The sequence below is a fragment of the Xiphophorus maculatus genome, chromosome 19 (genome assembly GCF_002775205.1).
Source record: "Xiphophorus maculatus strain JP 163 A chromosome 19, X_maculatus-5.0-male, whole genome shotgun sequence".
NCBI classification, from domain to species: domain Eukaryota; kingdom Metazoa; phylum Chordata; class Actinopteri; order Cyprinodontiformes; family Poeciliidae; genus Xiphophorus; species Xiphophorus maculatus.
Genome location: NC_036461.1, coordinates 12,543,323 through 12,609,845, shown reverse-complemented (window position 1 = coordinate 12,609,845; position 66,523 = coordinate 12,543,323). Strand labels below are relative to the sequence as shown.

At 37.7% G+C, this 66,523-nt stretch overlaps 7 protein-coding genes across 8 annotated transcripts; 6 read left to right on the top strand and 1 right to left on the bottom strand.

Moving 5' to 3' along the window:
- The first annotated feature begins 3,337 nt into the window (after positions 1-3,337).
- Positions 3,338-7,043, top strand: LOC102237091 (protein FAM167A-like). The gene is made up of 2 exons (XM_005799184.2): positions 3,338-3,718; positions 4,358-7,043. The coding sequence occupies exons 1-2, from the start codon at positions 3,419-3,421 to the stop codon at positions 4,619-4,621; spliced, it is 564 nt and encodes a 187-aa protein (XP_005799241.1). The 5' UTR covers positions 3,338-3,418; the 3' UTR covers positions 4,622-7,043.
- Positions 7,044-8,871: 1,828 nt separating this feature from the next.
- lck (LCK proto-oncogene, Src family tyrosine kinase) lies at positions 8,872-27,875 on the top strand. 2 transcript variants are annotated; one of them, XM_023352976.1, is made up of 14 exons: positions 8,872-9,436; positions 9,650-9,695; positions 10,740-10,849; positions 11,331-11,391; positions 12,987-13,077; positions 14,733-14,831; positions 14,966-15,069; positions 16,466-16,615; positions 16,697-16,849; positions 19,462-19,641; positions 22,865-22,941; positions 25,839-25,992; positions 26,117-26,248; positions 27,037-27,875. In XM_023352976.1, exons 3-14 carry the CDS (start codon positions 10,745-10,747, stop codon positions 27,231-27,233), a joined length of 1,503 nt encoding a protein of 500 aa, XP_023208744.1. In that variant the 5' UTR covers positions 8,872-9,436; positions 9,650-9,695; positions 10,740-10,744; the 3' UTR covers positions 27,234-27,875. The 2 variants fall into 2 exon arrangements, with proteins under 2 accessions (XP_023208744.1, XP_005799193.1); XM_005799136.2 differs by lacking the exon at positions 9,650-9,695.
- Positions 27,876-29,206: 1,331 nt separating this feature from the next.
- On the top strand, positions 29,207-33,613 carry LOC102225350 (probable histone deacetylase 1-B). Its single transcript, XM_005799138.3, has 14 exons — positions 29,207-29,342; positions 29,883-29,995; positions 30,092-30,209; positions 30,854-30,928; positions 31,010-31,148; positions 31,282-31,423; positions 31,502-31,594; positions 31,709-31,817; positions 31,908-32,048; positions 32,374-32,482; positions 32,588-32,715; positions 32,833-33,000; positions 33,069-33,120; positions 33,212-33,613. The coding sequence occupies exons 1-14, from the start codon at positions 29,291-29,293 to the stop codon at positions 33,237-33,239; spliced, it is 1,467 nt and encodes a 488-aa protein (XP_005799195.1). The 5' UTR covers positions 29,207-29,290; the 3' UTR covers positions 33,240-33,613.
- Positions 33,614-33,837: 224 nt separating this feature from the next.
- LOC102225087 (transmembrane protein 54-like) lies at positions 33,838-38,077 on the bottom strand. The gene is made up of 6 exons (XM_005799137.3): positions 37,925-38,077; positions 36,293-36,489; positions 36,113-36,172; positions 35,070-35,267; positions 34,840-34,977; positions 33,838-34,331 (listed from the first exon to the last, which is right to left on the bottom strand). Exons 1-6 carry the CDS (start codon positions 37,935-37,937, stop codon positions 34,212-34,214), a joined length of 726 nt encoding a protein of 241 aa, XP_005799194.1. The 5' UTR covers positions 37,938-38,077; the 3' UTR covers positions 33,838-34,211.
- A 2,083-nt stretch (positions 38,078-40,160) lies between these two features.
- Positions 40,161-51,921, top strand: pabpc4 (poly(A) binding protein cytoplasmic 4). The gene is made up of 15 exons (XM_023352123.1): positions 40,161-40,720; positions 44,003-44,196; positions 45,220-45,335; positions 47,590-47,729; positions 48,186-48,280; positions 48,362-48,499; positions 48,921-49,016; positions 49,120-49,389; positions 50,405-50,495; positions 50,589-50,684; positions 50,775-50,905; positions 50,988-51,078; positions 51,158-51,288; positions 51,370-51,491; positions 51,577-51,921. The coding sequence occupies exons 1-14, from the start codon at positions 40,528-40,530 to the stop codon at positions 51,466-51,468; spliced, it is 1,881 nt and encodes a 626-aa protein (XP_023207891.1). The 5' UTR covers positions 40,161-40,527; the 3' UTR covers positions 51,469-51,491; positions 51,577-51,921.
- Positions 51,922-53,062: 1,141 nt separating this feature from the next.
- On the top strand, positions 53,063-58,987 carry ppie (peptidylprolyl isomerase E). Its single transcript, XM_005799140.3, has 10 exons — positions 53,063-53,126; positions 53,476-53,574; positions 53,659-53,702; positions 53,786-53,812; positions 53,897-53,978; positions 54,064-54,164; positions 54,831-54,954; positions 56,021-56,206; positions 56,287-56,429; positions 56,637-58,987. Exons 1-10 carry the CDS (start codon positions 53,096-53,098, stop codon positions 56,703-56,705), a joined length of 906 nt encoding a protein of 301 aa, XP_005799197.1. The 5' UTR covers positions 53,063-53,095; the 3' UTR covers positions 56,706-58,987.
- A 567-nt stretch (positions 58,988-59,554) lies between these two features.
- Positions 59,555-61,487, top strand: LOC102226131 (gap junction beta-5 protein-like). Its single transcript, XM_005799141.2, has 2 exons — positions 59,555-59,663; positions 60,026-61,487. Exon 2 carries the CDS (start codon positions 60,112-60,114, stop codon positions 60,898-60,900), a length of 789 nt encoding a protein of 262 aa, XP_005799198.1. The 5' UTR covers positions 59,555-59,663; positions 60,026-60,111; the 3' UTR covers positions 60,901-61,487.
- The last annotated feature ends 5,036 nt before the right edge of the window (positions 61,488-66,523 follow it).

The window sequence follows — 66,523 nt, the reverse complement described above, 5'->3', positions numbered from 1 at the left end:
TCCGAGCCTGGTCATTTGAAAACAATGAGCCTGGTCATTTGAAAAAAACAAAAAAACAACAACAACAAAAACACAAAACAAAACCGGAGAGTATATAATTGTTGATAAATATTGACAGTGGGAAATTTGCAAAGCACTTTATTTCTATTTTTAGTTTCTGAAATAAATTTAAAAAATAAAGAAAAACATCAATGTTTTCATTCAAAATTAGGATTGATTCATTTTGTTACATTGGATGTTGATATTTGTGGAAAACTATTAAATTCATCTCAGTTATTCCATGATACAAAATCTGAAACACTGTTTAGAAAAGTATTTGTTATCATATCTATTTAAAAAACAAAAAAAAAAAACAAAAGATAGTTCTTAGTCAGTTTTAGCCAAACTTATTAAGAGCCATTGTGGAAGGTCCAAAGAGCCACTTGAGTCTCTGGGGCCTCGGGTTACAGATCTTTGCTTCTGGTGAGGAGTTGAAGACTTTTGCAATGATTAGATTAGATTAGATTAGATTAGATTAGATTAGATTAGATTAGATTAGATTAGATTAGATTAGATTAGATTAGATTAGATTAGATTAGAGCAGGGGTGTCAAACTCCAGTCCTCCAGGGCCACTGTCCTGCAGTTTTTAGATGTGCCACAGGTACAAAACACTGGAATGAAATGGCTTAATTACCTCCTTCTTATGTAGATAAGTTCTCCAGAACCTTGCTATTGACCTAATTATCCTATTCGGATGTGGTGCAGCAGAGGCACATCTAAACGTTGCAGGGCAGTGGCCCTCCAGGACTGGAGTTTGACACCTGTGGATTAGAGGATTAGAATTATTTTGCTCTAGCTTTTCTAAATCTGTCTGTACCTACAAAAGCTATAAAACATAATTTTATTTTCCCTGGTATCTTTTAAAGATTTCAGATATAATGCATGTCAACGGCTATATAATTTCCCCTGTTGTGAACACAATTGCCAATATTTTCAATTATCATAACAAATGCAAGATTTTTTTCAGTTTCAACTTGATGGTGTAGTGTTAAGCAGAAGAACTCAAATAGTGTTTTTTTTTTTTCACCTAACCTCATGTGTACAAATTCGACTCTCGAAGCATATAAATATGAATTAATGGATGAATTTTTATTTTTTGTGCAAAGTCAACTAAAATTTGTTTTTGTCTCATCCCACACATGCAAATAAGTTGATTTAAAGTAAGAAAATAACTTCCCCATATATGGAAACTGAATAAAGAGTTATTGAAAAGAATTTCAACACAAAGGAATGAAAACAAAATTAAAATACAATGGTAAATACTGAGGATATGTGTATGACTCTACTTAGTTTTACAGACATATGACAGATTTAGAAGTAGAAAATTTTAACTAATGTCCCAAATACACAACCCAGTCATATTTTATGATATGTTGCATAAAACACAGGGAGCTTATATGCAAAACCACCACACATGTGATGTATTTCATTACTATACAATAAGCTAATCTGTAAAATATGATTAAAACACAAGACTGGTATTTTATTTCATCCTTTCATGAATAAATAAAACATCACATTTGTTGTTATAACAGATGCAGCTAAAAATGACCTCCAGGTGTCCCACTCTCTGAAGATGTGCCACACAATTTTTAGTCAACCAACTCTATAAATCCTGAGAGTTTCATGTGCAAACGCAATATCTTAGAAAATCCGTTTGGGAAGTCAAGACAAAAAAATGTACAACTTTGATTAGCATTAGTAAGATTTATTATATGAATAATAGGGTGGAATCTTGGCTAGTTGAAATGACTATTTATAACTTATAAAACTTTTTCCTGTTAAGATTAATTATTACAATGTGTTACATTATATTACAATACTAATGTTGCATAAGAATGTGGAAAGCCATCTGTTGGCCTCAGCCTTTTTTGTCTGAAAAGGAAACAAAAAGTAATATTTTGTTTTGGTCATCAATTGCTGGGACCTTGATGCTAGAGGTTTGTGCTTGAGGCCAAGAGAGACTGGAATACTAGAGTAACTATTTCTCTCCTGAAGCTACAGAAGGATCAGTTTGCCCATGCTAAGATCCATTTACCTTTTACCTTACACATCATCACTGATTTAGATCTTCTGATTTCTAAAGTGCTTGGTCTTCTGGTGCTCTCTTAAAAATCCTTTTTTCTTTCTGCCTTACAAATCTTCATTGTGTTGGTGTATCACATAAAATCTTACATAAGATGTGAGGTTTGTGGTTGTTACTTGACAATATTTGAACAGTACATGCCATTTTACATTCATTGGCCTTTTATTGGATGCACCCTTTCAATGGCTTGTTAACACAATGAGCCAATCACACCACAGCAACTGAATAGGTTTAGTCTTCTGGAGATAAGCTACTAAAGTTCAAACCAAAGACCAAGATGTGGAGGAGAGGGGAATTAAGTGACTCTGAATGTGGCGCAGTATTTGTATTTCAGAAATTGACAGTCTACTGAGATTTTCATCCATCTCTCAACTATCTTTAAACTTATCAGAAAAAGAGGAAATGAATCCCCCTAATTGATATCTGTGGACAGGAGGAAGAGAGAGGACTGGTTTGAGATGATGAAGAGGCAACAGAAGCTCAAGTGAACACATGTTGTAACTAAGGTGTGCAGAATACAATCTCAAAATGCAAAATTCTTTAAGCAGATGAACTACAGCACCTGAAAACCACATCGGGTGTTAGTTCAGAACAGGAAACTGAAGTTACAGTTCCTACAAGCTCACTAAAATTAAACAATTACAGAATGCAAGATTTAAACCTGACCCAATAATTCTTGACTTCAGCTGTAAGATATATCGGGTCAGAGTTCTGAACGAACAACGCATGTGCATGAATCTGACCAGTTGGCCGGACTGGTAGTGCCTCTATGTTTTGGGTTATATTTTCTTGAGTTTGGGCCTTCAGTCAAATCTGAGCATCAAAATACACAGAGACTACTCTACTTTACATTTCGTGAGGAACTTTGACTTTTTACACTTGCATGTATGTAAGAATTGGGTTGTTTACACACACACCCCTGCACGCTCCCCCCCCCCCCATATATATATATATATATATATATATATATATATATATATATATATATATATATATATATATATATATATATATATATATATATACCGTATATACTGTATATATATATATATACTGTATATACTTGTTTTGAAGTTTTTCTTGAAATGAAACTCTCTGCTGAGGTCTTAAGGTCCGTCTTCCCCTTTCATAAAACAGCTAATAAATTATCCACCCCTCCCGTTCTCTGCGGGATGGGCGGCCACTGTGTGACTTCTCCCTATAAAGGAGGTATGGACCTGTTGCGCTCTCCGCACCCTCCGGAGAGCCGTTGTCAAACTGAGTTCAGAAAGTTTCGCTTCCCCGTTGCATGAATGGATTTTAAAGAGCTTGGAGCTGATTGCTCGGAGGGAGACACGGAGGATCTGGACAGCGTCAAGGCGCTGACGGAGAAGCTGAAGCTGCAGACGCGCAGACCGTCCTATCTGGAGTGGCAGGAACGGTTGCAGAGTCGCCCTTGGACGGACAGGAGCCCCACGGACTGTCCGGACTCCGCTGAAGGAGACGTTTCCATGCCCACAATTTTGAGAAATGACAACTCAGAGCTTGTTGTGCGCAACATATGCGGCTTTGATACCATTGATGATGCGCTGGAGTTTCTGAGAAAAGAGCTGGTGAGTTGGGTTTATGTTTAACTAACTTATTGCAACTTGACATGAATGATTTCCAGCTAATTCTCAGCCATCTAAAACCAAAATCTGATAAAGTCAGGAGAGAGGCAGCTTTCTACTTCACTATAAGGTAGATAATCATCTCCTCGGTGTCTGCATGAATGCCTCTCTCATTTCAAGGATAGCATGAATGATGGCATGCTTAACTCAGTTTAAACAAACACCTTGTGAAACAATATGATGCCTGTTTTCTCACAGCCTTTACCTGGAAGCATCCAAATGTAAATAATTTTAGTTTGGCACAAGTGAACATATGAGTTTTAAATAAGTGATCAAATGTGGAATCTGCCCTCAGTTGTTTTTTGTTTTTGTTTTTTTTAGCTTTATCAAAGGGTAGGACTATTTGCAACAATCTGCGAAATATACCAAGAGTTCTGAAAACATTTATGTTTCTATATGAGAAAAAATATTTTAGAATGAAACTAAATTTATAACTGTAGTGATTGGCTGTCACACCCTATCAGACTCAAAAATACCCTTTTTTATCAAGAACGTGCTACCCTACACTCTTTGCTATAGAGATAAAACTACTGATTTCTTACATCTGACCCCAGTTTCCCACTTCTTTTTCTCTCTGCCCAGAGGGAGATGCAAGTCCAGGACAACCGACTGGCCCGGCAGCTGATCCGCCTTCGTGGGGAGATCCACCGTCTGAAAGTAGAGCAGGTGTGCCACCGTCACAAGGAGATGCTGGATGATGCCACTTACGAGTTGGAGGAGTGCGAAGAGGAGTCTGACCTACTGTGCGACATCCCCATGAAGGCCGCCTTTGCTCTCTCCACGCCTCTGAAACACCTAGGCCTCACCAAAATGAACATCAACTCCAGACGTTTCTCACTGTGTTGAAAAGGGTCAAATTTTACCCACACAGCAACAGATGTTCTCGTATTTCTTCTCTGTGTTTGTACAAGGCAAGTCACTAGAGTTACTTCCTTTTCAAGAGCGGACTGGTGAGAGGCAGGCGGCAATTGTTGCCAGCAGTGAAAATGTCTGCCTTGATTTGTGTCAGGGTATGACATGAATGAGGAAGTATCTATATACTCACCTGCAGAAGGCATGCACACCTCTGCTACTGCCAGAACATCCTGCTGGTCCGAGTCTGATTCTGCTTTTTTATACCACAGACTTGTCACAGAAACAATAACTTTGAATGGATTCACTATATTGCCAAAAGCATTAAGACAAACCTCCAAGTCCTTGATTTAATTTGTTCCAAACACCTCCATGGCCACACCGAGGCAGCAAACTGGATCTGCAAATATTTCTAGAGCAGTCTCAGGATGTCAGTGAAGTCAAGCGTAGTACTGTGATAGAATCCTGCTTGGACAAAAGTCAATTGTTTGGTGCATCAGAATGAAGTTAAAACAGTTTTGAGTAGACAACGTAAAATCATAAAATCAGGCACATAGTGTGTACAAGTTGTCACCTATCTTGAGGAGTCAATCTCTATTTGCCTCTAGGCTTTATGCGCCCTTCAGAGTAGATTAAGAACCGTGTTTAGGGGCTTTTAAGGAATGGGTTTCCATGGACAAGAACCTCTGTCCAAGTATATAGTTAAACCTTCGGATGTTGTGGTGTAAAGCATGCAGCTGCTGGACTGGAAAATCTCTGCTTGGCAGTGGCTAATTTGCTCTGTCGATCATATTTACATGCCTTCCAGCACATTGCTGGGCCTGGGTGTGAAGTCACCACCCAGATTTGCCGCACTCTCCTCCAGAACCTCCGTAAATCTGAAGTTCAGATCTGCAACACACACATCCAAATGGCCTTAGCAACCAAAGCAGAACAGACACCTCAAGAATCCCAGCGTTAATTGAAAAGCTGTACATGAAGAGAGGATTCCTTAAACTTTGTGTTTCCTTTTAGTATGCCCTGCAGAATAAATATGAAGGATCTGATGTGTGTAGATCTTTATTCAAAGTAACCCCAGTGAAAATGGTGTTTGTTAAATCTAGAATTGATTATAGGAGATGGTCTGAGTGGGGAAGATCTTGAAGGTTTTTTTGCTGTTGGAGGAGTTTGGGTTTGCCAGGGTTTGCTCTGTGTCATGGATAAATATTAGTGGTGGGGGTATAATGGGGCTAAGGAGCAACCCCATTCAATGAACCCCATTAGGTTCATTGAAGGTCCTCTCCGTGCTGCAGAATACAAGCATATTTGGATGCTTTCCCATTCCAGCTTCACTGCCCACCAGAGCAAAAATAAGATCCATGTACATCAGTGAGTTTGGTGTAGAGGTACTTGACTGGCCTGAAAAGAGCCTTGACTAGAACTTGATAGAGTTCGTTTGGGATAAATTAGAGTGAAGACTGAGAAGCAGATCATTGGGAATGACCTCAGAAATGTTCTCTTGAAATCAAGGTCAAATATTTTCATAAACACACTCTTAAACCTTTTGGAAATAGTTTCTAGAGGAGTTAAGGTTGTTAAATCTTACATGCGTGGGGGAACTATTTAAATTGATGTAAACGTCATGGTGAGTATCTGAATACTTTTGGCAACACATTGTATCATGTTATTTAACTGAAACGTGACCCACCAGAGACATTTTTTGTTTATTTTCTCAAAGACCCAGGGACCAATTATTGGCAGAATCTTCAAACAGAGAGGTAAAATATAGGTTTTGAAGCGAAAAGGAATTTGGCCATCAAAGCGGTGAAAGTGAGATAGAAGACAAAAGGTCAAACTTTGTCTGAACTGGTTGAGGGTCGAGGCGCCAACAAGTTAGATCCTTTCAGGCTGTCACATGCTTTAATGAAATCAAAGAGCTCAGAGCCGGTGTGTATTTGTTGGGCCCGGTAGAATCAGATAAAGAAAATGCTCAGCGAGTTTCTATGCTAAACAACGTCTCCTCACACAGCAGTACACTTTAAGCCTTCATCAGTTTCTACCAGGAAGCAGGGGGTCACCCTCCTGATTTTTTTACACCTCTCCCTCATGGACCAAAAATATCTCTTCAACCTCAGCATGGTTGTGACAAGAGCCACGAGGCTGTTTTGTTTCCCAGTGACATGTTGAGATGCTGCAGAGCACTGATTGTATAAAGCTGACCAAGTGTTGCTTTTTTCCCCTTTAGCACACACTCCCACCCAAGATGAATGATTTGCTTTATACTTAAGTAACAAATGCACGACTGATTACTTTTGCTCCTCGTATACTGATGTATTTTAGTAAAAAGTATAACATTTAATTCTATGCAGATTTTTGGTTGCTAAGTACTGATGTAAATGTATCTACTATGCATGTGAGTATAAAAGAAAATACCTTGGCTGGATTGTTTCTTTCTTGCACAAAAATGTTTAGTAATAATAAGAGTAACTTAAATTCCCGGATGGATGGATGGATGGATGGATGGATGGATGGATGGACTGGAATCTAACTAACATATAATGTTTTCCACACTCTATTTTTTTTCCAAGCTTACCCTGATCAGGAAAATGCTTATTATTCCAGACTTTCCCAGACTGTAATGAAATCCCGTAAGTGGTATTACGTTCCCCACTAATATTCAAGTTCACAATAAAGTTTAAACCACCCATCATTTTCAATATTTTACTTGCATTAACCAGATTTTTCCAGTCTTCCAGGCTTTATTAATTTGTTATTGTTCCCTAGAAATAAGATAAACAAATCAGAGATGACTCAAGAACCTTGCACAGTGCAAAACCTGAAAGTTATTTAAAGTAAAGATTACCACAGACTATAACCTATCTTCTGGCCCCTCTACTAAAAACAGATTTTGCACACAAGTGTCCTGGTTCTTTCATGTCTTGTTGTTCATTTCCTGCAGGGTTGTGCCGAACCAGACACTTTGTAAGACACAACTTGTAGAACATGAAACAAAATATTCCTTGGCAGATTGCTGCTGTTACCGAGGCAAATGAGCAGACAGAGTCCTCATAATGTGGAGTGCTGCAGGACACATGACATCATGTGTAACTTGAACTCAGAACAATCAGACATGAAGGTGAATATCAAATAAAAAAAGTTGGATTATTGCACCTTCAAAACCTTTTTCTTTACCTTTGTGTTTCTCACGCCACTCAAGTTTGCCCTTCAGATATTCTCCCTTGACCTTTCTTCAGCATACCTAATGCTAACACATCCTTTAAAGCTGATATAATAGAGTAAATAAAGCATGCACAGCTCTCAGCTCAAGCTGATATGGTGTGTGCGAGTAGTAAGCATCGGCAGCATGAAAGAAGACTGCACCTGCATCACAAAGCGGGCTGTAGGAGGACTGGAAAACTTTCTGTGCGTCGATAGCATCTAAGTTTGATTGCGTAACAGAATGTGATTTCCAACCACGTTTGGAAGCAGTGACAAATGTGGAGCAGGAATACCCTGAGCTGGCTGAGCCCTCCGATTTGAGGATTTCTGCTACTGTTTACACACATATATTAGGTGATTTAGTCAAAACAGCTACCAGAAAGTCTCTGGAGTGTATCACGATGTGGGAAACTTAAACACCCTCAGTACATTTTTGCAGAATTTCACTCTAACGGAAAAAAGGAGAGAATTGGGTGGTTTTTGTCAAGAGCGAGACTCAATCTAAGCTGTGGCAGCCTTCAGAGCACATATTTCTGTGCACTGTCTGTGATGCTTGGACTGACTTCCTGCCAGTGCAAGCTCTACAGCAGCATCCGTTCACCACAAGAGAAGAACTGCGGCCCGCAGCCTGAGGTGTCTGAAGTGTAAACGTAGGGGCTCAGAGAGAGAGACCTCACAAACCCATGTTATGCGAAGTTTATTTTATTATTTTTATCTTTTTAAGGAAAGTGATGTTTGGTGATATGATATATAAAATCAGTTTCTTCAAGTTTGATTTGATTGGACTTCAGATTAAAAAAAAAAGTCAGGGCAAACCTATTTTTTAATTGACATTAAATGAGAAACCATATATATATTCTTTTAGCTTTGCAGTCATGTGTTTTTGAGACTAAACCAAAAAGAGTTTTAATCCACAACAGAGGAAGCACAGTTGCTGCAAATATGCTAATGTGGTATCACTTTGGGCGCAAATGTGATTTCATTAAGGTCTTGTGTGATTTTAAATTTCTGTTTGTGTTGATTAATCAGGGATTACCATGGCAGCTGCATACCGGCGGGGCACCTTGCAAAGGTCAGCGACTCCCACAGCATCACATGGTGAGAACCAAGACAAAAATACACAAGCGTAGTGTCACCACCATCCTACAAAGTCCTATTTTCTAACTGTATTGGAACATTCTCATTTTCTGGATAAAGGCGTTGTCCTGACCCCCTTTTTTTCGTTTTAGAGCCCATAACGTTCCCCTTTGCTTTCACACAGCTGCACATTCAGCACCTGTTAAAAAGATTGCAGAGCAACCCTCAAAGTTTCAACGACAGGAAACTCTCTGGGTCGCTCTTCCATATGTGCATGTGTGTGTTTGCATGTGTGTGTGTGCGTGTGTGGGTGTGTGTACGAGACACCGCATCAAGTCTGTTTGCAGTCTTAGTTATAATAAGAGAGGCGGATGATGACATCTTCACACCCAAGCTCATGGTGTGTAAAAAAGTTGCTCTCTCGACAAATAGCTCGGCAGAATAAATTCAGGTCTGAATAAAGGGAATCTTGATGGCGGCATCTGAAATCTGACATTATTGGACATTTGAGGAAAGATTCAATTAATTTAACAGGTGAGTAAAAGACTTGTCATGTTTCAACCTTAAAAGTCTGAGTTTAAACATGCTGTTACCACCAAAGACAGCTTTAAATTGACATAAATATGTACTTGGTTTGTTTTTTTGCAAATATTTAATCTTTAGCCAACTGGAAAATGACTTAAGAAATTATTTTATCCAAGTAGTGGTGTTCCGTCTTTTATTTCTGTCTATTTACTCTATCACAAGGCTAAAGCAGAAGTTTCAGAAAGGCTGAAGACATCATCACACACAAGTATTGCTTTAAATTATCAATTTGAAAACCTTCCTACCATGTAGCATTCATTTACCTGTCCGTTTTCTATGTAGTAAACCACCAACCGAGTCTTTTCTATTAAACAGAACAATAAACTTCTCAACTGAATTTAAGGTTCTTTATTTTAGAGATCATTTGAACAAAGGTAGCATAAAATGAACCTCCGGTCTCAATTTGGTTCTTACTGTTACAAAAGTTGATTTGAAAGTGTCCTCAACGTGGAGATCTTGAGTGCTTGTTGTGTTCGTATCTGCTATATCCTGTTAACATTCAGCAGTTTGTTTGGAAAAGGCCTTCAGCTGCTTGTAATGATTAGAAAAAAAAGGCAGAGGGTAGCCCCCTGAGTGGAAAATACTGACTTGTGTGACTCCCCAAGTGTGGGCCAGAAAGCCTAGGAGATCTGATAATAAAAGAACGCCTTCAGAAGAGGGTGATCCCCCTTGTGATTCATCCTAAGGACCTCTTTGCTGCAAATGGTGGGTTGTTATTTAGACCTTTTGCAGATTTCTCACGGCTTTAAGCCTCTGGGACAGACGTCGGCTGTGATTAGCCCTCTGACCCTTTTTCCAAACACGGGAGTAGAGCAGGCTTGAGAAAACTGGTTTATACGGCGCATTAGTGTGAAAATACGAGACATAGCACATGCGGATGACAGATTATGTGAGATTAACATTGCTGTGAATTTCTAAAAGAAAACCATTAGAGGCTCGAGGAAAATTGTTTTTGAGGGGATTTGGAGGGCTCTGAACTAGCATGTGTTTTAAGTGAGCCAAAAGCGCAAAAGTTTCAGTGTTCATGCTGTCATCCTCCATTTTGTGTCAAAACATTTCCTCTTACCGGTTAGAGTTGTCCTAAAAACTTAAGATTTAGGATAGTGGAACCTTCTTAGTTATAATAACAGTAATATTAATAATATGTTGTAATTGCCTTGTTTATTTTTGTGAATACATACAACATGAAGCATTAGTAATTGTTTCGTGAGCATAAGCCTTGAAGAAGTAACTTGTCTGTTTGAAATTTCAGAAAAGATGGGATGCACCTGCAGTTCGGACTCAGACAGCGAATGGATGGAGAACTTGGACGAAATTTGCGAACACTGCAACTGTCCAATTCCTCCCCAGGCCTGCAATCCAGTAAGTGGCCCCAGAGCTTGTGTTTGCACAAATGCACAAATGGCTGAATGTGAATGACCACACATGAAGTGGAGCCAGAAGGTGTTCACTTTACATGGGCTCCCACCATTCAGTCTGTTTGAGTAAACATGATACAGTACAATGTGTTTAAATCAGCTTCGGTACAACAGAGTTGAATAACTTACATAACTGCAAGGGAAGCCGTCTTTTGTGTGTGTGATTAAGAAAGAGTACAACTATTCCCTCAGTGTTTTTCTTTCCTCGCTGTGACTGAGATGTCCCATTAGATTAGAAATTAAGCAGAAAACCACCTGCGTGTGACACAACACAGAGGCGTTTGATTTGTTTGCAGAGAAAAAAAACAACAAAACGGACAACAATTACAGTCAAGAGCTGGTTACCCAAACCAGAAACATACAAGTGTCTGCTGAAGTTTTACAATGTTTTCTTTGTTTGTTCAATCATGTTTTTGTCCCTTCAGTACACAGATCAGGTGATTCCATATCCATCACAGTATACGCCCCCGATGTCACCTTTACCAGGTATATCTCTTGACTTTGTCTCTTTGCACCATATCAAAGCTTCTCTTGTGTTATTTGTGTTTGAAAAAGTTAAGTTAAACAACTCTTCCTATGTTAAATTAAATTTATCAACGTATTCGTTTGATAGGGGGAAAACACTACAAACGTTCAATGAGTTTGTTGAACATGCTTTTTCGTCCTGTCTAGTACTGTTCTCATCCTGAAAGGACAATAGAACTGATAATTATTCTCATTTCAGAATCTGTTTACTCGGCATTTTCCACTTTCCTCCAACTTTGTTCTGTCCACGCAAGTTTCGTTTCTTCGTTTTCTTTCAAATGAAAGCTACGGATCTAGCCGACTGCTTGATTATCATGTTGACGCTTGGAAATATTAAACTTCCTGGGGATTTAAGTTTGAAATGAAATGTAGTTTACAAGTCAAATGTACTTTATTTCAGTCGATCCAAGTATTGGCAAACAAATATATGCAAATTTTCAAACATTTTCTGAATAGAATTTAATTTACCTTATGCATCCTTCCGGCGCCTCACATTCCACATGTCCCATGTCAGCCTCTTGTATTTTCCCAATTTGCCCCATTCTGGGGACAACTAAATGCAATTCTATACGTAATAACAAAGTTGTTGTTGCTTTTGTACCGGAGTGATCTGGTTAACACAAAAGTCAACGTATCTCCTATATGCTGAAGAACGAGGCAATCTAGTGGCTCCTACACAAGTACAGAGATTTAAAACTTGAAACTTATAACAAGTAACCGGTACAAGAATTTGAAAACTGGACCCCTAATAAAATAATAGCCATAATAAATTTGGTCTTCTTCATACCTGTGAGATTGTAGCCAATAATGTTTTGCATAACTGTGGTGTGTACATAGCAAATTTTGAAAATCCAGCGAGGATAGTCATCACAATAGTCTAGCCTGAAGGACTGAAGTGTAAATAATTTTTTCAAATATATTCTCTGATAGAAAATATTAACGCTTTGTCATTTACTTCATATATATAAAAGTTGAGTAAAGCTATATGTGATTTTTTTTTTTTTAACTTTTAAAACATTGATTATCTAAACTATTAAACTCACATTTTGTGCTTCGGTTTTGCATTTACCAGAGCGTGAAACAATATAAACTTCATTTTGTTACTGAGGTTTTAACTAAAGATGCGTATTTCTGCTTTTAATTTGTGTAGTTGTAAAAGAAATATTTTCTATTTATGCATTTATATCGATGACATACTGAATAAAAGAGTATAGGAGCTCGGTCATCAGACAAAATTTCCAAAAAAACAAGAACTGCCTTCCTCTAAAATATGTTGAAACCTAGTGAAGAGCCAATTAAGAAAAAAGAAACATATTTCTGTTCAATATACATCTTACTTTAGTTCAATGAAAATTCTGTTCCAAAAAGAAACAGTGATACTTGTAAGAGGTTTCATGACAGAAATGTTATGCTGCATGGGTCAAGGAGGATGAGATTCAACTTTGCCATCGCTGCTGTGTGTAGTTTGTAGAAAACCATTCAGAGAACCGTTCAAAGACACGCAGTGCTCTGAACACTGGCCATAGGACTAAAACTATGAATGCTTTTTCTTGCAGATAACATTGGGGTGGCCATTTACAGCTATGATCCCAAACATGAAGGAGACCTGGGCTTTGATAAAGGAGACAAACTCAAGATCATCAACAAGTGAGCTACTTTTAAATCCATACAAACAAAACTCGCAGGTGTAAAAATGCATCCAACTCTAAACAACAATGCAGTTAAAGCTATAATCTCTTCCCCGGAAACAAAACTCAATATAGATGGATGTGACTAAAATTTGGTTGGAAGAATCTTTAACAACTTTTGACACCAAAAATCATATAAGTGACATATAAAAGTCTCTTGCTGTTGGTTCTGGTGTCATTGTGGTTCTGAGAACAGATAGTGAACTCAAAATGTTTCCGGTGTGTTTCCCGAGCAAGGATGATGTGAAAACATGAGATCAGCCAAAGTTTCCAGTCAGCCTCAAATGTAGAAAATTTAATAAATGCAAAAAAGAAAAAAAGTGCTTAGAATACAAAGCACAGAGAAGACACCCAAACTCTCATGGGAAAAATACTAGTCAAGAAAAGCAATCAAAAGTCACATCTGTTGCAGATTCTTTGTATATTTACATAATTAAAAACAAGTTGCTTTCTTTGAACAAGCATAAGACATGTACAAACGCAGATAATCATCCTTAAGATTTGCATATGTATGCCTTCTGGTTTATGAAAGACTTCCTCTTGCATGAAATTCTGAACATCGCAGAGGTGACATTTAAATCTTGGGAATCCGTCTTGTAAATTGCAAAAAATAGGGTAAAAATACTTAATTTTTAGTTTATTGTTAATTATGTTTCTACTTATTACATAATCCCAGCTTAAATAGTCCGTATCTACTGTTGACTGATTTCAAAAATCATATAGCACAGAAGAATATTTTGATCACTTGATGTTTGATAACTTAGAAAACCAACTTGAGTGCTTTAAGAGTTTTAGAAAATTGATCCAAATCTATTGCTGAATTTGACAGTGTTATGCAGCGGCTCTCCCATTCGCTATTGTAACGTGCTAACGCTCAGTTAACTTCTGCAGTAAAATGTTAGATTTCGAGCTGCCACTTAATCTGAATAACTGATGTTGTCAGCAAAACAATGCAAGGAAACAAATCAATTCCACTGTAACCAATAAAGGTTTTAGTGGGATTGGTTGAAGACCGGTTCATTATTTTTCTAACAAACTCCATTTTTGTCATAAACAGAAAACAATTTTAAGACATGACAGAATATGTTAGTCATTCTTTCTACTGCTGAAAGTTATCTTTTGATGTAATGAAGTTAAAATGAGCCTGTGGCATGTAATAGGTGACAAAATACGAGAAATTACTGAAACAAAATCTAAAAATGTTACACTTGAGAGTAGATTTATATATTTTCTGGTAAAATATAAAATTATTAAAAATTGTAGATATTTAACAATTAAATGAATTTGCAAAAAGTGTTTGAAAGTGCTGACTATGATAAAGGGGGACATGTTAAATGCGAAATAACTTGACTAATATTAGAATTTGTCAAAACACTTTTTGCTGCAAGGCTTTAAACAAGCTGTGCTCACAGTGGGGACGATTCAGAGTAAACAGGGAGCTTTTTTCTGTGCATAAATCATTTTTGCATGTAAAACAAGTTTCATGCTGCAATTATAAATGCTGCAAAAGATCCACGAGTCTATAACGGTTCATTAAGAATGTTTGTTCCTGCTCAATTCAAAACAACCAAATCTTCTGCACCGTTAACAGCTGGCATCTGTTCTGTCTTCCAGGGACGACGCAGAGTGGTACCTGGCCGAGTCGCTCACCACAGGCCAGCAGGGCTACATTCCCCACAACTTCATCGCAATGACCACGGTGGAGACTGAACCGTACGTCTCAGAGGAAGCAGCACAATGTCACGACTTTCAGCAACATCTCATCTGGCTTGATCTTAACTCATGTGATGCATGCCGGGTCTCTGAGGGAGAGGAAGTGGTTAGCTCAAAGTACGTTTGTGTTGCAGGTGGTTCTTCAGGAACGTCTCTCGAAACGATGCTATGAGGCTCCTCCTGGCTCCCGGGAACACGCAGGGCTCTTTCCTGATTCGAGAAAGCGAGACTTCCAAAGGTGAAATGCTCTCGTTTTAATCTTCTTTTCATAAATTAGCAGAGGTCTTATAAATGGAACAAGTAACAAATCATGTTGCATGACTCAGACCCTCTCCATCCCTGGGGCTGAATTTTCCATACCCCACTTCCTGTTTGCTTATTGGGTTTATTTATTTGATTTCAGTTTTGCTTTCTTGTTAAAGACCCAAATTACCCTTGAGACTTTCTTTTACCTCCTTATTTATTTTTTTCAAACTTGCTTTCAGTTGACCAGATATTAAGTAATATCAATTCGGCTTTTGTAAAAAAATTAAAAAATAAAATAAAAAAATTCAATTTTCTTGTTGGTTTAGATTTTTTAATAAATCTTGTAAAAATATTAAATGCGACACAGCTAGACAAACAGAAAACAGCCTCTTAGCTCCAACAACATGATCTGCAAACAGATATTGTAGATAAAAACGTGACTCGTGCTTCTCTCACCTCCTGTGTCTTTGATGCATCCTTTCTGTCCTTTACATCCCTCATTTTCTCTGAAAATGCTTTACAATCACAATCAAATTAAAATACCACTAGAAAATCTAACTGAAGAAAAATGCTAATAAATTAGAGGTGGTTTAAACTGAGCTACTAGTAAGGATGCATCAAAGCAATCTGTAGATAACTGGCTTTACTGGTCTCATGTAAACGGACGTAGGTTGGCCACAGTTTTGTAGGGTTGCCCACAAACAAACCAACTCACTCTCTGACCCAAGTTGAAAACACCTTTCAGAGATGTGAACTGACATCAATGTATTGAATTGAGAATTTACACTGTAGGACTTCACAACAAGCACTTTTAGGATGACCCCTAACCTCTTGGAAAAAGAGCTTCTAAATCTGCTTTGAGTATATTTGGGTCGATGACCTCACAAGAATGATTCTGATCAGCTGACTTTAGCTGATTATTTGCTGTGGTAAACAAACACTTTGTAAAAGATTTTGGTTCCACTTTTTATGTTTTAGCTAGACTTTGAGCCCAGTTAACTCCATTAGGCTCATTAAATGTCTGTCCTGTTGGGAAGCATTTCAAGAAGTACCTGGTGATTCATCAGATTTGCAGGAGATATTGTAGGGACTTAATGATCATATAAATGGAAATCACCAAGCTAAATGTTTTATAACACCTGGGTTGAAATGAACACTGAAAATCTTTATTAATAAAATCTGTTTTTGTCAAATTAATTTTATAAAAAAGGTCTAGAAAGTGATTTTACTTGTCTTTACACACCAGTCAAAAAATGATGTCAAAAGTAAACTAAATGTTTAAACCTGCTGGCATCGTTGTCTAAGTGCGTTATTCTACTGCTTCGGCTTGTTCTGGTCAAAACATGTTTTTGTAACTTTCTCACTATTCTTTTTTAATGCTGCTCCAGGGTCATATTCATTATCAGTCCGAGATCTAGACCACAACACGGGGGAAGGCGTGAAGCACTACAGGATCCGCAACATGGACGATGGAGGCTTCTACGTCACAACCAAAATATCTTTCAACTCCCTGAAGGAGCTCGTCCAGCATTACTCCCGTATGTGTGCCTTCTAAGGGATCCAGTCTACATTTCTCATTACTGAGGAGTTGAAAAGCTGAATTTGTTGCTGTTTTCCAGGTGAATCAGATGGATTGTGCACAGTCCTGGTGAAGCCCTGTCAGTCCAGGGCGCCGCAGAAACCCTGGTGGCAGGACGAGTGGGAGATCCCCCGCGAGTCCCTGAAGCTGGAGCGCAGGCTCGGAGCTGGACAGTTCGGAGAAGTCTGGATGGGTGAGCTGTTTTCCTTTTGCATGAGATTTAATTTGTGTGTTCAGAAAAAAAATGTAGCGCAGATACATCACATATGAAAATGCCTGGTCTGGTTGGGAGCTAGACTGTGTGCCTGCCAGGAGCCAGAGTTTTTCTGCAGTGTGTGCAGAAGAGTTTCCTTCAGCTTAATCCTAATTGTAGGCTTGTTTGAGCTGCTTAGCAAAAGAATGATGTGTGGTATTAGCCCTGCTGTGCATCATTTCTCCAAATACTCTTATCTAACCTTTTGATGAGTTCATGGCTCTTTAAGATTTGCCTCCCAACAACACTTTGAATCTGATTATGCAGCGTTAAATTAAACAAAAAGGGCTAAACATTTTGATCTCAAGCACATCGGTTAGACCACAACCTCATTATCATTCAATTGAAGGGATAATTTCCCCGCTATTTTCCATCCTCATTTGCCAGCACCATTTAACCTCCAAAACACAGCACTGAACAAAAGCTAAACATTACTAACCATGGAACTTGTCCTCATTTCACTGCCACTTTTTGTTCGCACCATTGTACGGCTTGAAATCTGGGCTCTTTGTTCGTCCACCCCATCCAAATGAAATGTTTACTGACGCCAGTGAACATGAGAGCAACTACGTACCTCGATTCAGCTTATTCACATTTTGTCACGCAAAAAACTTATTGAGATTTTATGTTACAAATCAACACGCAGCAATATGTATTCCTGAAGTGTGAGAAAAATTATGTTTTTTTTTTATTCATAAGGCAAAACTACTTTGTGATTTTGAGCAGAGGATATTCATCGGTTACAATGACCTAAACGTGAATCTGACTAAACTTTTTTTGCCGGAACTTGAAAATTGATGTTCACAAACTCTCATTGTCCAATCAGACTGAGCTTGAGCTACTAAAAAAGAAAATACACACATTGCTCTAAATGCATCAAGCATCCTGGTAGAGGCACACACAGCAAGAGATTTGCAACTGCATTTGCAGTACATGGTGGTTCTGCAAATTAGTAAATCAAGATGCTGAATAAATGTAAAAATGTATGCCACACTTTCCAGATTTTATTTTAAAAACTGTTGAAATCCTTGTACTAAACGTTCAGTAAGTATTGCGTATTAAGGCACTATACGTGATAACCATCAGTGCATTACCAAAAGAAGAAGAAAGAGAAAGAGGAATGCTTTCATTAGTAGATAAAGATTTGTTCCCTCATCGCTATACGCTTCATGCTCGGAGTGCGGGAAAGTGTTTTATGTGAAAGAAAGAACAAACTGGTTGGCTAAGGCTTTGGTTGAGTACATTTTAGTGAGTGTTAGTGTTCCAGAGAGCTTGTCGCCATGAGAGTCATGTGAACAACACACATTTGAACCAAGCGATGGTTTACACCCGGCAGGATAAGTAAATGCTTTTAGTAGTACATCAGTTTCATGTGTGTGGACCACAGTGGATAACAGAAAATAGATGCGATAGACAGTTGAAGAAAATTGGGTAGTAAAATATTTTCTTATATTTCATATTACCAATGTTTTTATATTTAGATAGAATTTATTGCAAGTAACCGAGGAGGAGAAGCAAGTGAGGAGTTAAAACTGAATTCAGAGTTACAGCAATAATCACTTGTATGCTTTATTATTATTATTATTATTATTATTATTATTATTATTGCTGATCGAGTATAGTATTCTTAATACTCTCATTCAGAGCAACTTCTTATTTGGTATTAATAATATATATAAAAAAAATAAAATAACATAAATAAATAAATAAATACATTTTAAAAATAATAATTTTCTTGTAGAACTACACTGTTTAAAATTTACCATGATGTAAAAATTGCTATTGTTTAAAAGAGAAAATTTGCAATTAGTTCTACTGCTGCTAAAACAAAGATACATTGAGTAAGACAGACATAATAACGGTAAGATTTGTTTTGTTTTATATTTTCTACAGTCACAAATATAGACCAAACATTTGCTAAATTAAGTTTTCTTTTTCTATTTCTTACTAGAATATTTCTAGAATATGCATATAATATAAAATTTCTTAGAATATGCAGAATATTCTAGACAACATAATATTAGGATGACAACATAATATTAGGTGGTCAATAAGTCTGGCTATGTGCTAATGTAGCTGGGCGGCAGTCGGTTGGCTAACTGATGTAGTCCTCATGGAGTTTTTTAATGACTGAAAATGAGCCTGTCTTGTGAGAAAGTAAAAAGTTTATGCAGGTTTCGATGAGCCATCTTCGAGCAACAACAAGTAGGGTAAGGGCACAGTTGAATTGGACTTGGGGAAAACTAGTTTCCTGTCCCCTCATTGCAAGAATTTTAAACCTTAGAAGTGAGTAGATGGATATTTTTTGAGATTTTGAAACCTTCGCTATGTAAAAACTTTATACCTTGATGTTGACCCATGTCTTGTAGAGAGCTACTTTAACCAATCTCATTAGATTTTGTTAGAATTTGTTTTGCAGTAAAATTAAAGGGTCGATTCTATATAGGTACCATTAATTTTCTCTTCACACTTTAAGTGTTTTTTTTGGTAATTTTTTTATTTATTATTTTTATTTTTTTTACATCCATTGATATCCAAATGTCCTTTTCCAGGTATCTACAACAACGACAGGAAAGTGGCAATAAAGAATCTGAAAATAGGCACCATGTCAGTGGAGGCTTTCATGGCAGAAGCCAACATGATGAAGAACCTGCAGCATGCTCGTCTCGTCCGTCTCTTCGCCGTAGTTACCCAGGAGCCTATATATATTGTCACAGAGTACATGGAAAATGGTAAGTCCTCTCAATTATCATCATGACAGGAGATAAACCTTCCTTTGGAGTTTTTTTATATTAAAGATGAATAGAAAATGAGTCCTTGGATAGTCATGCATGCAAGCTCCTTCCAAGAAGGTTTAGTCAACTAAAATACGTTTCAGCCTGTCTGAATTAATCATCTTCTTAATCTCCTGCCTCGTTACCATAAAGACAGAGTTAGGAAGAGTGATCTAGGAGCTAGGAACAAAGATAAAGCAGTGGTGTTAGCCCTGTGTCATAGATGTTCAGGATTAAACATGTTGATCTGTTATTGGACTCAGGGTGGGAACACATGTTTGAACAAAAGACCAGGCAGCACTGGAGGTTTCAGCCCTTTAATGAGTCACAATGTTTTCACATGAATACTTCACTCCAGCGACTCTGTTGAATCAACTTAACGTCAGTGGAACTGTTTTTTAGAATATTTTGTTTGTGCATTAGATCAGACATACTGGAAATATAAAGTACATTCATCACCAGCGACTGAGCATGAAGACTGCGATATGAGCAGGCCTTATGAGCGCCAGCTTGTTTATGCTGGCTATTTTTAGTTTCTCCTCATTAGGCTTGCTTGTGTTCACTGCTTAGGTGTTAAAATGTTTCCAGGCAAACATGAACTTTCCCTTCTTCATTTCCGGACCTGTCCTGGAAGGTTAATTGTGTTTACATGCAGAGGGGAAGTTTCTGACGTGAAAGGTTTTCATCATACACACTGGTACCATAAACAATCCTGCAGTAGATTTTACAGCAGCCGTGTGATCAGCTTCCTGTCTGTGGGTCTTCCTTCTCTTCCTTCTCATATCAGATATCTTATTTAAGATAACTGTGAGCTCCAAAGACAGATAACATAAGGGCATGACAGCAGTCTGCTGGTTTCACATGACCAGAATCTGCATTCAGATGATAGCAATCGCGGATCTTTTTCCCCTTAACCTCGAAAGTCTTTGTGATTCTTCTTATTGTGAGTGACAGTGCCAAAATGCACTGAGAGATGCTTTCACAAACACAACAACAGCCTTAGAGCTGAAGTGAAAGAAGTGCCTTTGTGTTATCATTTGTAAACCAGCGGCAGTGTTTCCACATAAGGCCAGCTCTTTGTCCGGGATCCATGTGTGGACAATTCTCTTCTGCCGTCGAGGTTCCCATCTTTATTCAGTTTGTCCCGTATTTTTTTGCATTATTGAGCACAATAAAGAAGGAAAAATACCAGGTGCGTCATTCTGGCTGCCCTTTGTGGCCTTGACAAAGAGGGTTGCTCTCCCTTTTAAACTTCAAAAGCAACCTTCCAGACTTAAGTAGAGGAGTAAATGTCTCTTCTTTCCAGGCACAGTCATTCTTCTCAAAGTATTTCCTTTTGTCTGATTTAGCCGGTCTTCAAACGGAGATATTGTTTTGTGTTAGTTATCAGAAAATGCACATCAACTTGACAGATTACACTGCACTTCCTCGAAATGTTGTTTCTGCTGATTTCTGCTGTTATTCTGGTCCTGCTCGATTTATGTCCATGAGGAATAATACATTCCAAAATATCATTTGTCATCCAAATGCAGCATATTATTTGTATTGTTTTACATTTTCATCTTTAACATGAAGTTAACATTTTTACATTTTTATTCCTCTTCTTGAGCCCTTAACTACACACAGTTGTAGGAGATCTCTGTGTGTTATGATGTAAAAGCTTTTAGGCATTGTTCATAGTTAATGCCACTCAAACATCAAAGAGATTATATTGAAGCACACTCATGGTTATTCTCCATTAATAAGAACTACTTTTTCAGAGTAGTAACTATCACTAACACTTTGACAAAATAAAATTGAAAAACGTCCTAAACATGATCAAACAGTTTTGAAACTTATCAACAAGTTCTACTACCATGAAACTTTGAAGAGGATGTGGAGTTGAGAAGTAATTGGGTGACAACAATATATTAGCAGGACCAGGCCACAGGAGATAAAAATAAAAACATTAGCATAACTATATATATGGCACTATATAGTGATACTTTGAAGACAATGCTTACTAGGTGTCCAATAACTTTTTACAAAAGCACAATTCTTCAAAATAAATTCACTTTCTGTTTGACTCTATCAGGAATTTGACAATACCAGCTTTCTGCGTACATACATTTTTGAATGACATGTGTTTGACCAGCTGATTCGATCACAATAACACTAAACAGGATCATTTATTATTATTATTTTTTATTATTCCTTTATTTAACCAGGTAAACCCCGTTGAGATCTAGATCTCATTTTCAAGAGGGACCTGGGCAAAAAATTTGCAATACATAGCAACCTGGTTACAAGATAAAAACAATTAATACATATGCACAAGTATAAAACAATAAAAACAATTTAAAAACAATGACACTGTTTCATAGAATCTTGTTGCCTATCTTTAAGAACTGCTTGAAATAAGTCCAGTGAAATCATTTCCGACATCTTAAGTTCAGACTGCAACTGATTCCACGCTGTGGGGGCCAACACACTGAATGCCTGCTTCCCTTTTTCAGTTCGAAAGCGTGGAACATGCAGAAGAATAATGTTATTGGAGCGTAAAGATTTGATACCAAGTCATTACTCCTGTTCTGAGCAAGATGTATAAGAGATTATTTCCCATTTTCTCTTTATGAAAGAGGTTGTAGGTTAAGATTACGGACAGGCCCACAAATATTCTACAGTTTCATACGTTTTAAAAATGGCTGAAAAAAATACATTTTATACATAAAAAAGAACAGAGTAGCAGGATGTGTGACTATCTCAAATACGCAATTTTAAAGATGATTAGTTTATGAAACCCACACATTAGACTCATTACATAAAAATTCGAACTTATCAGAAATTTAGGACATCTCACAAGATTTGCAGAGATATTAAAGCCTGAGATGTTAAGAGGACGGGGCTGTTCAGCAAAACAGAATATGAATCAAAAGCAAACATTTCTTTTTTTTAACCTACATTTTACTGAAAATATTTGAAAAGCTCTAAAATCTGCCTTTATAACAATTTTTGAAGGCACAGAAATGTTTTGGTGTTTGTCAGAAATGTTTGAATGTACACATCTTGTTAACTTTTAGTTATTTCTGAACATATTATGATTTATTTATTTGAAGTTCAATATACAATGTGGTCGTAATCCTATTTTGAAATAGTATATTCAAGCTTCAATTAAAAAATTTATTGAATATTTTTTTTTCAGGGAGCTTGGTAGACTACCTGAAAACACAGGAGGGAAGCAGCTTACCCATCAACACACTGATAGACATGTCGTCACAGGTGAGATACATCTGTCTTTAACATTCTTTTCTTTGAAAAATAATTTAACCTTCCAATTAATTTACCTGATTACCTCTTGTTTGTACTTCCAATTCCTCACGCTTAGCGTGATTCTACTGGGCAAAAAATCAGCAAAAGTATTAATGAGGCTTGAATTCCAGGCTAATCTTGTAATACATGCAGACTTGGGTGGGTATGTGTGCAGAAAGGCGTGCATGTAATTGTTATTACAAGTCTAGACGCTGTGACACAAATAAAACCATTCTTTGTACTAATAAACAGGATTTGGAGTGGACAAACTGGCTGAAACGGCAACTTATTTTATACTCTCACTTTTGATTTATTTACAGTCTCAATTAAGCTAAAATATGGAGCTCACTCCACAATGACAGAACCTGAAACTGCAGATTAGTTTCTCTGAATCTCTTTAAGCTTATTTTATCAACAGAGAGAAAGGTTTTAAACTGCTTTCTTATGTTTAACTAGATGGTTAAAAAGGAAGTGCATTTAAAGTGATAATGTTATGATGTAGAAAACTCTCAAAATGTGAACAGGATGTGTGCTTCAAGGTGTGGGAAGGTTCATGAGTTTCAGAGTTTAGTCAAGTTCTTTTCCTTCTCTAACCAGACTTAATTCTAACCTGAACCAATTTAAAACAGAAATCAGAAAAAAGTTACATTCAAAGAGTTTGTTTTTTTTAATGCAGGATTAATCTTAAGGAATTTCAAAATGTTACTTGCCCTTGAAAAACCTCAGGTTTGTGGGGTATTGTGGGTGTGGGATCGACAAAGTCAACCACAGGAAGACAGCCTGAAGTTTCGAAGTTTTACACGGCAAACGGCTTCATCTGAAGAAGGCAAACTCTTAGACGTGACAGAACTCGGTGTAAAGATCTACGCTCCCTGCAGAGCGGTGTGGTGAAGGCTTTACAGCAAACGATGCTTTCATGCTAAGCCATCATACGCCGACAACATTTTGTGGTAACATGGCTTCTCAGCGTCATGCGGTGGTGGATGGTTACATTTTGGCAAGAATCTGACATTTTCTTTTAGTAATGTGCAAAAGTGTAGAATAAAGAAGATTATCTTGGAACATGTAAAAAAAACCCTACAAGTTATTTAGACGTGTTACAAAGCAGCTAGGCGCTAACAGGTCTGAAGTGGACTTTATGACAGCATAATACCCCTTCAATTTCTTTCATTATGACCTCAAATTTCAAAACATTGTATTGGGATTTTGTGTGATAGACCCCTCCCCACCAAATAACTTCATAAATATGAAGAGAAAATGAAAACCAACATAATTTTAGATTGTTTTGTAGATAAAAATCTGAAAAATGTGATGTGCCTTTGTTTTCAGTCATGAGTCAATACATTGTAGCATCTCTTTTCTGAAGGGATACGTGTCTGTCAGATTTGCACATTTAAAAACCGAAGCTTTTGCCCATTCTTATTTCCAAAACAGCTGAAAGTCTGTCTGATTAAATGCATACACTCTGCGAACATCAATTTCCAAGTCTTGCTAGAGATACTAAAATTAATTTAGGTTTGTCCTCTGTCTGGCTCTATGTTGTCTATCCTAGATATATTTAAGGTAGAAAAATCCATGCTACTTTAAATAAAAACAATAAGAATCCTGTTTTTATTTAAAAGATTGCTACTGTATTTACCTCCATCCATATTCTTGCTCCCCCTTAAGGAAAGCATTTCCGCAGCACAACGCTGCTGCCACCATGTTTCACTACATGGATGGTATATTCAGTGTGGTGTGAGGTGTTAATTTTGTGCTGCACGTAGTTTGCATGTTTACCAAAATCAATTTCAGTCTCATCTTACCGAAGTACCATCTTCCACATGCTTGCTGTCCCTGACAAACTGACCGTAGAACACCTATGGTGTTCTTTCCATATTGATTTTTCTTGATGGATTCTCTTAAGGGCCAGATTTATACCATACTAAAAGTTGCCATGTCAACAGATTCACCCACCTGAGCAGCAGATCTCTGTGGCACCTCCAGAGTTACCACAGGCATTGTGGCTTCTTCTCTGATTCATACTCTCCTTGCATGGCACCTATCAGATTAGGTGGATGGATGTGTCTCAGGATGTTTGTAGTTGGACAGTTCAGATAAACTTGTTAAATTAGGGAGGGAACTTCTACAAGGCTTTTGTTGCTCTGGATTTTATTAACAAGTGTCACATTGGATGGATATAAATATACATCCCATTTTTCAGATGACAAACAATTATACAAACTTTTACCATTTTCCATAGCCTTCTAGGATAACCCAATTCACTGAAATGTGAGTTCAGTATGAGGTGTACATCTCAGGTTCCTGAGAAGAACACTGCCTGACCTGACACTTATGTGACACATTGCAGCTTCTGTGACGCACACCTTTCCTCAAACAAATCCTCACAGTTTAAAGCCTCGACTGACAGGCAGAAAATGGTTCAGTTGTTCAGAAACTGTGGGAGGTGAGGTCTTTGGAATCACAAAAATCTTAATTGAGACACCTCATGCAAGAATATCTTCTGTCATTGAGTGTAGAGTCAGATGTCATCAGCGTTCTATGTTTAATAATGAGTCATGTAGTCTGACTGAAACAGAAACTCAGTCACTGAATAGACAGGTCTAAAGTAAGGCTGCAGCTTTTTTTCCATAAAATTGATTTGAGTAAGCACAGCTTTGCACCTGGGTGGAGTACATAAGAGCACAAAAAAGGTAAAAGGGCAAAGGCAAGTGACCAGGGGAAGTGGTAAACTCCCTGGTTTTGGTGCATCTGTCCTGCTGGAGTGCCAACATACACACAGATCCTTCACAGACATTCATTTCACACTTCAACACAGACAAACACACTCTCTAAAGGCATGTGGCATGATGTGCTGCCCTCTACAGGTGGCTGACGGCATGGCGTTCATCGAGCGAAAGAATTATATTCATCGAGACCTGAGGGCTGCCAACATTCTAGTTTCCCATGAACTCATCTGCAAAATCGCAGATTTTGGCCTTGCAAGATTGATAGAGGACAATGAATACACAGCCAGAGAAGGTAGGAGGAGAACCCTCAAGACTTATCGTTTAAAGTTATTAAAGATTTGCTCAAAATGACTGTTTTTTGTGAACGAGTTTACGTTTTTCATAATCGATATTTATATTTTTAAATTTATTAACAGGTGCAAAGTTCCCCATTAAATGGACCGCTCCAGAAGCTATAAACTATGGCACTTTCTCCATAAAATCTGATGTGTGGTCATTTGGGATTCTTCTCACAGAAATAGTGACATACGGGCGTATTCCTTACCCAGGTAAATACTCCTACCAAGTACACTTGATTTTTTTTTATATATATATATGTTTTTTGACATGGTGTGTCCTCAGCAATGACAAAAAGGAACAGTGCACATAAGTGACTAACCCAGAGGATGACAATTGAATCACAGAGAAAATAACAACAGTTATTTATCTATTGAGTTTACATTCATTTCATATTCATTTTTGGCACTAATAATGTACTTGAACCATTAGAGTTGAACAATTATGTAACACACATGAGTGAGTTTTAGGTGTAACTAAACATTAATCTCCCTAAATACTTTAAGTGATGTTGAAGACTTTAAACCTTTTAATCTTATTAGCTGTTAAGTGTCATTATTCAGTGCAGCTGCTAGTTTTTGTTTTCAGCATAAAGTGATTTGTTTACCATTGGATTAACTGGATGCTCTTTGAGCTTAGTTTTGAATTGTAGATTTACAAAGTTTTGTAAAGTCTTTGGAGTTTTCACAATAAAAACAACTTTACAAGTTATTTAGACGTGTTACAATTTTGCTAGTCCCAATTTTTTCTAGAGTCTGAAGGAAGACCCAACTGTTGTCCTAAGATGAAGGAACTAACTTAAGATGCAATCAAGAATGAAATATCTATAAACTGTTCTCTATCAACTGAAATGAGTTAACTAAATGGTATGTAGTACTGTAGTGGGAAATGTGCACTACAGAGGACAAATTTAGTGTACATGTCATCAGGTGGATATCAACAAATTACTATTCTTTTTTTATTATTATTTCAACGTATCATAATTTTATTTCCTGTTCAGGTATGTCCAACCCAGAAGTGATCCAGAACTTGGAGCGGGGATACAGGATGCCGGCGCCAGAAAACTGCCCTGATGAGCTTTATGACATCATGAAGGAGTGTTGGACGGAGAGACCAGAGGACAGACCCACGTTTGACTACCTGAAGCACCTCCTGGAGGATTTCTTCACTGCCACAGAGAGGCAGTACCAAGAGTAGCTGCAATGGACAGAAAAAGACATACAGAGACACATACATGTGTAATCAAACTAACAGCATGACTGTTGACAGCCAATGCTGGATTTTAAACTGTGTAATCAAACTCACAGCATAACTGTTGACAGCCAATGCTGGATTTTAAACTGTTTGCTATGGAGTATAAGTGTAGGCGCTGGGACGATTAACAAAGTGGTGCTTTGTTTCTGCATCAACCTAACCTGGAAAACATTTGCCATAATCTCTGATGGAAATGTGCGAGCAGGGGAGAGAATTGTGATGATCCTGCTGATTGAGTAAACGGGGGACTCAGTACTGGGCTGAATAAACAGCTGCACTCCTGGTGCTTTTACAGTAACATGTAAATAACTGCTTCGGTTGAATTTTACCTCCACAGTATGATAACAGTTTTATTTACAGTAACAAACCTTTTGTGAATGCTGTGTATTGTTGCATAAAATAAGCCAGTTGAGCAGAATATTGTTGTGAAGCATAGTAACTATAAAAAAGGTACATTATGGATGTTTTTGTTATTATTATAGAGAAGGAATGTCTAATGTATAAATAGGAAGAGAAGTATTTCTGGAAGTGTGGTGATTAGTGTGCATCAGATACTGTTTTAAAGATCCTGTAAATACATCTTCATTTGTTTTCTGTTTCTTTTTTCAGTCAAAATTGATATATTTATGTCTGTTACTTTTTATAGTACCAGCATCCCATTGAGTAAACTCAGGCAAGATACATATTTTAAAAAAATAAAAAATAAAAAAATAAATAAAGTGTACTTGAATATGGTGACAGGTTGGAAAAAATGTAGAGCTCAATGTACAAAATAATGTTTTCAACCTAATCGGTTCTCAGGACCAATGTTGAAACCAAACATGTTCCTACACTGCTTAGAAAGACACATCATTTTTTTCATTGTATATTGAGATAAATTTCTTCCGTTAATTAAGAAAGAATTAGGATAAGTTAACAGTAGCACATTTTTCTATTTTCTTATTGCCAGAATTGAGAGCGCAAAAAGAGTTACAGATTTCTTATTTTTTTTAAGTCAGAAGTGTTTTCCTATCTATTTTGTGAAGTGAATCAATCCATCCTGTAAAACACTTAGACAACATGACGCTGCCCCTGTGCTTCACATTTGCTTCTCAAGCTTTGAAGCTTCCCCTTTTTACCTTCAGATGTCATTTTGATCAATATAATAATATACTGTAGCTATGGTTCATGAACTTAGATTAAAGAAGACCCTTAAATACTTTTACTCGATGAACAAGGTACCTCAAAAGAGGAAGAGTAATTGAAAATAGATAAATAGGCAGAGGTAAAGTGGTTTCTATGAGACAAAATTGTTAAGTAAAGCACCCAGAAATTGTAATCAAGTTAAGAGTCAAACTACTTCAATATATTTTTACTCAATAAAAAATAGAAAGTAGTCATCCAATAAATGACTTAAGTTGGAATTAAAATGTATTTTGTTTAAAAATCTACTTAAATACTGAGTAACTGATGATGCCATCAGATGGAGAAACATAATTTGAGTAAATAAGTAATTGTATCAAGTTACTATATCCACCTGTGCAGGAAAGACATGCTTACAGTGATCAAAAATAACCATTTTTTAAAAGATTACAGAAAAAACAACAATTTTGAGTGTACTGAAATGATCTATGACTTGACATATTTTGCTACTATGCCTGAAAGTGGCAAATTTTGTACTAGATTATGAGGCATAAGAGCAATGCACAGAACCCACAAATATTTCTCTGTGGAATGTAAACAGAGCTTCTCCCAGGATACGTGCTTAGCATACCTCAACATTTTCAGGTTAAGAAATGTAAACAGTAAAAGATGCAATGTTATCTGTTAGATGCAAAGGTGGAGGTAGAAAGCACAGACTATTTATGCACGTAGTAAACGTAGATTCATCTCTGAGTGAAATCGTTTTGTGTCCCTCTGGCGCCCCCTATGGACAGCTGCTGACATCCCATTGACCAAACGTGTCGCTGTTGTCTCCTCTCCTGCACTGTGGGTAAAATCATCCAAAAAATAAGACTAAAATGGCATTTACCTCCCAAGGCACAAAGAAAAAAGTTTGCTACTACTATGATGGTAAGTGCACTCATAGTTGCAGTTTCATAAGTAGACTCGATAACTGATAAAATCCGACAGAGTTTGCATCTATCAATTTTACCTCTTGCTAACCTAAGCTAACGTAGCTAGCTTGAGACGCAGCTTGTACTCCTCACCTCAGTTTTGAGATGTTGGTGTGCTTAAACTCTAAAAACGTGATTTGGCCACAGCCAAAGATGGCTCTTCAAATACAATTCTATGCATTTTTGAAGCGGTTTTTATACTTTGATTTAAAAAAAAAAAAAAAAACCCAGCCAATCAGCTAGCGCGCTAACACATGATGCACGGTTATTGTCAATAAAATTAGTTTGTACTGGGAAAAGACTCATTTTTCTACCTTCGAAAGTTTGGCGTTTGTTGTTGGAAATGCTCAAATCAACGTTAACTGATGTTAAAAAGCCAGTAGGCAACTTTAGATCATTTCCCTCCCCTATTTCTAGTATCGCCGATAGGATAGTGAGCAGATCTCAACAGACATTTATTTCCTGACAGATTTTGTGTTTTTTTTTCTCATTTCAGGTGATGTTGGAAATTACTACTATGGTCAGGGCCATCCCATGAAGCCTCACCGAATCCGCATGACCCACAACCTGCTGCTCAACTATGGGCTCTACAGAAAGATGGAGATCTATGTATGTGGAATTAAGCAACCTGGGTTTATGCTACTTGGTTGTACAGAGAGGTTCTGTCCCAGGATATAATCAATGACTTTATCTTTGTTGTTGCAGCGTCCACACAAAGCCAGTGGAGAAGAGATGACCAAGTATCACAGTGATGATTACATCAGGTTCTTGCGCTCTATCAGGCCAGACAACATGTCAGAATACAGCAAACAGATGCAGAGATGTAAGTTTCATCTGAAAACCTAACAAAATCTTTCTATTCCATTATTGTTTTTACATGCATCTTGACTATCTTTACTATCTTTAGAGAAAGTAGATCTTACAAAGCCATTTATTCCTTGCATTCAACCTTTTTAGAGTAATTAGAAAAAAACGTGTAGTCCGGTCACAGAGATGTGAAATTATTTTAATGCCCCTAAATCAGTAAGCCTGTGTTTTTATTAGTAATTAATTTGTAAGAATAAATAATTTGCTCAGAATTTTCTAGATTTTCTCATGATTATTTGGTTAAAATACATACAATTCTAATAACAAATTTAAATATTCTAAAGAAACACAAGTTATTCTTTAGAATATTTAGAGAAATGTAAGATTACTCAGTAAAAAAAACAGAACAAAAATTGTAACGAAAGAGAATAACTTATGCTTCCAGGTCATGTGGGTGATCCTTCAGAGTGTCTGAGGATGGATTGTGTTCATGCCGCTAAATTAAGTAACAAGTATCGTATGCCACCTATGAAGCTGGTTTTGAAGCAAACCAACCTCAAAAAAACGTTTTAGTAGCATATTTAGTGCGTTTGGATTGTTCAGGACCGATGCTGTTCCCGGTCTGAACAATACGGATGTCTCTGGTGTTGTGTTTTGCAGTTAATGTGGGTGAGGACTGTCCGGTCTTCGATGGTTTGTTCGAGTTCTGCCAGCTCTCAGCAGGAGGCTCCGTCGGTAAGTCCATCTTCTTTGAAGAAGTCCGGTACCCCTTTGTTTTAGAAAAGTTAAAATTCTCACTTTCTCACTGTGTTTCAGCCGGTGCCGTAAAGTTGAACAAACAGCAGACAGACATCGCGATCAACTGGGCCGGAGGGCTTCATCACGCCAAAAAGTCTGAAGCCTCTGGGTTTTGCTACGTCAACGACATCGTACTGGCAATCCTGGAGTTACTGAAGTGAGTGTGACAGAGAGGTTGATACTCAGTGTGTGTAATAATGACATTTCCGGCTTCTTATGATTCCAGTCACAATATTCTACATAACATGCATAAAAACTGTTGGAATTGAATCATATTTTCTTATTCATAGATACCATCAGAGAGTTCTCTATATAGATATTGACATCCACCATGGAGACGGTGTGGAGGAGGCTTTCTACACCACAGATCGTGTTATGACTGTGTCCTTCCACAAGTATGGAGAGTACTTCCCAGGCACCGGTGACCTGAGGGTATGGCTTTAACAACTGTACATGTAAACATGTCAGAGGGCTGTAATAGTAAAATGCTGCTTTTCTTGTTCTCTTAAGGATATTGGTGCTGGAAAGGGTAAATATTATGCTGTAAATTATCCACTGAGGGATGGGATCGATGATGAGTCCTATGAAGCCATTTTCAAACCTGTGAGTTAATAAAGTCCTGTTAAATTCATAATGTAGATGTTCTTCAAAGCAAAAAAAATAAATAAAACAAATGATAATTGAGTGTCGCTGTTGCGTTTTTGTTTTCTTCTGTAGATCATGGCGAAGGTGATGGAGATGTACCAGCCCAGTGCTGTGGTCCTCCAGTGTGGAGCCGACTCTCTGTCAGGGGACAGACTGGGCTGCTTCAACCTCACCATTAAAGGCAAGATTATGAAACTCAGATGAGACAGGCAGAGTCTCATTTGAATGTTGTTGTTTTTTTTAATATTATTCTTCCACTATGTCTGCTTAGGCCATGCCAAGTGTGTGGAGTACATTAAGAGCTTCAACCTGCCGCTGCTGATGCTGGGAGGAGGCGGCTATACGATCCGGAACGTGGCCCGTTGCTGGACATTTGAGACTGCTGTGGCCCTAGATAGCTCCATCCCCAATGGTATGCAATTTTTCCTGTTAGAAATTCTTTGCTCCCAATTGTTTTACGTGATATACCAATGGAACTCATTGTGTCAATGTCAAAACATGCCGGGTATGTGTGAGGAGACGTAAAATAAATGAGTATGTAATAAGAAAATAATCTGTAAAGCTTTATATTTCTTGATGTACTTCAGTGTTTTCCCATAAATACACACTAGGAAGCAGTGTGTTTCAGGTTGGCCCTTAAAAATATTCAACTCAGATGTTGTGAATGAACCAATCAGATGCTCATGTCCAGATGACATAATAAAATATTATGTAAATATTTTCTCTCAAACTGACAGAGCTTCCATACAATGACTACTTTGAGTACTTTGGACCAGACTTCAAGTTGCACATCAGCCCCTCCAATATGACCAATCAGAACACAAACGACTACCTGGAGAAGATCAAGTGAGTTCATGAAACACGTTTTATATTTGGAGTATTTGTTTTGTTTTGGCCAGAGAGAACAGAGAACTTCTTAGAGCTGAATTATTCCTGTGTCGCCCCCTACAGGCAGCGCTTGTTTGAGAACCTGCGCATGTTGCCTCACGCCCCCGGAGTCCAGATGCAAGCCATCCCAGAGGACGCCGTGCAGGAGGACAGTGGCGACGAAGAGGACGATCCAAACAAACGCATATCTAGTAAAATCATTTCTGTTTCTTCCACATTTACTCTGCATCAGCTCTCAGGCAGTTGTTATTGTGGAGAACCAGCTGCAGCATCTCTTAATGCACATCTCCCTTCTGATAAACGTCCAGTCCGCGCTCACGACAAAAGGATAGCGTGCGAGGAAGAGTTCTCGGACTCGGAGGACGAAGGCGAAGGCGGTCGCAGGAATGCAGCCAGCTACAAGAAAGCCAAAAGGACCAAGACCGAAGGAGAGAAGGAGACAGAGGAGAAGAAGAAAAGTACAGAGGAAACAAAAGGTAGTCATCCTCACATCCTGTTAAATAATAATCAAGTCATTGAGTAAGTCATTTCAAATCTGTCACAGAAGTAAAAGAAGAAGAGAAGGTACCAGAGGAGGAAAAAATGGACACGTCAAAGTGAGAAAACACAGCACAATCACATTGACCATGATGGCCAGGAGGCAGCTAACAGAAGGTGTTAATCATTTCCTTCCTCTGGATCCTTTAGGCCAAATGAGGAACCCAAGACACCTTGAGGTCCTGAACTTCCTGTGACAACAGTACATCAGATCAGAGCTGATCCTAAAGTTTTTTTTTCTAAATGATTGTTGCAGTGAAAGCTGGTAAAGAACTGTATATTTTAAGGCAGTGGAGATTAAATGGTTTCCATTTGTTCTTAATCTTTTCAACTTTTCCGTGTTTGGACAGAAAACGTATTTTTCTGTATTTTTTTGTATGAATTTCTCTTATTTACTATATTTGCTTTTCCAGTTGTGAAAATATCTGTAAAAATGGCTTAGCATGTGCCTATTTTATATACTTGGATGTAATTTAACTAATTTTGGCAATTGTCTTTGTCATTTGATCCCCTTGTGTTATGTGCCTTTGGAGTTGTAGCAGAATAATGTAGAAAAATGTGTCCCTTTTCTAGAAAACATGCAACTCGTCCACCAAAATTTACAAGATGCATATTTCTATACATATTTTACAGTTCTGCTTAAATTAGCTTGTGCTTTTAAGTTGCACAATAACTTTAGGGATTTTTCTGAAACTAAATAGATCACATTTTGAACACATTTCTTTAAACAAACTTGTCTGTTGACGACTAAGTTCACTGAAAAGGAAAGCCAGATGTCTCGATTGATTTGTGTATATATTCGTATTCTGAAAACAGGTGAGTTCTTTAAACATTTTGATTGAACAAAACCTGTCAGAGGTTTCAACTGTATTAAAATCTTTTTTTAAAGAATAGAAAATGCGAGTTTTCTTTTTACAATGAAACGGACATTTAAACTGAAGGTACATGAGGCAGATTTTAAAAAGGTACAAAAATTATAAAAACATTTTTAAAAGCATTCCATCAAATTATATGCCACTAATGGGCATAAATAGTAAAATGCAACTGCTTTAACTTAAGTCCAGATATATCAAAATATCTGAATTGTAACAGATTCTCTCTGTTCAGTTTTTCATCCTATTCAGTTGGATGAAAAATGTTTTTTTCTGGTTTAGACCCAGTCACTCAGCGTCTCTGTGCCGTGCAGCAGTTCATCCTGCTCTGCAGGTTGCTCTTCGGCTGCTTCCTCTAGAAACGGCGGTGGAGTATCAGCCCTTTCCTGGACTTTAACCTGAAAGTGTAAGAAAAAAACAAGTTAAATTTGGATGAATCAATGATCTGATTCCATAATTCCTTATTTTTATGAATTGACAACTTCATTTAATTTTCACATATGCTAGAAAAAAAAAATGACAGGGCAGCAAATGTGTAAGCTGGTTATTGTGTATTCATCAGAAATACACTAATGATTCTTATACTTTAATTACAAGAATGCAAAGTAAGAAAAGCTCAAATTTTAGTTTTAATTTAAATTACATACATACAAGTGTATAGGGAACACTGCACATTCTATTCCAGATTGAAAAATGAATAAAATGTAGCAACGTTTTCACTAAAGAAAGTTAATTAGAGACACACCTAAAACATTATTGCTTGATATTATGCAGGTAAGTCTAAGTCAAAAAAACTGAAAAAAGGCCAATCCTGCACAGATCTGGAGTCTTTAATACAACATCAAAAGTATTATGGCATTCACAAAGATCTCTGCAGTAAATGCAGAACACCTGGTAGGACCTTACCCTCCTTGCCTGGCGCGGTTTCTTCCTGCACGGACAAAGGTACAGGAAGGATGTGCAGGCAGCAAAACAGCGAAAGGTGAACACTGATTCCACGATGCACATTAAGATGAGAGGCATCCAAAGAATGATGCTGGTTACCTTAATTTACACACAAGACAACGTTTTTTACACACCAATTTCATCTCAGTATAAAGGGTTACTGATCAAACTTGGGTGAATATTGTACCTACATAGATACGAGTAGGATCGAAGGGGCATTCGTTTGTGATGGTCGCAGGGTCAGGGGTTTCATCAAAGAATTTGCAGAATTTCTTTAGCACACGCTCTTTCCTGAGGATGATGGCTTTAACTAAAGAATATGACAATCCCGAGGCAGCAGCAATTCCTAGGAAACCTGCCAGGATGCTGAAGACCAACAGTACCCACATCTGTCAGAGGAACAGAGTCAGAAGAGCATTTGTTAGGCATAAACCTTCATATTTAAAGGCAATGTAATAGATTGCACACATGCGTTTTTGTTCTGTCAAAGATCAGCATATTGTACTGACACTTTCATCTTTAAACCGCTTTTGTATCTCCAAACACATACAGATTCTAACAGGAGCAGACAGACAAGATTTTTGGCACCCCCTTTAACGACTGAAATAACTTGAAACTGACAAAAGTAATAAATAAAAACATACATTTAATCAATGAAAATCATATATTGCCTTTTTTAAAAGTAATCTGTGAAAAAATCTGCTTCCTCCTTGTGGTCCTACCCGCATTTGCAGAAATGTGCCATTGAGAAACAACCAGTTAGAGACGGGAGGTAGGTCATAGCACTGCCAATCATGCTTGTGTATGCACTGCTTGGTTTGCTGCAGCTGTGCTAATGACAAATGGGCAACATAACAATAAACAAAAAACCTTTAACTATGGCCATGCTTCACTAGTCTTCATAGAAGGTTCCACTCTAGGGAAGGACACAGCAGAGAGTGGGATGGGGTGCAAGCAGCATGTACACGAATATGATTTGCAGAGCAAAGCTCTTCCTCCTTTCACTGGTTGTTTCTGACCAAGTGGTGTATTTCTGCAAATTGCAGAATTACATGAAGGCAGAGGAGCTCCATTTGTTCACAGATTATCTGTATTGTACTGTCAGGACATATTGTAAAATGTTACCTACTGCAGCTTTAACAGAGGAGTGTCAACAATTATGTCCATGTGTGTAACATTTGTGGGCTGAAGGAGGTTAGAGAAGGTGGGGCAAGCTAAGGGTAAAAGTATTTACCAGGGTCTTGTTTTTCTTGTTCTTAGACAGGACAATAGCAACTATCCCGCTGATAATACCCTGAAGGAAAGGAAGCAGAAACATCATGCCTGACATGAAAACCACTAATTTACTTCCAGCAGCAAAAGATTTAATGACAAAAACAAAAGAAAAAACTTCAGTGTGTGTAAACCAACGTACAATCAGACCTTCCACAATGGCAATGACGTTAGACACAGCGTATATAAGAGTCCGGATCTTAATCTTAACAATGAAATATCTGAGGACGGCGCCATGCACCAGGGCTCCCAGAAGAAAGTTGACGTGGCCCACCAGCACCAGGGTCAACCCCATCTTCATTAGGGCTCTGTTGTCTTTGAGGTTGGCGCAGCATATTCCTGCAGGAAGTGGAAGCAACTTTTATACATACAAAATCTGTTTGATTTTGTAAAAAAAAAAAAAAAAAAAAAAAAAAAGTTAAAACAAATCAATCTTTAGCACATAATAAAATTCAATATTTGAAGATTTATCGAGTACATTCAGAAGAAGAAACAAAACTAGCCAGTCTCTCACTTATTGCTCCTCCCAATATTAGTGGGGGGTGTTGAATCCAGAGAAAAACATTCGGATTGTCAGACTTTTTTTTTTTTTTTTTTTAATTATCGCTTAAAAGCAGAATATTTCAACAGTAAACCAGTGTGTTACACAAAAAAGCCATGCAAGTTTATTATGTATGCATTTTGGTTTAAAACTCATTTGATGGCAGCTACTTAAAAATAAATAGTGGTATCATTTACAGCACCAGAGCAACCTATAAAAGCACTGCACAACTATCCTTAATCAATGCTGGGATTGCAAACATCCAGCATACACAACATAAAAAATAAAACCCATGTCAACAGCTCTGCTGTGAGCATGGTCCTGTGGTTTCAACAGAAGAAAATGCAAAACAACTGCAGAGGGATGGCATGTAACCAGACCGTGAGCATGAACAAAAACACTCTGCCTCAGGTGTGGGGGATTCAAACACCCACCACCACATCTACCCGACCTGAAGGGTCAGTTGGTGTCAGATAGATACTCAGGTTCTCCGTTCGAGAGTGAAGGCTGTGAAAATACAAGCAATGTTTTTGATCATAATAATGTTTGGCATCTCACCAAAACAGTAAATATCCATAGCTGTTATTTTAAAGCTTATGTAGCTACGTATATTGATAATAGGTTAGTTATTTGTTCATTCTCACATTCATTGTTGCAGAAATAAGATGACGGATGACATTTTATTTGTGTGTGTGTGTGTGTGTGTGTATGCTTTACAACTCAGTACCTGACCAGTTTGAGAACAAAATAAGAGAATTGGAAAGGCATAAAAATCTTGAAATAGAATCCTAACACGGCACCATGTAGAGTAAAACAAAAATATTATCAAATCCTACTGAATCATTTAGAAATAATACATTTACACACACAAAGCACAACAACAATGACGATCACTTAAGTGATGTAATTGTGAAAACAAAGATGCCTGAAAAAGAAACCAGCACAGACACTCCAAATGTTTGTTGCAGAAGCACCAGACGAAAGAATCGATATAGATTAAATTACAGCTTCCCTGAATCTTTAGGAACACCTTCACTCTCTCACAGGTGGCGCTTTAAAAGGAAACAGGTTTAGGGTTAAAAACCATCAACCGAAGGAGAAAAAGGCAAGATTTGGATTTCAGGCATTTCAACGGTTTCCAAGTGCAAAGACCACACCTAAACATTTCACACCGAAACCAATCAATCCTCTGAGGCTCCCAAAGAATTTCACTCACCAGCTTCGCTCACATACCTGAGTTAACCATGATGGATTCTACGTCCCTTCAGATTACAGCTGCTGTTAGAAAAGTTGTGATAAAATCATTTCTGACGACGCGCTTTTCACAGTTCTGGGATGGTGTATTTTTTGACTTCCGTGACTGAATGTTACCTGAGAACAAACAGGCGATCCCGACTGCCTACCTGAGCGGGAGCTCCGCCCACAACAGTTTAACAAGCTGCAGCTGCGGGTAGAGAGTTGAGAACAACAGACAAAACTGTTAGGTAAATTGTATATATTATTATCAAATATTTGTTATTTCATGTGCATTTATAATGTTCTTGTCTTATATGCCTTTATTTGTTTTGTTTCATCTTAGCATAAAGAATGTTTCTGTGTTGTTGAATTACTTTGATTCCTTTCTCAGAAGGCCTCTCTGAGGAAGAGCAGAGACAACTGTTTTCAACAGGGTTATCGCTCAGCAGAAACCTCTGCATCCTTGACCTGTTAGATAGCTATAAAACCGTCGCCGTGAAGATGTACAACTTGCTGTGTCTGGAAACGAATAATCTAGTGCAAGATAACATGTGTTTTAGTTAGTGATTGTCATTAGCACTGCAACTAAGTGATGAAGTGTTTTGCCCCCACCCCTTGGAGTTGCAGTGTTCTCTGTGATAGGGACTCCGAAAGTAATCAAAAGAGAGGAGCGGAAAAATGTGTTTTCAGAGGGGCTGGAGATTTGTGACTGGAAACACATCTCTATCCGTTCTCCTCACGAGATAAAGAGAATCTAACTCTGTTTGTTTAATTTGTCTTTAATAGGTGTCAAACCTGACAAAAACCTTAACTGGATCAGTGGTTTTATACATTTTTGTAACTAAGAAGAAACTGTCCAAAGAGCCACCATATTTACAGGCCTTGTTAAGCAGTACTACAACATTACACTCAGTTTGGTGTGTCATCTCATTATGGAAGCCTATTTCTGCTAACGTGATATAAACAAGCAAAAAATGACTTTGTACAGTATAACATAACTCTTGAATATACTACAATGTGAGATAGTTATAAGATGAGATGACTAGGTCAAAATGATGAGACAGTATCTCATGGATAAAGGATTTTTCTATTGTATTCTTTTTGACTCCATTCTATTCTATAAGATAGAATAAAACCACACACATAATACCTATATGTTATGTGTGGCTTATATGTTTTCTTTTTTTAATGTTGGTTCAGATAGAAGTTATTCCCGATTAAAAAATGTCTTTAACAGCCATATTTTGTATGATCGGAATGAGGAATGGAATCCAAAGAAAAGTTTGCTGAAATCAGTTTATTTCTTTGTTTAGATTTTTTGTTTATATATTTTACAAATACTAATATTCTGAATCAAACAGTTTTCTCATTCATATTGAGACTGATTAGAAATCAAGTGCATAATATGAGAAGACTGTATTAGAATGACCAGATGTAAATGATCCTTTTTACAAAATAAATGATGAAAATACAAAGATGGCTGCAAGACAGTTATGCAAGAAAAAGAAGTCTTGGAGTCTCATTGGCTTGATTGCCAACACCTGCCTCTGCTGCCTTGTCAATCTACTAATGCCTCACTGACCTGAGGACACATAGAGTTGTTGGCCCAGTAGGAGGCTCACAATGGGTACAGTACAGCAAAGTCTGTACTGTACCGTTGGCACATTATGGCTGTTCAGTCTTTTCTGTCACATTTCCTCAAGATTTTTCAGGCATTTTTGATGATAACTGGCTTTTTCCATTTGAGGGGAACTTGGATTTTCCATCATTTGATACTATCTTCACAATGCCCCGCATTGTAAGTCATGCAAAAGGAAATGAATGCATATGCTACAAACTTTAATCTGTTTCTATCTGGAATATTAGAATTTCATTTTAAGCCATCGTGAAAAATAAACACTGCAAATGTGACAATTTTCTCTATTTGAATTACTGAAATTTTAGATATAAGGTATGAAACGAAGCATTTTATAGCAACACCTGTTCTTTCCTGTATATTAAGTTATGCATTCTTATGACGCATGCAGAATGAACTCACCTCGGCTGGGTTTTCCTGTATAAAGTTTTTGTTTGTATTCCAACGCAGGCGTCGCTGTGGGGAGCTGGGCTCTGTTGGGGGCAGTTACACTGTGCACTCTCCCTTTCACTACGCATGCTCTGTGTGTTTTTCCTATCCAAGGTTTGACCCTGACCACTATTTCCTCCGCACCGCTACTCTCTATAAAGTGTCCATGCTTTCCTCACGCAGTCTCTTTCCCCGGCCGCAAAACGACCGTGAGTGTCCAACTCACCGTTATAGGAAAAAAAAAACTTAAAATAAAAACGCATAAAAAAATATAAAATCTACAAAATCTAAATAAAAACAAACGCAGAAATACTTAAACACAAACCTTTAAAAAAATAGCAAAATTAAAAAATATATATACAAACATAGGTGGGATTTTAAAGAAGTTCTCGAGGTTTATTCTAAGAAGCTGGATTTGCGGAAGCTCTTATAATAATCGGGGGAAACTGAGGTACGATTAAGAACCGGGTTGTTTACTGTTTCGGGACTATTTCACTAATTGAGTATATATTTGTATTCGGGGAAGCTCTAAGAAATGAACACAGCGACGGGGAGTTATCCGATGGCTTCTCTCTACGTTGGCGACCTGCACCCAGATATAACGGAGGCTATGCTGTACGAGAAGTTCAGCCCCGCCGGACCGGTGCTCTCCATTCGGGTCTGCAGAGACATGATCACCCGGCGCTCCCTCGGATATGCTTATGTGAACTTCTCGCAGCCCGCTGACGGTAAGGAGTGACTTGAAGCAACTCAGTACAGTGTGAGCATGGCTTGAAAAACAAAACAAAACAAAAAAAAACTTCGGCATGTTTTCACTTGATGCTCATAATGAATATATATATATATATATATATATATATATATATATATATATATATATATATATATATATATATATATGTATGTATAGAATATTTAATTTAAAGGTAGTTTGTTGCACTCTTAATTGGGGCTTTTTGCCTCACGTTCATTTCTTGCATTTTGTAAAATAACCCAATACAAAATGTTCATGTAATTATTCTTAAAAGGTGGCAACGTGTTCTCAATAAGGGACATTATCTTTACACCAAGCAATTAGCTATTTAAATGGACATCTTCTCTAAGCAGGCAGAAAAAGCTACAACCACAGCAGAATCTCCCTCTCCCCTTTGAATCTGTCGATTTGCCTTTTATTGTAGATTGTTTAGTCTGTTTGGAGAAAATCTCGCAACTTTTCCTTTTTAAAGAGGTTTGATGGCACTAAATTATAAAATTAAAGTGTGAACTTTATGCTTTAATTTATAGTATATAATATACTTTTATACTGTACTTCTCAGTATTCAGAGGTATACCTGGTAGTTTCCTGAAATATGTACTTTCTGGAACTCACAAACTTGCACTTACTTTCTCTAAACGTACCAGGTGTGATCCTAAAACATACAGTAGATGTTATGTTTTTGAAATGTCCAGAAAGTACTTGCTAACTTTCAGAAATTTAAAATTTGTACATTTCAGGAAAATACTTTGTAAGTTCTGAAAAACATGCATTATTATGTGATAAAGATTTTGTGACGATTATTCAGGAAATTTGGTGAAGAATTAATTAATTAATAGTACATCATCAGTGGATAATAATTGATAGAAAAATCTCAATTAGGAGATTGAGATGGATAATTATACAAACACTTTTGAGGTTAAGAAGATAAAGAGAGTGCTTGTTTTCAAGACGACATTTCTTGTTTACAGTTAATTATTGAGCATGTCGATTTAAAAAAAAAAAAATTTTGTGAGAAAGTATGATACAGCTTCTTCTCTGAATATTGGGGCAAAATGTAACAAGGTTTCAAAAATATGGACAAATGGTAGGATGCAGGGTGGGGTAATGTTAGCATGGCACACCAAAACCCAAATACAGGAGTCAATTTCTGGCGTTTGATAATGATTTATAAATTAAGAGCGTTTGGGGTGGTGGTGGTGTCAGGAATTGAACCATAATCACAATGGTCACACTTTAGGAATACATACATACATACATACATACATACATACATACATACATACATACATACATACATACATACATACATACATACATACATACATACATACATACATACATACATACATACATACATACATACATACATACATACATGATTATTGTAACTTACTGAAACATTTACTCTGCTATCTTAAAGCTAGTTAAAAAATTTTTTATATAATACTGCCTGGCTTGGACAACTGCCCCTCCCTCTTTGTGGTGCCACTCTAGTATTGATATCCCCAAACTGACATAATTAAAAAATACCTTTACAACAAGTTTAGCATTTTATGATTTTAGGTGAGTAAAATTGTCTGCATAAACAACTGTATCAGCAAATGTTTTCACAGTCTATAGGATTAGATTATATCAGGCACGGAGAGGAACGGTAGCAGGTGTTGCGGTTGCCATTGGGGTCTTGGTGACACTGTCTACATTGTGTGAACTTTTCTGCTGTTGTATCAACACAAAACACCTGTGACAGCTTATCCATGCTTGAGTTTGTGACTCAAGCCCACTAGAGATGGATTACGACAGACTTGTTTCCTGGAAGGTGCTTGACAGTGAGCAAGCCCCGAATGAGTTATGCTGCAGGTTGTATCTGTTGGGTGTGTAAATAGATTTCAGGATTCGTTTGTGTGAATATGAACAACAGGTTGATATTCCTATTCAGAACCTGTTGACTTAGGAGAATATTTGCTCTCAAAAAAGTAGTAGATGTAATTTCTGAGGGGGGGTTTCTCACTTGTGCCGTTTCTCATCTGAGTGGTGTTGTTGAATGTTTCTCTTCCCCATCAATGGTGAATAACGCTCTACTCCCACTCCATGCCAGCACACATGCCACCCAGGACCCCTCTCTAAAAATAGCTCTCACATCTGAGCAGCCCAAAATGTGCCTGCCGTGTAACACTTGAGACAAACAGTTACTGGTTATTAAAGACAATATTGATTACATCTACTGATAGACTAAATTAACACATTAGTCTATCAGCTCTTGATCCACAATTTCCATTCAGAATCTTCCAGAAGTCCCTGTGATGCCATCTTCTGTGAGCACACTGGCTGGGAAGTACAATTGTGAGCCAAACTGCTGATGCCAGCAGACGCAAGGGAGCTCCGTTTTGTTTACCAGACACTTTCAGCTGGAGAGCCCCTGCGTGTGTATATGCGTGTGTGTGTGTGTAGCTCCTGAACAAAAGGGGATGTTTAGCACGGGAGCCCACATTGACATGGGAGGTGAAGCAAAAGATAACTACAGATTGCTGTTACTGGGCGGACAGAGCAATGGTCGGTGACTGCACTAAGAAAAATCTAAATGGAAACATATTTGTTCATTACTATATGAGCTGAAAGTCTTGTTTTGACTTCAAGGCATGTGGTTTGTCCAAAAAAAAAAGACGCGCTGCAAGCTTTCCGACTGCAGCTGCCCCACACTCGTCCCAGCTGCTGGCAGATAACTCATGAGCCGCATGCTTCACTGCTGTGTCTTTAGCATGAGCTTTTTCAGCAGGCTTGCAGCCGGGATTCTCCACAGTGAAAGTAAAGAAAGGCAAAATGTTTTTAAAATTATAACTTTATGATTATTGTTGCACCAAATGACTGGTACAATAGAAGCAGTGCATTCAGTTCATATTGTCTATACTGTGCCTTCCAAAAGTACTCCTGTAACCCGTGAACTTTTGCAGGTTTTCACATGTTTCAGCCTCAAACTGCAATTTTTCTTTGAAGAGGTTTGTTAGAGAGCATCTTGAAGCCCAAAGAAGAGATCAGACAAGTCAGGGATAATGTTGTAAAGATATTAAAAGCATGGTTAGATGCAACTTTCTAAGCTTTAGACAACTCATGAAAAATGTTTCAACTATTGTCTGGAAATGGAAAGAGTATGGGACAAAAACAAACTGTTCAGTTCCAGAATGTTCCAGTATGTTTTTTGAGTAAACGTCCATGTAAAAAGTAGCAAAACATGACCTTTCTTTTCACTTCTTTCTAGCGGAGAGAGCCCTAGACACCATGAACTTTGACGTGGTGAAAGGGAAGCCAATCAGGATCATGTGGTCGCAGAGAGATCCCTCACTCAGGAAGTCCGGCGTGGGCAATGTTTTCATCAAGAACCTTGACAAGTCCATCGACAACAAAGCCCTGTACGACACCTTCTCTGCCTTTGGCAACATCTTATCCTGCAAGGTAAAGTCTTTCTAAAAGTAAATATTTATTTATTGTCTGTGTTCGGATTAAGTTAATCAGTGTTGGGTTTACGTAATGTAGAACTGTGATCTAAGTTTTTTGTTATTAGCAATATGAATTTTTTTTGTTTGTTTTTAGGGTAAAGGACAAAGATAAAAAATTTGACTTTTATTTTTGTTCCTTAATGCAGTACCATCGCATTCCGAATACATTTCTGGTTTCTGCTCCCTAATAGCCAAATCCAAATTTTAAGATGGTCTTTATGAATAGTTATCCGTCAAATATTTTCTCCTTGGAATTTTGCGGTAATTTCACATATTTTCTGTTCTTACACCTGACAATTGGATACTTAAAAACTAAGGGAAGTGGTAAAGTAGAGAACAAAAGACCTGCAATTCCATCTACATCCAAAACTTCACACAAGTCTGGAAACATTTGTCATCCTTCACTGTTGCTCTGCTCTAAGTTTCATCTATTGGATATTTAGTTCTCTGCTTATTTGTTTAATAACATTTTATAATATTTTTCTTAGCATCAATAGGAACAAACTATATCTTTCTGAAAGAACATGAAGCTCCAATTTAAAACATATTTTTCAATAAGTTCAGTGGAAAAGCAGGGTGCCAAATATAACTGGTGTCACATAATGGGAAAATATGGATACAAAGTAAAAATTGTTACATCAAAGTTGTACTGTAGCAAAACAAAAAGAGTCCAAGACAGAAGGACTAATAGAGTCTAAAAAAAATAAAGACTACAAATGAAAGCACTCATAAAACCTCCAGGCTTGCACATAAAGACTTTGATTTTTTACAAAGCGATCACAAAGTATGTAAATTGTAAAAAGCCATGCTTACTGTTTCCTAGCACTAATCTTAGTGCTAGGCTAACTGAGTGTAGCTTTGCAAAGTAGTGCTAAAGCATCTCATACAATTATCCTTCCAAATTCTTCAGTCTGTGCTTTAAAGCTTGAGAGCTGTCTGCATTCCTGAAGACATTATACCCCTGTCCACCTTGTCCAAGGTGGTGTGTGATGAAAATGGATCAAAGGGCTACGCGTTTGTCCACTTCGAGACGCAGGACGCAGCAGATCGCGCCATTGACAAGATGAACGGCATGCTTCTGAATGACCGCAAGGTGTGAGTGTCTGATCAATCCCTTTAATTTTTTTCAAACCATTACCATGAGTTTGCCTAAGTGAATTATACATGTTATCAATCCTAATTAGAGTTCCAGGTGTCAAGAGTTTTGTATGTGTTGACGTTATGCAGAGACTGTTATTCACTTTGCCTTGCGGAAGTTCACAGTCATTGAACTTTATTTCATTTGTCATGCTGAACCAAACTCAAACTTCAATGTATGTTATTCAGATTGCTTGTGATCCACCAACATAAAGCAAATAATACACGATTTTCCGGGTTTTTTTTACAGATTAAAGTCTGAAACATATAGTATGTATGTGTATTAACCTCACCTGAGCTTCTATAGCTGCAGGTGTTTTTGGATGCGTCTTCACATGGATTGCGAAGACATTTGGAATTTGACTGGTCCAATCAAACTAATACGCTTTGATCTCAGCCAGGCTATTGCTGCAGCTGAATCTTTAGGATTGTTGTCCTGCCTTGTGGTGAATCTCCGCCCCATCTTCATGGCTTTACGAGCCTTTAACAAATTTTCCTCCAAGACTATTCAGCTCCAACAGTTCATCCATCTCATCGACTCCTGCTAAATAAAAGCAACGTGCCACAACATGATGCTGCCACTACATACTTTTTGTGTTCTGGATGATGTGAGGTGTTAGATTTCCACTTCACATAGCACTTTGCATGTATATCAAAAACCAGAGTATCTTCTTTCACATGTTTGTGGCTGTAGGCAAAGTGCAAATGGGACTTTTTGTGTTTTCTTTTTTGGTAATAGTTTTTTTCACTCATCTCCTCCACAACGGTCAGATTTTTGGACTGCAAGGCTTATTATGGGTAAGAATATACTCTAGGTCAGGGGTGGGCAATCCTGGTCCTCGACGGCCGGTGTCCTGCAACTCTTAGATCCAACACACTTGAATCCAATAGTTGAATCACCTCCTAAGTGCAGTCAAGTTCTCCAGAGTCCTGCTAATGACCTCATTATTTGACTCAGGTGTGTTGAAGTAGAGACGCATCTAAAAGTTGCAGGAGACCGGCCCTCGAGGCCTGGAGTTGCCTACCCCTGCTCTAGGTTATTCATTATGTTGTTTCTTTTACAAAATACCATTCTCTGTGCAGTTCTGTCTAGAGGCCCCTGAGCATTTCCCCAAAACAACTTAGCCTTCTTATTCAGTTTGTTGAGCTTCTTTAAGTCACTAACTGTGATGCTGATGGTAGAACAGATTGTACTCTCCACAGCAGACTTATAGAAGAGCTGCAGCATCTTGCAGCAAACACTAAAGGACAGATGCTTCCTCAACAATTACAGCTTTTTCCTTTCTTATCTAAGTACACTTCACCACTGGCAGTTCTACTCCCATGATGAATATAAATGCATGACTCATTTTTTTTTAACATTATTGTTTGTGAAGAAAATAAGAACAAAAACATAATTGAGATAAGCTCATTTTCTTTTCACAGTGTAGCTTTGCACCATATTGTGTTGGTATAAATCACGGTGAGATCCATTGAAGTTTGAGTTTGTTGCCTAACAAAATATGGAAATGTTCTGTGGTTATGAATGCATTTGCACGGCATTGTTTTTTTATTCCTGTATTTCTAAACATGAGTGAACTGACCTGATATGCTTTTTTGTTTGATTTGGTGAGTTTGTGTGAAAATATATTGACTAATATATTCATAATTTATTCCCCGCCAAACTTAGAAATAACCAACTAAAAATTCTTTCCCACCAGAGACATTCTTTGTTCCCTTATTGTCCACTTGCTGGTCATTCATCTTAGAGTGTGAGTGTGTGTGTGTCTGCGTGTGTTTTAGTGATGGATCGAATGCAGATATGCAATACAGGATGGCTGAAGGGGAGAGGTCCTCATAACCAGGTAGATAAGATTGTTTAGTCTGCATCTGATTTCCCTTTAAACTTGTGAGAGTTTTCCTCAAGCTCTCTCCATCCATCTCCTCATCACATTTTGGACCAAGACCTTGACGTGGTTATGTCCAGCATGCCATCATTTATGCTTGCCTTTGGATGCTGGATGTGTTTTATTTTCTTGTTTTTTTCACAGTCAACCCTGAGAATGAAGAGTCACACAATAAAATCTTGGATTCAGTTTGTCCAATGGATGTTGTCCATGTTTATGAAAAAACAACAACAACAAAAAACAAAGAGATCGGGCCTGGTGTATATCTCAGGAATGTTGAGACTATTTTACAAAGGTGTGTTTCGCTCCTCATGTTGCTTGTTCAGGTTTGTGGGTCGTTTTAAATCTCGAAAAGAACGGGAGGCTGAACTCGGTGCCAAAGCCAAGGAGTTTACCAATGTTTACATCAAGAACTTTGGCGATGACATGGACGACGAACGACTGAAGGAACTTTTTGAAAAATATGGTAAATTGACATATACAAGCGCTTTGCAAGCTGTTTAATGTTAACTGTTATCAGGTTACACCCAAAAATGTCCATGTATTTTATTGGGATTAAACATGATAGACCAATACGAAGTGATAACGACTATGAAATGGAAGGAAGAAGGTTCATTGTTTAGATTTTATTTTCAAGTAAAGGTGGGAAAATCTGTTGACAGGAAAACTTTTGGTTGTGCACTTTACAAATCCAGTCTTTATGAAAGAGATATGTTATTGCAGAAAAGGTCTGATTAAAATGTTCTGGCTCAGGGGGCTGTAAAAAAAATGCACACCACATTTTCAGACTGTTGTTTGCAAAATTAAAATACTAATTATGGGAGATTTTGTTTCATAATGTGCTACTTTATGTTGTCAATCATGTTATATACCAAGTAAATACAATAAAATTAGTTTCACTTCCTCTTTTCCACATTTGCAGGTAAAACCCTGAGTGTGAAAGTGATGGCAGATTCCTCCGGAAAGTCTAGGGGTTTTGGGTTTGTTAGCTTCGAGAAACACGAGGATGCTAGCAAGGTATTTTAAATGACTAGGGATCCTTAGAGGCTATGCTTGATTTTGGAAATGTTCTCACTTAAATATTTGTTCATCCTAAAGGCTGTGGAGGAAATGAATGGCACCGAGCTGAATGGTAAGACCGTCTTTGTGGGCAGAGCTCAGAAGAAGATGGAGCGGCAGGCGGAGCTGAAGAGGAAGTTTGAGCAGCTCAAACAAGAACGAATCAGTCGGTATCAGGTGAGCTTCCTTACATATTTGTGGTAAGAACAAAAGTTGAACTCTCTTCTAATTGGGTTCTAGAGCTCTGTTTCAGGCTCTACAGGTCTGAGATAGCAGGTCAGGATTTTTATGACTAGAAAACTATAAACATTTGTTTATTTGAACGGGTTACTTGGAGAAGGGGTCTTTTATTCTAAGATCAATATGGCAGCACAACTTATTTTTTCATATTAGCGTGTGATCATAAAGGGAAGCCATGAAATATTGTTGCAAAAAGAGTAATGTAAACACAGATTTTCCATTTTGGATGCATCTGTATTCAATAAATATGATACTGTGTGTTGTGCTTTTTGTACACTTGGTTTTAGATTTAACTAAATGTTGCTTTTACTGACTTTACATTAACATCTGAAACTGAAATGTGAAATTCTTTCATCAGGGAGTCAATCTTTACATAAAGAACCTTGACGACACGATCGATGATGAAAAATTGCGTAAGGAGTTTTCTCCATTTGGCTCCATTACAAGTGCTAAGGTGAATAAAAATATCTGAACAGAATATTACACCTTAGCTGAAACGAATCTTCATTGCACTGTGACTGTGCATGTGTGTTTAGAACCTTTTGTTTATTCATTAGGTGATGTTAGAAGAAGGCCGCTCAAAGGGCTTCGGCTTCGTCTGCTTCTCTTCTCCTGAGGAGGCCACCAAGGCTGTGACAGAGATGAACGGACGTATCGTTGGCTCTAAACCTCTGTACGTCGCTCTTGCTCAGCGCAAAGAGGAGCGCAAAGCTCACCTCACCAACCAGTACATGCAGCGTATTGCTGGCATGAGGGCCATGCCGGCTAATGCCATCATCAATCAGTTCCAGCCCACAAGTGGCTACTTTATGCCTGCTGTGCCCCAGGTGAGGGAGTCACTTTCTGAATTGATAAACTGACCAACTAGTAAATTGAGGAGAATGAGCCGATTTGATGTAAGGAAAAATTGTAGTACTACTTTAGAAAATCCGGCAACAAATAAAAGTTTCATAATAGTTTTGTGCATGTATTGTGGTTAAATATGTAAATTGCCTTCATATTTACTTTTTATTGCTAAGCAAGCAATGCATTGGAATGCAAATTATAGTTGGACATCTTTGCAGCAAAGTAGTGAGACATGTCCTGTTTGACCAGAAGAAGAAGTAGAGGTCCATAGCATGATGAAGGAGGGGCAGACATTCACAGTTCAGGTGGAACAATCTGTTAACAGTAAAGTTATTAGTTGTACACTTCACAAATTTAGCCTTTATGGAAGAGTTTTTGTCAAAGGAAAAAAGTATTAAACGCTCCTGTTTGCAGTCTGCAACTGGTGAAAGTAGACACAACATGTGCATTGTGCAAGAAAATTCTTTAGCTAGATAACGCCTAAATGTAATCTTGTGATCATTTAAAAAGAAAAAAAAAACATTGCACATCACCCTGAACTCACCATCCCCAAAGAGAAATATGGCAGCAGCAGCACAGAACTGTGGGGATGTTTATTGTTGCGCAGGGACGGGACAGCTGGTTGGATTTAAGAGCTGAATGGATGGAGTTAAATACAGGGCAAGACTGGAAGACAATATCTTTGAGGTTGCTAAAGACTTGAGACTGGGAAGGAAGATTACATTCTAGTAGGATAACAACCCAACATGCACAAACATGCTTAGATCAGAGCATGTTTGTGTGTTGGAATAAACAAATCAAATCCACATTAATCCACCTGAAAATCTATTTCAAGAGTTGACAGTTGATGTTCACAGACTCTCTCCATCCAATATGAATATGATTAAGTTATTTTACTACAGGAATTGGCAAACATTTCAGTCTCTAGGTGTAAGAACCCGATAGAGACATATCCCCCAATAACTGCTGCCTTAATTCCCTTCTTGCCCCTATTAGGCCCAGAACAGGACGACATACTATGCACCGAACCAGCTGGCTCAGATGCGGCCCAACCCACGGTGGCAGCAACAAGGTGGTAGAGGTCAAGGTGAGCATATAGTGCCTCCGTAACATTCAAGTAAACATTCAACATAGGGTAGAAATACTTTGCCTCGACAATCTCTGCTTGTGTTGATCCCAGGCGGTTTCCAAGGAATGCCTAACTCACTGCGTCAGCCTGGACCCCGGGCCAATCTCAGACACATGACTCCTAGCAGCGGTGCACAGGGCCCACGAGGTCTGCTTTGCTATGAAAAATGACCATTATCAGTGTGTCTGCTATTTAAATTTGTACTTTTTTGTCTTTATTTTATCTCTCTCCTGTTAGGTGCCGGTCAGACCATGGGTCCTCGTCAGTCAATGGGAGTTCCCGGCCCCAGGGCCATGCCTCCTTACAAATATGCCACTAGTGTCCGTAACCCCAATCCCCAAGTGGTGCAACCAATTGCCGTACAGCAGGTATTATTTTTATCTCCCTTTCAGAATAAGCATGCATATCTATAAACACTCTTTTCTAAAATACCTCATCCATCCCGTTTAGACTCAGCCAGCTGTGCATGTTCAGGGCCAGGAGCCGCTCACGGCCTCCATGCTGGCTGCTGCGCCGCCTCAGGAACAGAAACAGATGCTAGGTATGACCCTGTTCTGCTGCAAACAAACTGTACCAACTTTTGACTTTCTTTAGACTAATTTGTTATCATTTTAAAACAGGGGAGCGTTTGTTCCCGTTGATTCAGGCCATGCATGCCAACCTGGCAGGAAAGATCACTGGCATGCTTCTGGAAATCGACAACTCGGAGCTGCTGCACATGCTGGAGTCGCATGAGTCTCTCCGTTCAAAGGTACCTTATTTATCCTGCCTAGAACAAAGAATGTTCCCCATGAAGTCACTAAACTGTTTCTTTCCTGTTTGACTGGTTCAGGTGGAGGAAGCTGTTGCAGTGCTGCAGGCCCATCAAGCAAAGAAGGATGCTACTCAGAAAGTAGGTGGCATGGCGACTACTGCTGCTGCTACATCCTAAAAACCGGATACTGTATTAACTTGGTATGAAAAACAGTAAAACTAATCATATTTGATCATTTCAAATGAATTACACTGTGGTACTAATGAGTTCATTGTGTTGTTCCAGGACTGAGAAATCAAAGTCAGGATGGACAGATACACTACAGTACCTTCAATAACTTATGCAAAAATATCAAAAAAAAATTTAAATTAAGAAAAAAAAAAAAAACCCGTTCAAGTATGTTTCTAGTTGCAACATACTTTTAAACTACACACTACGTTAATGTGAAAGAGTCATGAACACAGCACATATTTGATCAGAAAAGGCCAGAAACCTTTTTCCAAAACCAACATGAATCTTATTCTTTATTTTTGCTTGAAGGCTTCACTTTGATTTTAAAATGATTGGCTTCTTAGCCATCTCATATTCTCATGGGTGTGTGGAATTATCAATAAAGGGATGATAAACAAACATAAGTCTCTTGGTGTTTTATTGAGTCAAGTTTGACTTCAGGTATTTTGAATGGGAATAAAGTATATTGAATAGGATGTGCTGCTGTGGCAGGTTTAGGTGCTGATAAATGCTTGGAATTTCTTTACAAGAGAAGGTAATTTTTGCAAATTACAGATTTTTTTTTGAACAGCAGAAATAATTACTGTAAAGCAGCTGTAAACAAATAAACAAAACCTTCAATGTTTTAGAATTTATCAATGTTTAATTTTTTAACTTAACAAATTATTAAGAACTTAAATGTGGTCATATAGAAATGTAGCATTAATATTCCTATTAATAATGTGGTTGTTGTTGAATTATTATCATTATAGGCCTTATGTCTAAGACTTGTTTTTAAGAATTTGGGAGATTTTTAAAAATGTCTTACATATCTTACATATTTGTAAAGAAACATAATAAAATAAAGTGTGTATTTTATTGTTACACTTTTAAGTTAATATTTTGAAGGAAATAGTAATTTACAAAATAAATACGTTGTTTAATAATCATCATCATATCATACAAAATTACTTACATATTTGCAATTTAATTAAATGTAATATGCTAGTGGCCATATGATTATAAAAATCAGGATAACCAGTTATTTTATTACTTTAATATTATGCTGAAGTATTGACAAAATGATAGTGAAAGTGATCACAATATAAATATTGTCGTGTAAACAATTAAAAATTTCATTTAGTAATATAACTTGGAGGAGACAAAGAAAAACAGGAGAGCAATTTAGCAAAACAAGTATTGCAAACAATTTGCGCAGTGGAGATAAATTACGAGGGACTTAATGTTTACGCTTTTGCACAAAGAAATACACTATTTTTATATGCAAACAAATTTTATTAGTAGTCTTTAATAATAAAAAATAATTTGTAGCTTCAACTTTGATGGACTACAAGTCGGGCATGCAATTCTCGGCAGGCATGCATTTCTCGGCATAACACCGGCCCTCGTGGACCGACTTTGGGCACTCCTGACTTAAGTCGATCGATCAAACTGAAAAAAAGATAATAAACATAAGTAGTAGTTCCAGGGATGACCACTAAGAGGCGCTGTAGCCAAACACATCCTGGAGGCGGGCTTTACTTTTAGCCCACCAATCAGCGGAAGCGGTCATAGTTGAAAGGTTACGTCTAATATGGCGGCCAACAAACGAGTTCTGTATGTCGGTGAGTCTTTTAGATTTTTTACTTTAAAAGTGCATTATATGATTTATGGTTTATGTACTTTAGGAATATTGTTCTACTTCACTTATAATTGTGTTCATGAAAGTAATAAGAGCGCAAAGGCGGTGTTTGTGCCTTTAGAAGACATGTAGACAGAGAAAATGTGCACTAATCTACCAAATGCTGCAACCTTTTAATATCTCATAATTTTAATGTAGTATTATTAACAACACTAGTTATGATATAAAGACTAAAGATTGGCATTCACCGCTGAATCTTGGCAAACATCAATAAAAACAGCATATTATTATTATGTATAAGCTGAGTGTCTGTATTGTGTGTTTTCTGTGAGGTGGCTTGGCTGAGGAGGTGGATGAAAAGGTGTTGCATGCAGCTTTTATTCCCTTTGGAGACATCATAGACATCCAGATACCACTTGACTATGAAACAGGTAAACCCACACACTTATTGTTACATTTACTAAAAATGCCGGTGGATCCAGGCTTAATTACTGTGTGTTGTGCTAACTTTTCAGAAAAGCACAGAGGGTTTGCATTCATTGAGTTTGAGCTGGCAGAGGTATGTGAAGGAATGAAAATATATATACAATTTAAAGCGTGTTTCTTCATAAGGTGACTGATGAGTATTTTCTTCTTGTGCAGGATGCAGCTGCAGCTATCGATAACATGGTAAGAGGTAAATGTGTGCTGTTACTCTCTGGTGGCCTTGACAGTTGTTGCTGACGTGCTACTTCTTTGCTTTTGGCTAATCAGAATGAGTCTGAGCTTTTTGGACGGACCATCCGTGTCAACATTGCAAAGCCAATGAGAATCAAAGAGGGTTCTTCTCGACCAGGTACTGAAAACTATACTCCACTCGGAACTTTAAAAAAAAAATATTATTTCTTTTGCTTCATTCTGTAATTTTTTCCTCCCCATAGTGTGGTCGGATGACGACTGGCTGAAGAAGTTCTCAGGGAAAACGGTAGAGGAAGCTGAGGCAGAGGCAGCATCTGGAGAAGCGACCACCACAACACAGGAAGTAAGAGGCATCTTAATAGTTAGTTTATATGTCTGATAAGTGGGTTTCTTTGTCGGTCACCGCCGTTGCTGCTGAATGTGCTTTTGTGAAGAATTCAGTTCGTTTAAGGTCAGCTTGACGGATTGCCTCAAAGTGAAGATGCAGTGGTTTTGGCTACTTTATTTTTTCAAAATTAACTGGAATATGACTTTCTACAGACTATGCAAGTTCTAAATATAAATTATGAAAACTAATGTGATCAGAATTGGATCATATTTTAATTTGAATATTTACAAATGTAAATACCATTGTGTGTAGCGGTATGGCTATGATGATGTTTTCTTTGATTTAGTAAATGTAGTTAAATGAGATCAAAGAGACACTTATTTGATTCCAGATAAGATGTTTTTCAGCATCTCTTATGGAGTATATGATTGTTATTGCATACATTATTGAATTACTTTGCAAAAGTAGCTAATTTGATTTAAGAAATATCCTTATTTAAAATCTGACCACTGTAGAAGTTTCTGTCGACTTATCATTTTAAAACATGCTAAAATGAAACTAATAGCTCTTTAAGAATTTGATTCTTACATTTTGATTTAAAATGTATATATGAATCCTGATCTATGTTTCCAGTCTGGAATACTTGGAGTAAATAAGTGGAGAATAATTTATTATTTGCAGGGTGAGCCTCCAGCTAAGAAGGGCAGAGTGAATCCACAGGTCTACATGGATATAAAGATCGGCAACAAGCCAGCAGGGAGACTGCGCTTCCTCCTCCGGGCCGACATTGTCCCAATGACAGTAGGTCTGTAAAAACTCCTTTAAACATGTTGTAGGATTGACAGATCTGTAAGGGTGAACATTCTTTCTTGCTTAGCTAATAAATGTCCTGTTTTTTCTGTGTGGTGGGATTCTGTGGTGTAGGTTTGTTTTTATTATTTTTTAAGTTTCTAATTGACAAAAAGAAAAAAGAAAAAACAAGATGCCTTTTAGCATCTCTTCCGCAGTGGTTTCCAGAGAAACTACTCCCAGATCAGGGACAATTAGTTTATATACTTAAGGAATTAGAAAAAACTTAGAATCTAGAGAAACTACTCATTACCTTAGATCAGTGTTTCTCAATTCCGGTTCTCAGGCCTCCCTACCCTGCATGTTTTAGGTGTTTCCCTGCTGCCACACACCTGGATTGAATCTATGAGTGATTAACAGGCTTCTGCAGTACTTGATGGCTGCAGAACAGGTAATGCAATCATTTGGATCAGCTGTTCTGAAATAGGGGTACAGCTAAAACATGCAGAGCAGGTGGGCTTGAGGACTGGAATTGAGAAGCACTGCCTTAGATCAACATTTAGGACCATCTACTTTATAGAATCAAACACAGAGAACCAACATCTAGTTTTATCAAGTCATAAATCCAGAGAAACCCCTACTAGTTGATACATTTTAATTCATTATTAAACATGAGGAACCAATATGTAATTCTATACTTTTATTTTTCTCTTGCTTTTCTTTTATTTTGTATTGTTTGTATTTCCTCTAAATCATGCAAAGCACTTTGAATTGTCTTGTTGCTGAAAATGTGCTATATAAATAAAATGATCTTACCTTACAACATTTCACAGTAATGTGCAGTTAGTGTTGCCATCTCAACATTTTAGGCCCAAATGTCAGGATAAAGGTGGGCTTTTAGATGTCTTCAAATTCCAGCATCAACATGTGAAATATGACTCAAGCCTGCTGGAAATCTCTCTGATGCATCAAAGAAATGGGTGGGGGGGGAAACACAAATCAGTTTTCTACAGCTTTAAAATGAAACTACAGATTTAATATAATGTTTATCTAAAACTTTACATTATTTTTAAATTCAATAGAGAACTTCCGCTGCTTGTGCACACATGAAAAGGGGTTTGGCTACAAAGGCAGCAGCTTCCATCGCATTATCCCTCAGTTCATGTGCCAAGGAGGAGACTTCACCAACCACAACGGCACCGGCGGGAAATCCATCTACGGCAAAAAGTTTGATGACGAGAACTTTGTCCTCAAACACACCGCTCCAGGTAAGGAATCTAGCACCAAGCGGATTGTTTTTTTCTGATCCTTACAATGTTTGGCTAAAGTTGCGTGCTCGCTCACACAGGGCAACTCTCCATGGCAAACTCTGGGTCAAACACAAACGGCTCTCAGTTCTTCATCACAACAGACAAAACGGACTGGCTGGATGGGAAACATGTTGTGTTTGGCGATCTGGTGGAGGGGATGGATGTGCTGCGTGCAATGGAAGTAAGAAATCAAGCCACAATCTGCTAATTTCATTGAAATGCAGGTTCCTAATCCAGCATAAAGAATATACATTTAGTGATTTTGTTTATGTGGTTCCATGTAAAGTAAATGTGTGTAGTCAGAAAACAACCCTGCTTTTAAGGAGTTGGTAATCTTTTAAAAATAAGTTGGATTTAAATGTGACCTGACTTTGCTTTATTCCTCCAGGCTCAGGGAACGAAGGATGGCAAACCAAAACAGAAAGTGATCATCTCAGACTGTGGAGAATATGTATGAATGAGTTAAAAAAAAACAGGGTTTGCTTGTTTGTCTGTGTCTGATGACAGATGTTTGTCTAAGACAATATTTTTTTTAACTGAAATCCATTTTGTTATGTAAATATTTCAATAAACACATTTTTTATAACTAAATCACAGGTTAGTAAGCATTTTCAATAATTGCAATGTCATCTATTTATGCCTGAAACTGAAGTTGCATAGAAACTATGCAAGAGGTGTTATCACTACTAATTTTTAAAAATTATTTAAATTGCAAGAGAGAGATCTTAAGATTTACCCAACCTGTCACAGAAAATGCAATATGTTCCTGTTTCTTTAGATCAGTATATCGAAAAACACAGATCAGGACAGTTTGACAGACATGCTAAAACTCCTTTATTGATTCCTTTGCCCTCTTAAGATTTGATTTCCAAATACTGATCATCTGCTAGCAGATGTTTTAGCTCTGAATTATTTTCTTTTGTCCTTATCTTTGCCTTCCTTTTTGGTCATTAAACACAAAATTCTGCCTCATCTAAGTGACAAGAACTGGAAAGAAGTTGAGTGACAGATCATACAAAGTTTGTAGAAAAACTTTGAAAGACCCACATAAAGTCTGGCTACTTAATAACTTTTCACTGTCCTGCATAAATGTTTACCATCTTATTGCACTGACGCAGCAATAAAATGTTTTAACTGGCTTGCATCACTAGTTACCAGTTGCCTATAATCCAAATTGTAACCACAAAGGATGCGAACAAAGTACTCATTCATTTACAATCATTCCCCAGAGACTTAATGGAGAGACTTATGTTGCTAAGCCAGAATAATGCTGCATGTCTCTAGATTCTGAATTTCATGCTGGAGAGATTCAGCATAATGACTCTTTCCAATTTCATTATGCACTGAGATCCCTCAAAGTTATGTGCTCAGTCCATTTCTTTTAACACTTAACGTATAACTGTACTTGCACATCAGAATTTGATCTATAAAGTTCCTTATAATATGGTTGTAATTTTGCTCAGTGTAAAAGTAATAATTGAACCAACAAGGAATGAAGTCTGGTTCACCTTTAATGATTGATCTCGCCTGAATAATACCACTGGGATTGTGAACTGGACCCAGCAGAGATTGCACTTTCCAAGGAAATAAAAACCAGCATAGCCTAGCAGCACCCTTTTAACGCTGAGTTTTGAGATTATGTTGATATGACGATCAGACCTATTCAAATTCAAACTGATGAACTGAAACGGGCACATTTAAAAAAGTAGAATGTCATTGAAAAGGTAATTTATTTCAGTAATTGAATTCAAAAAGCCAAACTCATTAGATGGTGATCACACACTAATGGATATATTTCTAGTGTTTATTTCTGCTTCTTTTGACTACTTTGTCTAGCAGCCAAAGTAGTCCAAAAAATCAGTTTGTTGTGCTAAAAAGATTATATCACACAATAAAAAAGAAATTTACTTTTAATTAAGAAATGTACTAAAAGCCATATGCATTCAGTTCTTCATTTGTTTTCATCAATGTAGAGTCGCACATTATAGAGGCTGCAAGGTTGTAGCACTGATTAGGTATTAGGTAAACACTAGAGTGCACCGATGGCAGTTTTCTGGCCGATTACCAATCTTTTAAAAAGCCTAACTTACCAATTCTAATTCTGGCTGGTACCATTTTTTGTCTGAAAAGTTGCTTAATATATCAAGAAAGTTGCTGAATTGGCAACAATGGGGTGACTATTGTTAACTGTAAATGTGCAAACATGACCTGGTTGGTCGGTTTGTCAGTCAAACCACAATCACAGCAGAAAAGAAAAGCACAGTGGTTGACTTTTAGACCTTTGCCGAGGTTGATAACATTGATGGATAAGATGGGCTTCACATGTAAAAATCAGCTGATCACCGATCTCCCAAAATTGAGGAAATCGGCACCGATAAATCGGTTCACCCCTAGTAAACACAGTCAGGAGAGTTTGGTTGCAAAGTGAGTTAATCGGGTGCCTGCATTGGGTCTGGCTGATAAATTAAGACACTTGGCTTTGAATCAAAACGAATCATGTCTCTCTGTGGAACCTTTATGCTGGATTTCAATGCAGTGCCTTTCTACACTTCCTCCAAATTCTGTGACTTTTATTTCTAAATCAAATGCATTTCATTGACTTAAATTTTAAGTGAGAATTTTGTACCACGGAACAACAGTCCAGGCAATGGTTTTCACCTTTTCTACAACACTTCTTCCTTCCACTAAACCTTCCTGTAATGTGCTTTGATACAACTTGTAGCTTGTCTATTGGTGTCAATAATAATTAAACATTTATGTATAAAAATTGTTTTCATTTGTATTATTTACATTTTTTTTGGTAAAGTTTGGTGTTTTATTTATCCAAGATGACTGAAATAAAACTGTAATGTATATATACTGTATATCTATATCTATAGATATATATACAATATACAATACACTTAATGTGTGAGAAATTTATGAGACCTTCATTTTTTGAACTGAAATATTTCAGTAAATCAATTTATCGATGATATTTTAATCAATTGAGACGCCTTATAAATATTTTTGGAAAGGTTTATCTTTATCTTTTTTTTTTCCTTTTCATGTTTTTTAAAAAGTTTTTTAAAAAAAGAAAGAAAGAAAAAAATCTTTGTTAAGTCTGCATATCTTCATATGAAAACCAACCGCTAACTTTGGAGAGCTTGTTTGGGTCGTGTTTTACGTAAGAGTCGAGACGCTGACAATGGAATACCTTTCATTGGTTGAACAAGCGTTGATGGTTGTGGAGCCACACCTGAACAGGTCAGCGCGGTGGGACGTCACATACCAGGCTAACAGCTCCACCCCAACTTTCAGCTCCATTCCAGTCCCGGGGAGTAATTCTGCCGAGATTCTCGTCGGGGCTGCTGATCCACGGACTGCTGCTCTGCTGCGACTCTGAGGCACCGCGACTGTTTTTGAGCTTTAAACTGTGAGTAACTTCAAACAGATACGAGCGAACATACTAGAACAGACCGTGATGTGAAGCTGTTTTAGTGTGCTTCATGTGGGAACTCGTGTCAGCGCGCAATTACGCACGGAATGTACAAACTTGGAAGTCTTTATTGCAGGCTACGGAAAGTAAGAGGCTGGATTTAGCAAGAGTTACAACACTGTAAGAATGAAATGGACGCTGATGCAAATGAGATCTAACTAGATAAATAAGAACAATGTGTATTTTAGCGATCTTTTGAGTGATGAAATACTGTTTAAACTACCAGAACACAAAGTTACTGACATTTATTTGTGTTTGTTGCTTTCTCAATGATTGACTTTAGATTTTGTTTGTTTCAGATCTATCTGTGACATTTAAGCCCCGAGGAAAGCCTTTTGTCTGTCTTCGATCAGCAGGAAGAGACAGTTTGTGAACAAACTCCATCATGAACTGGGCATTCCTCCAAGGCTTGCTCAGTGGGGTGAACAAGTACTCCACAGCCTTTGGTAGAGTGTGGCTGTCCATTGTGTTCCTCTTTAGGATCATGGTGTTTGTGGTGGCGGCTGAGAAGGTGTGGGGAGATGAGCAGAAAGACTTCGCATGCAACACGGCTCAGCCAGGATGCCACAACGTTTGCTACGACCACTTCTTCCCAGTGTCCCATATCAGGCTGTGGGCCCTGCAGCTCATCTTTGTCACCTGCCCCTCGTTCCTGGTGGTGATGCATGTGGCCTACAGGGAAGAAAGGGAGAAAAAGCACAGGGAAAAGTATGGCGAAAACTGTCGCCGACTTTACCTGAACACTGGGAAGAAACGGGGAGGTCTATGGTGGACCTACGTCCTCACGCTGCTTTTCAAAATAGGGGTGGACGTGACCTTCGTCTACCTTCTCTACCACATCTACGAGGGGTACGACTTCCCCTCTCTAATCAAGTGCAAACAGGACCCGTGTCCCAACACTGTGGACTGCTTCATCTCTCGGCCCACCGAGAAGAAAATCTTCACCCTCTTCATGGTGGTCACCAGCCTGGTCTGCGTCCTGCTGTCCATCTTCGAGGTCATCTACCTGGTGGGAAAACGCCTCCACGAGTGTGTCACTGGGGATCACCACTCAAATCGCATGACCAACACGCTGTCCAGCGGATCCAGTCTGATGGAATCGAACAGTATGAAACATATAGGGAAAAAAACACCCGAAACGCCCGCACCCTCATACAGCGTAGCTGTATCGTGAGACACGAGAGCAAAGACTTTCTGAAAGAGCGAAAAGACGGAGAGGAAGCAAAGTTGGCACTCCTTGCTGCCTTAAAAGACTAGTTGGTATAAAGTACCTCAAAGACTGAATTTTTGTACGCAGTTTGAATTTCTGGGTCAGAATATGTGTGTCATGCTGTTGGTAAATATAATGTATTTTAACTGAAAATGCTTTACTGCTGTTTTAAAGAAAGAAAAACAAAAGTCCTATAGGTTGCTTTGTCTGATTTTGGCTTGGGACGAGAAGCATGAGTCACTCCTCTGTTTGGCAAGTTTTACCAGCACATGTGGTTCCTCTGTGTAAAATTTTCCCCGTGCTTAAGCCCAACCTCAAATGTTCAGCCTGCTGAGATTCTTCCCCTTTCACTCAGAGCCTGGCATTGGACACTTTTCATGGATGTTACTTGTTTTTGTTAGTGTTGCTGTGTTTTCCTGCTGTCTGTGTTTATGCCTGGGGCAAGAAAGTGGTTTTCATAAACACAGCTGATCAGGATGTGGATATTTTACATTCGACCTCACTGCATATGTGTTAATATTTTGTAATAAATGTTATTTTGTGCTTTAAAATGCTTCTTTCTCATTTTTTATAAAAAACTAACATGGCGGGTGGAAGAGAGGGGAATGTGCTTAAGTAGTGTAAACCATCCACCTTCTCTGCATTAAAGGAATTTGTTGACTCTGCACAAGCCTTGCGGCTGAGCAAAGATCTCAGCCTTCCTTCCTGTCTTATTCTTCCTTTTCCATTTGACGAAAGCCTTCCACCCTTTACGAAAGGGTTGGCTGGGCTGATTGTCCTGTTGCCAGAAGCAGCGCTTTCTTTGTTTGGGTAGATTGGTACATTGAGGAGGAGTCACCCACTCCATGGTTTGATTCATCTCCTCTGAAAAGTGACTCCACCCAATAGAGGAATCCATGTTTATGTTGCCTTTTTTTTCCTGTTTTACATGGCTGATTACTGTAGTTTCTCTGCAACGTGCCAAAGCAGTGATGTAGTCAGAATTAAGGGGCATTTGCAACTCTCTCCTTATTTGCCTTGCTAAGGTTTTGAAATGCAGCTGTTTACATCTACCTTGGCAGAGTCACCAGTGACAGAGTGGTATATACAAAAGTAAACCAGCCAAATGGAGTTCTACAAACAAGGACTTGATAAACTGCAGGCATCAGTAGTTCACTGGAAACCTATGAAGAGATTTTAAGGCAATCATCCAACTAACACAGTCTTCAGAAACTTTGTAATTTCTAAAGGATATCAGCAGATAGATGGAAGATTGACGTTTGAACCTGGTTATATTCAGACTTTTTAACAAGAACAAACATTTCCCTTATTTTCTTTCTAAAGAAGATATTTAAGACATGAACAAAGGATTCCTTGGGTAGATGCATTTACTTGTTAAAGAGGATGAACTCCATCTAAACTAGGTGACATTAACATGTAAGAAAACATACAAAAATAAAATATAAAATACTGTACTTACAATCTGAGATAAAAAAAACATACTTCAATGAAAGTGGTAAAGTCTAAATAAGTGTGGTGTCTAGTCAATGAGAAAAACAGGATATAAATTTTGATTTGGAGCAGCTGAAATCCCAGCCTGGGGTCTTTCCACATGGAGTTAGCATGTTTTCCACAAGTCTGTGGGGTTTTATTTCAGTAAGCAGCTTCTTTCCATATCCTAAAAAACCTGACTGGTCATTTGGTCTCTCTGAATTGCTCATGGGTATGTGCATGCATGTGGTTGTTTGCATTCACATACCCAAAACTCTCACCCAAGTTTTGGGTGAGAGGCGGGGTACACACAGATCTGGTTCTATTGTCTGGATATAAAACAAAGAGATTCATTGTAAAAATGTGGAGTGGAAAGTAGAGATCAATGACATCCTTTAGTTTTATCTTATCTCTGAAGAAAGACACTGGGAGTATCATAGTTTGTGACCTTTGTTTGGGATATCAAGTTAACTTGTTATTGTTGATGAAACAATTGATTGCTAAAAGATATTTTCCCCATACAGAAAAGACAATGAAACAAAAATGACTACTAAATGGTCTACTAAGAGATTAGATGATATCAAAAATCCAGATTATTATTAAAAAAATCTAAAAAGCGTATAAAAAAAAGAGGCACTGACATTCTGGTTCTGGTCACCTTCAGTTGAGTCTGACTGTAAATTCAGTTTTTTGAATTTGGCTGATTCATCTTCACACCTTGAAATTTCACAATGGATGTTTCCCTGATTCACGTGTCTGTCAAATTGGTCATTTGGTTGTTTTTATCTGTGACCTATTTTTCCAACTAATTTGTTGAAAACGTTTTGACCTAAATCCAAATTAGAATGACTAAAGTATGTCACCATTGCACTGCTTAGTTGCTGACTGCTGATGATGATGATGCCAAGCTCTCTTGTTGTCTTCAGATCTTTTCATTCCTCAGTAAATTCACCCTTCTTCCTAGTCAATTTTAGATGGAAAATTGTTTATCTGTCCCTCTAGGATAAAGGTAATCTAATCACCATTTTGAACTAATCAACTCTAAAAACAGGAGTTATGAAGGATATGATCTTTGTACAGTAATGTAAAGAAGTTGCTAAGACTCACCAATCTCTGAGACAACTACCTTAATTTCAACTTTTTAGATCTCTATTTCACTTTTAGGAAGAATTTTGAATATTTCAGGGTATAAGAAGAAGAACTTAGATTTTTTTTTCTAAAGAGTTTCAAGACAGATGCTCAGTTTGGAGCCATTTTTTCCATCACAGTGGCTTGTTAACTCATACCATAAATTCAAGGAAGGTATTGGAAAACTTCCTTCAAGATTTTGGTTCTTATTGACACAGTAGCAACTCAGAGTTGCTTCATATTTGACAGCTGCACATCTACAGTTCCACCACATCCTACAGATGGTCTGTTGGATTGAGATCTGGAGACTCTAATGGCCACTGAACTCATTGTGCTTTATGACATGATGCCTAGGCTGCATGCAAGACTTTCTTGCAATCAGAACATCCTGGTTTTTGATGCTAGTTGTGGACTTTCTCAACTTAGTTTTAATGTTCTCCCCATATTCTGTCTGGGTACTCTGACTTCTTTCCAAAAACAATATATGTTAAATTCATCAACCATCCTAAAATGCCTTTACATGTGAGAGTGCATGTGTATGGTTGTTTGTCCTGTTTTATCCTGTGATGGTACACCGTGCCTCTCTTTCATTGAACTGTTAGACTCTGACACGAGAGCATTGTTGAAGGAAGTAGCTACTTGAGCAACGGTTTCCTTACTATCTGGTCAAACTAGTCTCCCCAATCTTTTATTTTTCTTTTCTTTATCAGTACATTCTCTGTAGGACCAAGGCATGGGTGTCCATTAGCATCACAGCATGTTAGCAGTTTCTGAAATACTCAGGCACCACAACCATTCACAATTCAATATAACAACAATCTCATGTCTTTTCCTGTCTGATTCTTGTTTTAAACTTCAGCAAGTCATTTTCTAGATGCCTAAATGCATCAAAATACTTTTTTTTAATAACTGATATTCCTGTTTGTGTAAGTAAGTAAATAAATAGTTTTCCCTGAGTGAAACCTTTCACAAGAGGTATTGGAAAACTTCCTTCAAGATTTTGTTCTTTATTGACGTAGTAGCAACTCAAAGTTGTTACGATGTTACACATGTGATTGCCTTTGGCCATTATCCTGTTTCTCCAGTCAGACTGTGTGTCTGTAAACAATCCCACCCTCCCGCTCACGATGGGAACCTCTAGGGTCTTGTGGAAAGACCTTCTCACACAATTTCTTGGCTTCCTTCCTTTTTTAAAGCCAGTAGTTGAAAGTTGTGCCTTTCAGTCTGTTGTATCCGTCTTGTCAGGACTTGTTGCTGGCAGAGGTTGAGTCACACTATAAATTTCTTTGGGCGTGTTCTATCCAGACTGGAACCAGTTCTTCATTTAGTGTCTAGAAAAATTGTTGGCTCTCCTCCTCCCAGTCTGAAAGGGATTATTGTCTACTAAAAAGATAAAAATGCAGATGTTGAAGCAGCTGTGGAAAACATGACTTTTCTGCAAAGCACAACAGCAGTTAAAATAAGCAATATCGAGAAGCTCTGTCCTAACAATCTACCAGTTCATTCTCCATTTCTAACATGCAAGATTTTACTGCTTCCATAAAAAATGATGATCATATCTCACGCCACATTTTCCTCATTCCTCATTTTTCTTTGTTTGTTCCTTTTGAGAACTGACTTCTTAGAAACTAAGGGTTTCTTGTTCTGTTCCTTGAACACATTGGCTAATTTATTTAAACTTGACTTTGGAACCAAATGAAGATACTTTTTTCTAATCCTCTGCTATGTAGATAGAGAATGTTATTGTTCTGAGCAGGAACAAGTCTGCAAGAGCTAGCTTGCTCTGGCACAGCCCAGGGAATTTAGCACGCAGACTAAAGAAAAGACACAAAAGCTACAGCTTACATAATTTCAGAAGGTGAATGATACTGAGACCCTTTGGGAGGAGGTGAATGGTTGGGCTGTTATTTGAGCAGAGTAAAGTTAAAACATTGTAAGGCACACAATGCTACTTTTTAAATAGTATTATGATATAAATCTCCATAAAAGAGCATGTAAAAAGTGTTGTTTTTTTCAAACCCACAGCAAATCTCTAAGTAAGACATCCCCCAAGCAACGAATATGTACAAGTCAAAGGAGATGCACAACAACAAAAATATGCACTCAGGTGTGTCTCTTGCGTGCGCTATTCAGAACCATCACACATGTTCAGACAAGGAGACAATCCTGTTCCTGGAAACTTAAAACATGGAAACAATACGATTGAGTTTTTACCTTTTAAAACAAAGACAGCAAAACAAAAACACCTGGTAGGTATGCTACAAACTTTGGCTACAAAAAGCATTGAATGCTTCAAAATGAGAAAAGTTTAATAAATTATTCATGTCATAATTTGGTTTTACCTTTCATTTCTCCTCTTACAAATGGTAACTTTAGTATTGTTAATACAGCAAAAATGAAGCAAAGATCTCAAACATGTCAAGTGTTACAGTTTAGAATATGCATCAATAAGGTTATCGGTTTAAAACTTTGCACCTATTAAGATTTCTACATCATTAAATCAGTCACACACAATACAATTTAATTTCCTTCAGTAGAGATGTTGCCTCTGTGTTTTGAAAGAACATAATGGTTAGAAATACATTGTACCACATTTTGAAGCCAACATCTATTTTATCCCACTACTTTTTGGAATCAGAACGTAGCTAAAGACTTCTAAGCCACAAGCAATTGTTACAGATGTAGACAGGAACCAGGCTAAGAAAAGGAGGGGTCTGTAAAGACACCATGTAATTACAGTATTTCCTGTGTAGATTTTATCCAGTACAGGACCATCTTCACAGCTAGATGACGCCCTGTCAAAAAAATACACAAGATTCCTCCACTCTTTTCAGTTTTAAGTGAATATATTCATTGAAAAAGATGATTTTGACTGAGCCAGAGGAGGAAGATAACGAAAAAGAAAAAGAACTCCCAGGAGTTTAAATCTGAAGAAGAAAAGTCACATGTTCCTCACCTGATCTCAAAATCCAATTTGTCCACCTGTATA

What these genes read in the sequence shown, in the direction of transcription:
- pabpc4 (XM_023352123.1), top strand. Translation starts at nt 40,528, where the DNA reads ATGAACACAGCGACGGGGAGTTATCCGATGGCTTCTCTCTACGTTGGC. An exon ending in CTTCTCGCAGCCCGCTGACG is followed by an intron (nt 40,721 to 44,002) that starts GTAAGGAGTGAC and finishes ACTTCTTTCTAG; the next exon opens with CGGAGAGAGCCCTAGACACC. An exon ending in GCTCCATTACAAGTGCTAAG is followed by an intron (nt 49,017 to 49,119) that starts GTGAATAAAAAT and finishes TTTATTCATTAG; the next exon opens with GTGATGTTAGAAGAAGGCCG.
- LOC102237091 (XM_005799184.2), top strand. Translation starts at nt 3,419, where the DNA reads ATGGATTTTAAAGAGCTTGGAGCTGATTGCTCGGAGGGAGACACGGAG. An exon ending in AGTTTCTGAGAAAAGAGCTG is followed by an intron (nt 3,719 to 4,357) that starts GTGAGTTGGGTT and finishes CTCTCTGCCCAG; the next exon opens with AGGGAGATGCAAGTCCAGGA.
- ppie (XM_005799140.3), top strand. Translation starts at nt 53,096, where the DNA reads ATGGCGGCCAACAAACGAGTTCTGTATGTCG. An exon ending in TTGAGTTTGAGCTGGCAGAG is followed by an intron (nt 53,703 to 53,785) that starts GTATGTGAAGGA and finishes CTTCTTGTGCAG; the next exon opens with GATGCAGCTGCAGCTATCGA. An exon ending in AGAGGGTTCTTCTCGACCAG is followed by an intron (nt 53,979 to 54,063) that starts GTACTGAAAACT and finishes TCCTCCCCATAG; the next exon opens with TGTGGTCGGATGACGACTGG.
- lck (XM_005799136.2), top strand. Translation starts at nt 10,745, where the DNA reads ATGGGATGCACCTGCAGTTCGGACTCAGACAGCGAATGGATGGAGAAC. An exon ending in CCCGATGTCACCTTTACCAG is followed by an intron (nt 11,392 to 12,986) that starts GTATATCTCTTG and finishes TTTTTCTTGCAG; the next exon opens with ATAACATTGGGGTGGCCATT. An exon ending in ACCACGGTGGAGACTGAACC is followed by an intron (nt 14,832 to 14,965) that starts GTACGTCTCAGA and finishes TTTGTGTTGCAG; the next exon opens with GTGGTTCTTCAGGAACGTCT.
- LOC102226131 (XM_005799141.2), top strand. Translation starts at nt 60,112, where the DNA reads ATGAACTGGGCATTCCTCCAAGGCTTGCTCAGTGGGGTGAACAAGTAC.
- LOC102225350 (XM_005799138.3), top strand. Translation starts at nt 29,291, where the DNA reads ATGGCATTTACCTCCCAAGGCACAAAGAAAAAAGTTTGCTACTACTAT. An exon ending in CAGCAAACAGATGCAGAGAT is followed by an intron (nt 30,210 to 30,853) that starts GTAAGTTTCATC and finishes TGTGTTTTGCAG; the next exon opens with TTAATGTGGGTGAGGACTGT. An exon ending in CAGGCACCGGTGACCTGAGG is followed by an intron (nt 31,424 to 31,501) that starts GTATGGCTTTAA and finishes TGTTCTCTTAAG; the next exon opens with GATATTGGTGCTGGAAAGGG.
- LOC102225087 (XM_005799137.3), bottom strand. An exon ending in CCATTGTGGAAGGTCTGATT is followed by an intron (nt 36,173 to 36,292) that starts GTACGTTGGTTT and finishes CCTTTCCTTCAG; the next exon opens with GGTATTATCAGCGGGATAGT. An exon ending in TCGATCCTACTCGTATCTAT is followed by an intron (nt 34,978 to 35,069) that starts GTAGGTACAATA and finishes GTGTAAATTAAG; the next exon opens with GTAACCAGCATCATTCTTTG.